Here is a 72089-nt window from a genome sequence, read left to right as displayed (position 1 = left end):
CTGTTCTGAAAGGCCCCAGATTCTGCAACATCACGAAGCAAGGGGAACCATCAAGCAAGTGGCGATATGAAGACCAAGGAGCTCTCCAAACAGGTCAAGGACAAAGTTGTGGAGAAGATCAGGGTTGGTTATAAAAAAATATCCAAAACTTTGAACATGCCACATAGCCTCATTAAATCCATTATTAAAAAATTGAAAGAATTTCAAGAACAACAAACATGCCAAGAGAGGGCAGCCCACCAAAACTCACAGACCAGGTAAGGAGGGCATTAATCAGAGAGGCAACCAACCCTGATCTTCCCGCTCAGCCCAGTCAAAACTGTTCGCTGCTCTGGCCCCCCAATGGTGGAACAAACTCCCTCACGACGCCAGGACAGCAGAGTCAATCACCACCTTCCGGAGACACCTGAAACCCCACCTCTTTAAGGAATACCTAGGATAGGATAAAGTAATCCTTCTCACCCCCCCCCTTAAATGATTTAGATGGCACTATTGTAAAGTGGCTGTTCCACTGGATGTCATAAGGTGAATTCACCAATTTGTAAGTCGCTCTGGATAAGAGCGTCTGCCAAATGACTTAAATGTAAATGTAAATGTAAAGAGACCAAAGATAACCCTGAAGGAGCTGCAAAGCTCCACAGCGGAGATTGGAGTATCTGTCCATAGGACCACTTAAAGCCATACACTCCACAGAGTTGGGCTTTACGGAAGAGTTGCCAGAAAAAAATAAGCAAACACGTTTGGTGTTCGCCAAAGGTACTCTGGTCAGATGAGACTAAAATTTAGCTTTTTGGTTATCAAGGAAAATGCTATGTCTGCTGCACACTGAACACCTCTCATCACCCGAGAACGCCATCCCCATAATGAAGCATGGTGGTGGCAGCATCATAATGTGGGGATGTTTTTCATTGGCAAGGACAGGGAAACTGGTCAGAATTGGAGGAAAGATGGATGGTGCTACATACATGGACATTTTTGAGGTAAACCTGTTTCAGTCTTCCAGAGATTTGAGACTAGGATGGAGGTTCACCTTCCAGCAGGACAATGACCCTAAGCATACTGCTAAAGCAACACTCGAGTGGTTTAAGGGGAAAAAATGTCAATGTCTTGGAATGGCCTAGTCAAAGCTCAGACCTCAATACAATTGAGAATCTGTGGTATGACTTAGAGATTGCTGGACACCAGCAGAACCCATCCAAGCTGGAGCAATTTTGCCTTGAAGAATGTGCAAAAAATCCCAGTGGCTAGATGTGCCAAGCTTATAGAGACATACCCCAAGGACTTGCAGCTGTAATTGCTGTAAAAGGTGGCTCTACGAAGTATTGACTTTGGTGGGGTAAATAGTTATGCTCGCTCAAGTTTTCTTTTTTTTGTCTTGTTTCTTGTTAATTTCACATTATAAAGTAGTACCTCAAAGTGGTAGGCATGTTGTGTAAATCAAAATATACAACCCCCCCCCCCCCCCGAAATCTATTTTAATTCCAGGTTGTAAGGCAACAAAATAGGAAAAATGCAGACGAGGATGAATACCTTCGCAAGCCTCTGTAGATGACTAAATAAACTTTGGTTAGTGCTAAATACGGATGCTATAATCTTGCCTAGAACCAGAAAAATGTATAATATTACTCCAGTGCTGGCCTCTACACTGGCGTCCTTTTAAGGCTAGGACGTATTTCAAGGTTTTACTGCTAACCTACATAACATTGCATGGACTTGCTCCTACCTATCCTGGTCCTGCCATACATACCTACATGTACGCTATGGTCACAAGACACAGGCCTCCTTATTTCCCCTAGAATTTCTAAGCAAACAGCTGGAGGCAGGGCTTTCTCCGATAAAGCTTCATTTTTATGGAATGGTCTTGATATCCATTAGAGAGACGCTGACTCAGTCTCACCCTTTAAGTCTTTGCTGAAGACTCGTAGCTATGATTGAGTGTAGTCTGGCCAAGGGGTGCGATGGAGAACAGCAAGGCACTGGAGTGACGAACCGCCCTGTTGTCTCTGCCTGGCTACCTCCCCTCTCTCCACTGGGACTCACTGGCTTACTAGTGCTTTTGCATGCTGTCCCTAGGAGGGTTGCATCATGTCGTGCAAGGATTTTTTGCTATACTCAACTTGAGAGGGTTGAGTCACTGACGTGATCTTCCTGTCTGGTTTTGCTCCCCCTCGGGCTCATGCAGTGGAGGAGATCTTCATGGGCTATATATACTCAGCCTTGTCTCAGGGTAGTACGTTGGTGGTCTGTTGATATCCCTCTAGTGGTGTGGGGGCTGTGCTTTGGCAAAGTGGGTGGGGTTATATCCTACCTGGTTGGCCCTGTCCAGCCTTCAGTATCTATGCTGCAGTAATCTATGTGTCAGGGGGCTAGGGTCAGTCTGTCCTATCTTGTGAAATTCTCCTGTCTTATCTGGTGACCTGTGTGAACTTAAGTATGCTCCCTCTAATTTTCTCATCTCCCTCTCTCTCTCTCTCTCTCTCTCTCTCTCTCTCTCTCTCCCCCCCGCGCCCCCAGGGGACCTGAGCCCTAAGGCCATGCCTCAGGCCTACCTGGCCTGTTGACACCTGACTGTCCACGTCCGCAGTCCACCTGGTCGTGCTGCTGATCCAGTTTCTGCTGTTCTGCCTGCGGCTATTGAACCCTGACCTGTTCACCCAACGTGCTACCTTGTCCCAACCTGCTGTTTTCGACCCTCTCTCCCTCTCTCTCTCTTTCTCTTTCCCTTCCTCTCTCTCTCCCTCTCTACCACACCTGCTGTCTTGACCTCTGAACGCTCAACTATTAAAATCCAACTGACGTTTTCTCCTGAGGTGCTGACCTGTTGCATCCTCTACAACCACTGTGATTATTATTTGACCCTGCTGGTCATCTATGAATGTTTGAACATCTTGAAGAACGATCTAGCCTTAATGGCCATGTACTCTTATAACCTCCACCCGGCACAGCCAGAAGAGGACTGGCCATCCCTCAGAGCCTGATTCCTCTCTAGGTCTCTTCCTAGGTTCCTGACATTCTATGGAGTTTTTCCTGGCCACCATGCTTCTACATCTGCATTTCTTGCTATTTTGGGGTTTTAAGCTGGTTTCTGTATAAGCACTTTGTGACATCTACTGATGTAAAAAGGGCTTTATAAATAAATGTGATTTGATTTGATTCAGCTCCTCCTGTTCTCTCTGAAACATCTCCTCCCTTTCCTTCCTCCTCCTCCTCCTCACACCTTCTCTGTTCCTCTCTTCCGTGGTGGAGCTCCACCCATGTCCAACAGTGTGCCTGGAACAGAATGCCGGGAGGCCTCTGAGGGCAGCCTGGATGGTGATGACCACCCTTCAGGGAGACTGGTGCGTCTTCCTCCTGGGCCTACTCAAAAACCCTCATCTCCTCTTCCATCTGTCTCAGGAGGCTGCTGATCAGCTCCTGGTTAGTGTGAAAGAATGGAGAGGAGTAGGTAAAGAACTGAAAAGAAAGATAAGCCCAATCTGAAAACACTTCCGCACTAGTCCCTTCCCATAGCCAATGTTTGTATTGATGGCATATAAAAAAGAAATGTGATTGAATCTGGCCCGCACGCTGTTTCAGCAACTTTTGTTGAAGCTTCTCTTCTGTCTCTCATCTCCTCCATGTGTGTAGGGTGATGCTACAGACAGACAATAATATAACATAAAAACGGAAAATGGGAGAAACGGATGATATGAACTATCTAACCACATTGCCTTATTCTATCCTCCTCAGCTCCTCCTCAAAGACTCTGCGTTTCCACCACTCCTCCTTTTCTCTCTGCTTCTTCTGCTCCTTCTCTCGCTCCACCTCGTATTCCACAATTCAACTCTTATCCCCCCTATTTCAACTTATGCTCCAAAGCTTTCAGTTCCTAACTGACTCTAGATATCATTCACATTCAATATAATCTGTCTTAAAGAGAAAGAAACAGGTAACAGCTCGTTTAGTTTGAAGAATATAATTATACACCTGGTTTCATTGAGACAAGAATGCACAGGAGGTATGTGGCACCTTAATTGGGGAGAACAAGCTTGTGTTAATGGCTGGAGCCAATTAGTGAAATGGTATCAACTACATCAAACACATAGTTTCCATGTATTTGATGCCATTCCATTGGTTCCGTTCCAGCCATTATTATGAGCAGTCCTCCACTGCATAACAGACAGTGTGCAGCACCCCAGTGCGGGTGTGTAAATACTTTTGTGTATGTGATACATATGCCCACTAGATGTCATTCTTGCAGTGGAGGCTTCTCAGAGGAGGAAGGAGAGGACCATCCTCCCCAGTGAAATCTCATAAAAATAAAAATTGTGAAACATTAAAAAAGTTATTATTTTTAGATAAAACTGTTATAAATATATTAATATTTCACCAGATAATTGTTTAAAATACACTGTTTTGTAATGAAGGTCTTCAGTAACTTCAACAATCACATGCAATGTGGTTCTTTGGAGTTGATACGTTATGGAGTTGATAAACTATTGTATGGGCCTCACGTGCTGTGTGAAGTTCTCTCTCTCTCTCTCACTCAATTCAATTCAGCTTAATTCAATGTGATTTATTGGCATGACGTAACAATGTACATATTGCTAAAGCTTACTTTGGAGATGTACAATATTAACATAATTAAAATAATAATCAATATTAATAATCAATATCGATAATCAATATTATTGATATTGATTCAATAATAATAGTAAATAATCAATATTGTCAATGGGACAACAGTAAGAACTATAGTCAAGGGGGTCACTGCCCCTCATCTTATAGCAGGCAGCAATGTAGTGCGCTGCCAACCCACAGCTCTCTGCATCCTCCCCAAACAGGATGGGTATAGTATTCTCATCAGAGAAACCTTGAATAAGTTTATCAGATTTGGGGAAACTATGCTCTCTAATTGTTTAATATATTTTACATTTTGTCAGGAAATGCAGCTCTGTCTCCGGTTCTGCTGTGGTGCAGTGGTTGCACAGCCTTTCCTCTACAGGGAGCCAGGTTTCCCTGTGTCTATCCTTCTCAATGGCAAGGCTGTGCTCACTGAGCCTGTACTTTGTCAAGGTTTTTGTAAGGTTTTGATCAGTAACCATGGTTAAATAGTTTGCCATGGTGTACTGTTGATTTAGGGCCAGATAGCACTGCATTTTGTGTTTGTGTTTCCCAATAAGTAATGTAGTTATGTTTTGACTGTGTTGTATTTTGGTTTATTCTGATTGATTGGATGTTCTGAGGCCTCAGTGTGTTAGTAGAACAGGTTTGTGAACAGATTTGTGAGCCCCAGGACCAGCTGGATGAGGGGACTCTTTTCTTTGCTCTGCTCTTGGCATTGCAGGGCTTGGTAATGATATGAGAAAGGGTTCACCGTATTTTAGATGTTTCTGAAACTGAATTGTTCTTTTTTTTAGTGTTTATTATTAGTTGACCTAATTCTGCCCTGCATTCATTGTTTGTAGTTTTCCTCTGGATATGTAGGAGAATATCACAGAACTCTGGATGTAGGGTTTCAATTGGGTGCAAGTGGACCCCACACCTCCTTTCCATAAAGTGCAATTAGTTCAATAACACATTCAATTAGTTTTAGCCAAATTTTTATAGATATTTCAATTTGTATTAGCTTTTTAATGGTGTAGAATGCCCAGCATGCTCTCAGTTAATTCACTGCCTCATTAAGGTGTCCAGTTGAGCTTATTTTTGAACCTAAGTAATTGTAGTGTGTGCAGTACTCTATATATTTTGTATCAATTGAGAACTTTGGTCTAATTCCCTGAGATCTGGATCTTCTCTGGAAAATAATTATTTTTGTATTTTGGGGGTTTACTTCCAGGGCTCAGGTCTGGCAGTACTGCTCTAGCAGATCCAGGCTCTGCTGTAGGCCATATTCTGTAACAGCAGGCACAGCTCATCTGTGAAGAACAGGCATTTAACCTCTGAATTGTGGAGACGAACACCAGGGCTGAGAATTTTTCTAGAACAGTGGCCAATTCGTTGATGTAAATATGGAAGAGAGCAGGGCTCAGATTGCAACCCTGGCGAAGGCCTTGCCCCTGGTTAAAGAATTTTGTTACAATATACATGGATTTAGTTATGCCATGTTTTACCCCCTACACCACGTGCAATAACTTTGTAGAACAGTCTTGTATGCCAAATGAAATCAAATGCTTTTTGGAAGTCGATAAAGCAAGCATACACTTTGGTATTATTTTGATGGATATATTTATCTATCAGGGTGTGTAGGGTGTAAATATGATCAGTCATGCGATGTTTGGTATACATCCAATTTGTCTTATACTCAAGACATTGTGCTTATTAAAGAAGGTTAGAACTCTTAATTTAAAAAACTACAGATTACCTTCCCCAGGTTACCGTTCACACAAATGCCTCTGTAATTGTTTGGGTCAAATGTGTCTCCGTTCTTTAAAGATTTGGGTTATGAGTCCTTGATTCCAGATGTCAAGGAAATAACCTACACTCAGGATCAAATTAAACCGTTTTAATATAGACAATTCAAATGTTGCACTAGTGAATTTGATCATCTCATTTAGGATGCCATCAGGTGTGCATGCATTTTTAAATTTGAAGGCCTGAAGTTTCTTATAGAGCTCCTGGTGAGTAATTGGGGAGTCAAATGGATTTTGATTGTCCTTTTTTAGCTTTTCCTAATCCATTCAACTTGTCATGAATTTGGCATTGTTCTGTGTTTGCATCAATTTGAACGGTGTTGTAGAGTGTTTTAAAATTGGTTGTCCATATTTCACCATTTGTTTTGCTAATTCCTTTCATTTCGATTTTTGCCAAAAGTTGTTTGTGTTTATGGTCTCCTCAATTAGTGTCAGCTGCTTCCTGTTGTACTGTTCATTTGGGGTTCTGAGTGTACGCTTATAGAGTTTTAAAGTCTCACAGTAATTAAGGCGTAATTCACCGTTATTTGGGTCTCTGTGCTTTTGGTTTGATAGTGTTCTACGTTTTTTCCTTATAATTTTACAATCGGCATCAAACCAATCTTTTTTGGTTTGTTTTTTATCAATTTCAGTTGTGCTTCATTTGCCTGAATGTATTGCTGATGTTTAGATGTTGGATTGATGCCTTCTTTATCCAGAAAGTTATCTAAAGTGTGTTTGGATTTTTGGGGTACTGGTTTATTTCTGGTATTCTTCTGTGCTGTTTTTGGCCCATCTGTATGAATTTCTGATGTTGTACAGCTTACTGGTCTGTGAATGTCTGGTTGTTTCCATGCCTTTTCTTTTGAAGAACAATGTAATTTGTCTGTGATCAGACAGATGTGTTAGTGGCTTGACAGTGAATGAGCTGAGAGAGAAAGGGTCAATGTCTGCAATCATACAGTCTACTGTACTGTGGCCAAGAGGTGGGCCATAGGTGAATCTCCCAAATGAGCCCCCAGTTAACCTACCATTGACAAAGTACAGACCCAGGCTTCTACAGAGCTGCAACAGATCCCTTCCGTTGTTGTTGATGGTGCTGTCACTGTTGTTTTTATGGGGGAGATTAAGACAGTTAGAAACAGTATGGCCTGTAATAAAGCTATGAATACTCCAAAGTCTCTACCTCTATGGACAGAGCTGTGTTTCTGGGAAGGCACAATTACTTCTTTGTAGCCCGTGGGACAGTGAGTGACAGTATCTGCCTTACACCATGTCTCCTGCAGAATGATGACAACATCTTTGAGATTTTTTTTTACTCCAGTGCTAAAGTCTTCAGTTCAAAGGTTGATGAGTTTAGGTCCTGAATGTTCCAAATGCTAACTGATAGCGATTTCATGTTGCAAAAACAAAGACAGTCCAAAAAACAGTAACTACTAACTACTAAGTTGTTCTGAGCGAGATAAACAGGAGAACAGTAAACATCTGTTCTCTTTTTCTTTTTACTTCTTCCTATTCATTGAACAAGTCCACTTTTAGTACAATAGCTATGTGTGTGTGTGTGTGTGTGTGTGTGTGTGTGCGTTTAGTGCGTTTAGAGTTTTCCTGTCCTCTGAGGGCCTCCGCATAGCTGCGCTGGTCCTGCTGTTGGGACCTGTGGAGTGGAGGGGGGCCAGATCTGGCCCGGGAGGCTGTCTCTCTGGTCTGGTAGAGGTGGTGGTCTGGTGTGGGGTAGTTGGATGGGCCCGGTCCCGTCTGGCTGCGCCGATGGAGGTGGTGATGCTCTGGTGGTGGGTGGGGCCTGTGGGGTGGACTGGGTCTGGTGGGGCATTGAGGGGGCCTGGGGCTCCTTGGTGGAGGAGTGGTCTGGTAGGGGTCTCTGGGTGGTCCTCTGTCCAGTGTGGCGTGGGCTGTTTGTCTACCAAGTGCCACGTCCTTTAGAGACTTGGCAAACATCCCTACTGTCTGCTTCCTCAGGTGGGAGTGGTCGTGCAGGTGCTCTGGGGTGATTGTTGGGCGGTGAGCAACGTGCACATTTGTGAGTAGGCCACACCCTCTGGTGATGTCAGCGTTGACTTTCTAAATGGTACGGGGGTGAAAGTCTTTGCTGGACAGCAGAGTGGAGATGGTGATGTGGGAGTTGGGGAACCACTCAGAGGCCCTCTCTGCTACTCTGTTGACCAGGCTGCCTACTCTCTTCTGCTCCTCTGGCAGGTTGTTGGTGCCGGTGTGAATAATAATGTGGCTTGGTGTGCCAAAGTCAGGCTGGAACAGGATGTGGACTGCATCCTGCGTTTTTGGGCACCATCTGTTGGACACCTTGTGGTGGGGGAAGAGTTTATCCTCTTGGATTAACTTCCTATTTGAGTCGATGAGGATGGCCACCTCAGTGAGTTTTACCAGAGGGACTGGGGTACACAGGGTGGGGCGTGTGGGGGTATGTCGGGGAGGTTAGACAGCTTCTCTCTGTAGTAGGTGTCCCAATGTGAGCCTCCTTGTTGACTGGGGGTGTGGATAAAGGGTGGTCGGTATGGGGGGGTAGTGGGTGAGGGTGGGTCAGTGGGGGTCGTGGTGAGGGGCTGCAGCTTCTCTCTAGGAGTCTCTACAGTCGGTTCTCTATACTGCAGCACCCTCTTGATGACAGACAACTCCTTTGCCATCTCCTCCTTTACCTGCACTAGCTCTCTCCTCATGGTGGCCTTTACCTCCTCAAGTGCTGTGGCAAGGCTGGGTCCTGCACTGGTTGATCTGGTCCTGTTGAAGCTCTGTGTCTGGGCTGGTGGTGGTGTAGCTGGGGGGCTGCTCATTCAGCTCAATAACCCATACCTCTAACAGAGCCAGCCTGTCTCTCAGCAGGCTGATGGTGGTGTGGTCATGGCTCTGGAGGTCGTAGGCAGGCAGAGGGGAGGATAAACCTGTTGCGTGCCTGGGCTCCTGTTATTGGAGTGCCTGAGGTGAGGGGAGAGGTCGGGGTGTTGTCCTTGCCCTTTTTGGTTTCCGCTATCTTCCCTAGGGTGGGGAAGTCCTGCACGAAAGAGCGAAAATGGATTCTTTCCTTCTCTGATTTGATTTCTGCTGGGGGCAGTCTCTGTTGCTGCTGGCGCTGCCTCAGTGGCCATGTTGCTATGGTTACCACCAGTAAATAGTTGGAGCTAATACATTTGAATTTAGCTTGCTAACACAAGTCAGGAGCTGTTCGTCTGCGTGACTCTCTCTCTCGCTCTCTCGCTCTCTCGCTCTCTCTCTCTCTCTCTCTCTCACTCTCTCGCTCTCTCTCTCTCTCTCTCTCTCACTCTCTCACTCTCTCTGGCTCTCTCTCTGCAGTTGATGGTACAGTAGGGGGCCAACAGCACAGACAGCAACCTACTGTACCACTCCAACAATATACACTTTCTTCATGACATTTCTGATGACAAAGGAAAGGAACCATTCCCACATGGTGAAAGTGCAGTGCTTGTAGTCCTTCTCTCTGAGAAGATTCCAGAGCGGCCCACACAGTTTTCCCACACCCATTCCCTGGGGCTCTCAGAACTTAAGAACATTAGAACTTTTGCCACCTTGTTCAGTGATTTAATGGATAACATTGTGTCCTCACATTTTTGTGTTCGGACTCAGAGGTAATTGAGTCCTACTCTCATGATTTGCCAGAATTCAAGAACAGCACCAATGGCTAAATGGCGACAGATGAGACATATTCATATTCCCTCAAAAGATCAACACCAAATTCTGTAGACCCAGCCCCCACAAAAATATGACAACACCGTCTATATGTATACTGTATGCACTCTGAAAGGTGAACAAACAGTGACACTGCCAAAAGTATCTGTTTGTATACGTGCTTTGCAAAGGTCACTACAGGTCACGGCACCACTTCACAGTCCCAGCCTTTGACAGGGAGGGTTTTCAGCAGGTCCTGTTGTTGAAGTCAAACTGCCTGTCCCTCTTTTCCATCAGGTCCCCCTAAGAAGCATTGATCAATATTAATTGCTCAAAAAGACCCCATCAGCAAGCCTTGTCCACTCTGATTAGGCACCGGCAACGTGCACCCCTTTGTCAGTGGCGCAAGGTGTCCAGCGCTTTTGTCTGGGAGCACAGAACCCAGACAGAAACCAGACAAGCCCAAGCTGCAGATTTACACAGCAGATTACGCCTGTCAATGGCGGCTCCGACCCAAATGGAGCGCCGGTTTAGATAGTTTGGATAGTCACTGTGTGTTTACTCTGTCCAGGGTTTTCTGTTACTCGTCTGTAGCCATTATCTGAGCCTCTGGGTCCCAGCCGGGCACTTTAAGCCTATCATTTCCATGTGGGGTTGTGGGGAGAGGGGACTGCTGGGAGAAATGAAAAACGTGACAACAAAGTTCTCACGTACTGTATCTCTGGTGCTTCTCATACTGTTAATTCGATTAGACAAAGTGTGTGAGATGCAACCAATAAAAAATGTTGTCTCACAATACCTAGACTAGGGATATACTGTATTCATTGTAGAATAGGTACAGTGCCTTGCGAAAGTATTCGGCCCCCTTGAACTTTGCGACCTTTTGCCACATTTCAGGCTTCAAACATAAAGATATAAAACTGTATTTTTTTGTGAAGAATCAACAACAAGTGGGACACAATCATGAAGTGGAACGACATTTATTGGATATTTCAAACTTTTTTAACAAATCAAAAACTGAAAAATTGGGCGTGTAAAATTATTCAGCCCCTTTACTTTCAGTGCAGCAAACTCTCTCCAGAAGTTCAGTGAGGATCTCTGAATGATCCAATGTTGACCCAAATGACTAATGATGATAAATACAATCCACCTGTGTGTAATCAAGTCTCCGTATAAATGCACCTGCACTGTGATAGTCTCAGAGGTCCGTTAAAAGCGCAGAAAGCATCATGAAGAACAAGGAACACACCAGGCAGGATGATAAGAGGTTACTTCTGGCTAGTGGTCATTTAAAGATATTCGACTCACGTGAGAGGCAAATATTTGACAGAGATAATCCCTGTTGGAAGGCACTGGACGTACATTTGAAGCATAATCACTCTTAAATTTAATTCCTGTGCTTCACGGTCTTCACATTTGATTCACCCACAACACATTCCACTTCTGGGTCACTCCCTGTTGAGCCTCAAAAATGAGCCCTCCCAAATCTCCACGAGTCACCTACTGTAAGTCTTTAAGGGTGAAGTTCAGATATGAGATTATTATTATTATCCATTCCTAATGTAATACTAACAACAGTGGGTTGTAAGAGATGAGACATTCCCGAAGGTGAGATTTGGGTTGGCTTTCAAAGTTATGATTATGACCTTACCATTTCAAGGGTTTGTTCATTATGGGGTTATCTTCTAAAAGTCTAAACCGTGGAGGGGTGGTACTAAGATAACTTAAGGAATTGTTTCAAAGTGGTTTGAAAAAAAGATTGAATTTGGCATTTACTACTATAGAAACGTATTGAAAAACACATTCATAAATGGCAAAAAGACAGTTACAAAATAAATCATAAGGAATAACGTTTGGAAGTGTCTGTTCTATATCTAGGATAAATATTTAATTGAGAAATATTATTAGGAAATATTTTTGGGACACATATTTAATCCCTTGTTTTTGTTGGAACAAATCTACCTCCCTACTTCCGTTTGTTTGTATGGGTTACCTTCAGACGATGGTGGTAGAGCAAAACATAATAGTTTGTACACTACAGACATTTTCGTGAGAAGACCAATTTTCAGGAAGTCTCATGGTCTGACAAACACAGCTGCAGCTCTGCCACCTTCCACCGCAGATGCGGAAGGCCACTGTCGGCAGATGTGCTGGATTGAGACTCAGCCCATGCAACAACAAAACAATGATATCTCTAGTTTCAACTGAGCGTGAGGTTAGAATGGGCCTCCAGGATGCTGATGTCATTGAGGAAATATAATGTGGTGGTGATCAGAACAATGTGCCGAACAAGGTACGGTAAGGATAACAATGTTTCTGTATGACAATATTATGACACTGTTATGATGTAAGGCCTATCTTACAGTTCAAATAATGTGCTACCCAATGTTCTTATGGCAATGCATTGGTGCCATACAGTCGATTTCATCCCTTTAAATACAGTCGATTTCAGCCCTACAAAGTTGAAGAAGAAAATAAAGACAAAGACGGATGGATGATAGATGGATGGATGGTCTTTGTCTGAATATTCATCAAATTCCACTGGTGCAGTGTATTGTAACTACTATGATATTTCCATTACAAATAGGTCAGCTACAGCTGAAGGGAACTATCTGGCTCTCTGCTTCCAGGAGCTGTCCGAATCCCTCAAAAAATCCCAGCTCTGAGTCTGTACACCCTGGATCCCATGACTTGGATGAGCCCTGTGACACAGGACAGTTCCCAGTGAAAGGAGGCTTTAATAAGTCCTACACTGTAATTAATCCTCTCTTTGTCAAAGAAACATTAATTTAAAATAACTTGTCGGCAATTCACTAGTCCATCCCCCACATTAGTCCCATTATCTATTTCTAAATCAACTGTGTAGGAGGAGGGTGGAATGGGGTGGGGGTTGGGGAGAATGGGTTTAAAGAAAATTGTGTGTGTGTGTGTGCATGCGTGTGTGCGTGTGTGTGCAGGGATATCATGCACCTGGAAAATCTGAGGCACAAAGTACATGAGAATGGCTGGGAGTGGTCCAGAGGCCTTGTCCCTAAATTGGAGAATTGTGCATTTTTTTCAAACACCCCGAAACACCTTTTTTTCCTGCAATCTAGAGCCATAATAATTATGCTTAATTCTATGTACAAAATATATGTTTATTTTCTACATATCTAAGCATACCTCTTGAGCTGTCTGTATCATCCTGACTGGGGGTTAGGGGGACTGTAGGCAGCAGTCACATGTTTTTAAACTGTGATGAACATCGGAACATTAGACATACTGCGGTGAGGGGATTTAAAAGGCACGAGACTCCAATGATATCATGTGGGTATCAGAATTAGGACCAGAGAGGAAGTCAATCTGTAATCTTAACCTTAACTCTAACCCCTAATTCAGTGTTTTGCATTGATTCATCAAAAATGTTATTTCTTTAATGGGCGAACTATGATTTATTCATTCAGTTTGGCACTATAGTTCACACATTGTCCACTCTATGGGTTCAATCCAACCAATCACTTGGCTCAATAGAACAGAATGTAAAGCGAGGACACATGATCAGAAGGGCAAGCAACAGATGGGTTGTGTCCCAATTATCTCTCCTTCCTCCCAAGGTTTGCCCTCGTTCACTTCACTTCCCTTCACTGATTTGAAAGGAAATGACTGGTATAAGAAATATGGTGGAAACTCCCACTAGGCGATATTATTGGCCAGCAAAGAACTCTATTAACGTCATCTGAGGTTAGAAGGGCCAGATTCCTGGATGTACATTATCTCCAGTAATGAACACTGTGACGTAAGGTGCGAGACACAACATGATTTGCAGACACGCATAATGCACCCTCGCGAATCAACATGTCTTCTCAAGTCCCAAATATTAGAATTGTTTCTGTTCAAAAAAAACTTTGGTGTCAAGGCTGAGCAGGCGAACGTCATCATTCTAACAGTTGAGTGTGTTCTTTTACTGTTTTATCTCAACACGTTTGAACTGCATGTGGCCTAGGGAGGCTTGCGACCTGACTGGGCGTACAAAGGGTTAGTGTTCGTTAAAGTACAGTGGGTACCAACTGTTTTGCTCCAGGAAAGAGTCGGAAGAATGGCTTCTGTATAGGCTTTTTTTCAATTCAGTTTATGACCTATATTGGAAGTAAAATGTAAAAGATTACGAATGTGGTGGGGAAAACTGACTGTCTAAGAGTAACCTATTCACATTATTACTTTATCGTTGTTGCTTTTTTTCAATGAGAATGCTACTGAGGTAAACAAAAGAGCATGTGGGTTATGAAAATTACATTGTGAAAGCCAATGCCTTGACTTTCCAATGGCTGTCGGGCATTCACACTCGTGACGGCCTCATGGAATCGGGTTCTTTTGTTAGGTTAATTAGTTATCCCATGAAGAATTCAACAGGTAAGGTTCACGGCAAACCACCAACTGTGACCGGCCCTGTGTTTACCATCCCAAGATCACAATAGATCAGTTTAGAGAAAGGTGTATAGGTGATGTTATAAAGTCATCAGATAAATGGGTAATATTTCACTTAAAGACAACAGGTATGATCCATTCTGATCTGGTTATGATGCATTGTAAGAAATGCGATAATAATAAAGCCTATGAACCCTTTTTAATTTATTATCTCCAGTGTAGACCTGTCATGCAGGGCAAGTGGGGCAAAAAAACGTTTTTGCAAAATGTAGAGCCCCACATTTTTTGGGGGGGTGGGGGGCTTGCCTGTTTTGCATGTTATTTTGACATTAATATTTGTAACATATCAGTTTGCAAACAATGTAAAAAAAATAAAATGTAAAAAAGATATATCATTGAGTTAATAAAGCCGCATGCAAACATGGTCTCTAAAACAGCAGCTCCCAAACGCAGGTGTTTCAGCCTAGCTCAGTGCTTTCTGTCGTGGTGGGGCAAGCCAGCAGAAAATACTGAGCTTTGCGTCGTGATTGGCTCAGTGTTCTGACACTACGTCACCTCCAAGTCTAAGGGTAGACTTTGAAAATTTGAGCCCTTTGGGTGCTGCCATAGAGTTACATTAGAAGAGCCCATCCAAGAAGGCTCAAGGTCATTAGCCAGAGATAAAATGATGTCAAATCACGTTATATCTACAGATGCTTTGATTGGACTGATAATGTCGACATCATACTTTCAAAATCGTAGCTAGCAGTCGTCATCGTGAATAAACTCGACAATCTACTGGCATATCCTTTTTAGTCCTTGTCATATGAAGAGAAATAATTGTAACGGCGTTCTTCGTTTGTCGAAAGAGACTCGGACCGAAATGCAGCGTGTTGGTTACTCATGTCTTTAATGAATGAAACGCGGTACATGAAATAACTGAATACAAATACAAAACAACAAAACGGAACGTGAAACCTAATTACAGCCTATCTGGTGAAACTACACAGAGACAGAAACAATCACCTACGAAATACACAGTGAAACCCAGGCTACCTAAATACGGTTCCCTATCAGAGACAACAAGAATCACCTGACTCTGATTGAGAACCGCCTCAGGCAGCCAAACCTAAACTAAACACACCCCTAATCAACCACAATCCCAATGCCTACGAAAACCCCAAATACGACAACACAATAACATAAACCCATGTCACACCCTGGCCTGACCAACTAGTTAACTAAAACACAAAATACTATGACCAAGGCATGACAATAATGAAGAAAATTATAGATAAAATGTATCGGTGCTCATGAGTTCAACAATGAGTGGTTTGGAAGAAATCAGTGACAGTGGCTGTGTGGTCCCAAATCTGGGATTAAAGGACTCTTTTCCAAGTTTAAAATGATAAACATTCAAAATTGGCCACGCTGTCAATGAAGCATGATTTGTGCCGCGCTCAAAACAACTGTTAACTCGGAACTGCGAAAACTTGACTTCAGTGAGTTCAAGACAACTGGGAAGTCTGAAATAAATTGGCTCCGACTGGGAAAATACGTTTTCAATGGTCATCCAACACGCAATTGTAAATCCGGCCTTTTTCTAGAGCTACGACCTGAAGATCAATGTTTTTGTTGTTTTGAAAGCACCATAAATCCAGAGAATGCCAGACTTTGACAAAATTTGCCCACGAAGGACCGCCACGTCACCTTCCTGTTCAAATGAGCACAGCACAACAAGGTGAGTCCGAAAATGTATTTTATGCTGCTGCATAAATGATCTAATATGCCAGGGAGATATATATACTGTAGCTAAGAAAGTAATACTAAGTGTATGTTGTGTAGTAAGATGTTAGTAGCCCATGTGCCTCACCCTTATAATTTGGCCTATTTACTCTTTACTTGGACTACTTAATTTCGCCTACTGTTCTGACTTGGTGGTGCACATGTAGCCTATAACCTGTAATCATCAAATATTGTAAGAGCTTTCATTGTCTGCTTATATGCCCCCTTTATTTATCCTACAGTTCTGACTTGGTGTACAGGGAGAACACTGTAAGAACGGTCCATATTCTGAATTCTGTCGTTGTACATTTCAAAAGTGCTAAACAAACAGTTATATTGACTACGTCCATCCGACCTCGCTCATTAATGTCTTAATCAAAATTATGGACTGCCTCTCATCTGCCTGTTGTCCCCTTATGCCATAGTTTGTACATCTCAATTGTAATTATAAACCACATTTGTTTAAGCAAGTCAGCCATATGAGGTATGTTTTTTTTAAAGGCAGTGAATGAGGCTGATAATATCAGTTAAATTGGTACAGCACTCTCACCACACACAGGTGTAACAAATATGGTAGTATTGCCCCAATTATTAAATGTGCATAGGGGACAGACAGGAGTGGCAGAAAGCTGCAAACCTTTAATGGCTGAGAATTTGCCAGTGATGGGGAAAGGAAGCTTGTGACTACTTTATTTATGAGAATCTTCAGGGGTGTCAATAATTTTGACCTCTACCTTTTTAAGAAAAAAAAAGTATTACTTGTTAAACAAAATCACTTTCATACAATATAGGTCAGTATTTTTGTTTTTTATTTTATACAGTATAGAAGGTTGCCAGGTGACTTATGACCCCTCCTGGCAGCCATGTTGGAAAACCACTGCATCAATTCTTAAGACAATAACAGTGGCTACTCCAAGCTGCATGATATAACAGTGCCAAAAAATTGTTGGTCAATTTCTGTGCTGTATTTGGCTGCTCTAACAAGGCAGGAAAGACAACAGAAATGTTTTTATTCAAGTTTTGGGGGAGCTATTTTTCCCCCATAAAAATGCACCTTATAATAAAGCATTGCATTCATCTATCATCACATGTTCAGACTAATGTAAGACTACTATTCCTAATGTGATGACTAGATTGGATAGTCATAATTTATTAGGCTAATAATATAACTCAATCTAATCACTGTGTATTTCTGAGCGCGTAGTGGTATAGGCCTATAGGCTACAGTATATTAGAGACATTTCTTTTCTTTCCTTTGCACTGACAAAATGTGGCCTTCGATAAACACATTTAATGCAATTCTACTACACTTTATATGACAGGAGACATTGGCAGAATATTTTTTTATATGACAAATCACAGGGTTGCCTAGGCCTACTCTGCTGACACTGACAAACAGATCAATAAAAAATGATGTTGTCTTGAACGCAACCATCTAATAATATAGGCCTATGAAAAGGGGAGACACACATTTTACAATATGACATCCATCTATCCCGGAGAAGGACATTATTGTCCCAAAAAAACTCCAGTGGCACTGAACCGATGATAGATTGCTGAGAACATTATCCATAAGAGAAGGGAAAATGTATGGACATTATAGCGTAGGACAAAGGCCTCAATGGGATAAGACAACCTGGGATAAGACTACCTGGGATAAGACAACCTGGGGTAAGACAACCTGGGGTAAGACAACCTGACTATTGGTTGTTCCAGCCCAACAATAGATTTCACCTTTATATGACACTAAAACACCTGAGTGAATTAAACACAACCAAACAATCAAGAGCCCTGGTGGTATAGGTGACCGGAAGAAGTGAAAATTCCCAATGCTGACAATAGCAAACCGCTTGCCCACATGACGCATGGCCTGTGGTTGAGGCCGGTTGGACGTGCAGCCACATTCTCTAAAATTATGTTGGGGGGCGGCTTATGGTAGAGAAATGAACATTTTATTCTCTGGCAACAGCTCGGGTGGACATTGCTGCAGTCAGCATTGCTTTTGCACGCTCCCTCAAAACTTTGAGACATTAGTGGCATTCTGTTGTGTGACAGAACTGCACATTTTAGAGTGGCCTTTTATTGTCCCCAGCACAAGTTGCACCTGTCTAATGATCATGCTTTTTAATCAGCTTCTTGATATGCCACACCCATCAGGTGGATGGATTATCTTGGAAAACGAGAAATGCTCTCTAACAGGGTTGTAAACAAATGTGTGCACAACATTTGAGAGAAATAAGCTTTTTGTGCATATGGAACATTTCTGGGATCTTTTATTTTAGCTCGTAAAACATGGGACCAAGACTTTGTTGCGTTTATGTTTACAACTCTGCTGCCAGTATAATGGTGTAAATGTACAGGGGAACGTTTCACAGTGTGTATACTGTCACCCCCTCACCCCCTACCCTCAGATGACTTTATGTGACCATTTACGATGTCATCGTTACCTTGTTCTCAAAGATCCCTTGGGGCATTACCACTGTTTTCAGTTGACTACTAGCTGACATCATAATGGTTCTGGGGTTGTCTCATGAGTGAAGTCCCCATCCTATTCCAAGAACAAAAGGTTATTTTTTTTCAGTCAGTACCACAACAATCTGCCTGAAACACACACACACACGTACACACACACACATACACACTCACACACACACAAAACCACTCACACACACACAAACACAAACAATTCCAACTTCCAAGAATGGTGCGCCTTTGACATATCTGACATAGCCGGTGTCTGTTTGTGTCGATGTGTTGTTATCGAAAGCTCACTGTTATGGAAAATATGACCCTCAGAACGACATGTAGGGTTCCTCTCAAACAGACGGACAGACAGCTGAAGCTACCCTGACTCTCTTGCCTAAAGATTCGCTCCTCTTATGAGCTTGAACACCGACACGGAGTCGAGCAGTTCCAGAGCTTCGGTTTAGTGGTCAATTGAGGCAAAGAATTCAAACATGATTTATACATGTTTCAAATCGCTTTTTTGAATTGAGAAAGTTCTCATTTGATTGACCTTAACCAGGACAATAACTAAAGTGAATGGAGTCAAATATATTCAGGGGGGTTGGTCTCTTGTAGAGATAAACGAACGTGGATACTGTGTTCTATCAAACAGCTTGTGAGCCTGCAGGACCTTCACTTGCTAAAGCTCGTGGATGCTGTGAACAGAAGGCTGCCCGACATATCACACAAACTCTACTAGGAACAATCAATAAGACTGTCTGCTTAGGCTGCAGTCGCTGGGCTCTAGCAGAGGGGCGAGAGAGAGTGTGTGAGTGTGCATGTGTGTGTGTGTGTGTGTGTGTGTGTATGGGGGGATGGGGGGGGGGATGGGGGGGGGGGGGGGGGTGCTTGTGCTTACACTGCTTTGTCATTTATTCAGACGGGCAAGTCCAACTGTGTCAGAAGGGGATAGGGGCACAATGCACTGTGAGCATGAGTTAAACCTTGTACCACAAACTGAGACATGAAGGAAGGAGTATAACAATAGAGAATGTTAAAATGAAAAAGATGTTTGAGAAATAAACACACACAAGCACAATCTAACTCATTATAGTTCACTATAATCCAGTTAAGCATACAGTACACTGCCCCGATCTTGATCCCTCTCTCTCTCTCTCTCTCTCTCTCTCTCTCTCGATCTCTCTTTTTCTCTCCCACAGACACACAGACAGACACACACGCACACGCACACACACACAGCACCCTGCCTGTCTCACAGCGCACATGACACCTACTGTGAGAAAGAGCTATTGTGTGTCCTTGAGGCACCTGACAGTGCATGGTCATCAGAGCAGGTGCTAAGGTCACATGGGAACAGGGAGGATGGGAAGGGGGCTTGGAGGGAGGCAGTGTAGGACAGCCTTGGGGCATGCTACCAGGCTCAACACACTGATGTGTGGGATAGCTCTAGGTCTCTTTCAATGGTCGGGAGAGAACACTGAGCCTCAGCTTTGTTTAGGTTACCTAATTGTACTGTGCCCTTAATTGCCCATATGCCAAATAGATCAAAGGCTGAGAGTGGTACATAAACAGAGGCTTCTCCATTTAAGACTATCAAAGGGAAAAGGGAAAGGAGATGCCCAGTCAGTTGCACAACTGATTACATTCATGTGTCTTCCGCATTTAATGTGGAAATGTGTCTTCCGCATTTAACCCAACCCCTCTATAGGCTTATATTTAATGTGAATAGGGATTTCCACTTCTTTATTTCTTTTAGGGGGGGGGGGGTTAAGCACAATCAGTCACTAATTATTGATTAATAAGTTAGAGTAGCTGTAATGTCCATGAGGGTTTGTATTTGTATTTTAGGGATCGCCTTTAGCTGATACTCTTCATGGGGAACAAACACATTAAGCTACAAAAAGTGACAAAACAAAACAGTACATCATATAACATCACTACATCACGACATATCTGCAACACAAAATGTATGAAACCACCATACAAAAATATTACAATGTATGTTTGTGTAGAGTGCATGTGCTATCATGTGCCTGTGCGTGCTTGTGCATGTGTCTCTTCATATCCGCGTTGTTCCATAAGGTGTGGTTTTATCTGTTTTTCAAATCTGATTTTACTGCTTGCATGAGTTACTTGATGTGGAATAGAGTTTCATGTCGCCATGGCTCTTAGGTCTGTTCATTTCCCAAGTGAGCCCCTGGTGGCATGTCTTGTGGGGTATGTATGAATGTCTGAAGAGACCCCTGGTGGCATGTCTTGTGGGGTGTGTATGAATGTCTGAAGAGACCCCTGGTGGCATGTCTTGTGGGGTATGCATTGGTGTCTGAGCTGTGAGCTAGTCATTTGAACAGTAGCGATGCAGTCAATCTCTCCTCTACTTTGAGCCAGGAGAGATTGACATGCATGTCATCGATGTGAACTCTCTGTGTACATTTAAAGACCAGGCATGCTGCTCTGTTCTGGACCCACTGTCATTTCCCTATGTCTCTCTGTGGATTCAGAACATAAAGTGAAATGGAACAAAAAGTACAACCTTTAATTCAGTGAAAATATACATTTAGTGTCAGGCGATGATGCTACCGTAGGATATATCTCTACGACAAACATACATATATTTTTTGGACATATGCCTAGGCCTACACGCAATATGCATCATTGAAACAGCTTGCCCAAGTCAAATAGCCTTCCAAAATAATAAAATGTTTGTAGCTGGTCATATAGACCTGCTGTAGGCTATAAACTAATACTATGTTAAAGTGCACTCGGAAAGTATTCAGACACCTTGACTTTTTCCACATTTTGTTACATTCCAGCTTTATTCTAAAAAGTATTAAATTGTTTCTTTCCCGCATCAATCTACACACAATGCCCCATGACAAATTATGTCCAATCAATTGAATGAATCACAGGTGGACTCAAATGAAGTTGGAGAAACATCTCAAGGATGATCAATGGAAATACCGCATGCACCTGAGCTGAAAGTCTTTTATTTTCATACATTTGCTAAAATATCTAAAAACCTTTTTTTTCGTTGTCATAATGGGGTATTGTTTGTCGATTGATGAGGGAATTTATTTTTTTTAGAATAAGGCTGTAACATAACAAAATGTGGAAAAAGTGAAGGGGTCTGAATACTTTCCGAATGCACTCTATATACCCCTTCAAATTAGTGGATTCGGCTATTTCAGTCACACCCGTTGCTGACAGGTGTATAAAATCGGGCACACAGCTATGCAATCTCCATAGACAAACATTAACAGTAGAATGGTCTTACTGAAGAGCTCAGTGACTTTCAACATGTTACCCTCATAGGATGCCAATTTTACAACAAGTCAGCTTGTCAAATTTCTGCCCTTCTAGAGCTGCCCCGTTCAACTGTATATGCTGTTATTGTGATGTGGAAACATCTAGGAGCAACACTGGCTCAGCTACGAATTGGTAGGCCACAAAAGCTCACAGAACGGGACTACCGAGTGCCGAAGCGTGTAAGCTCGTAACAATCGTTTGTCCTCGGTACCAAGTTCCAAACTGCCTCTGGAAGCAATGACAGCACAAGAACTGTTTGTCTGGAACTTCATGAAATGGGTTTCTATGGCCAAGCAGCTGCACACAAGCCTGAGATCACCATGCGCAATGCCAAGCGTCAGCTGTAGTGGTATAACGCTTGCGCCATTGGACTCAAGAGAAGTGGAAACGTGTTCTCTGGAGTGATGAATCACCCTTCACTAACTGGTAGTCTGACGTACAGATCTGGGTTTGGCTGATGCAAGGAAAACGCTACCTGCCCCAATGCATAGTGCATGTAAAGTTTGAGACATCTGTGGCATTGCGTTGTGTGACAAAGCTACACATTTTAGAGTGGACTTTTATTGTCCCCAGCACAAGGTGTACCTGTGTAATGATAATGAGTTTAATCAACTTCTTGATATGCCACAACTGTCAGTTGGATGGATTATCTTGGCAAATGAGAAATGTCCACTAACAGGGATGTAAACTAATTCTGCACAAAATTTGAGTGAAATAAGCTTTTTATACATATTTTATTTCAGCTCATGAAACATGCGATCAACACTTCATGTTGTGTTTTTTTTGTTCAGTGTATTGTAAGGGGTTAGTAGTGGATCATACCAAGTGCAAATAGGGGAGAATAGACATGTTAAAAACGAGTATTTAGCTTATCGTGCGCATTCACGAGGGGTTTGAATATAAGTATACCATGTTAAATCGACCTAAATATATAGGGATAAATTGAGCAAAAAATAATGGGCTTTTGGATCAAATATTGACAAAGAGAGAAGCCGAGCACTCCTATCACCGCTCTGCCTGTAGCCGATTACTAAAACGCAGACTAGTCGAAGATCTTGAGTTTGTTTCGCACAACACTACACCGGCAGTATAGGACCAGAGACGCAACACGAGTGATGATGTCTGCCCCGTGCATGTGCTTCTGTCACAATTTCATTCCTTGAGACGCTTCTTTCCGAAAAAGACCAACATCTGAATTTTACAGAAGACGAATCTATACTAAAGGTAAACATCATTTAGAAGAAATATATGTTTTGAGCTGAATAGAATGTTGTTGCATTGCGCAGGATGTGGGCAGTGAGCGTATGATGAAATACCGCACATGGATGGCACTACAGAGGAGATGCGGCTGGGCGGGGAGGGAGGAATTAATTTATGTTCATTCCTTCAACAAATTGTCTCTTGAATAAACAACATGGCGCCAGGTATTCCTCTCATCCATTACCTTTTCGACAAGTAGGCTATGTATTTAATCATGCATTTTTTGTATCCACATACACATGCATGTCTTGCCTTTTTAATGGCTTTATGTAGCCCTTTATAGTGGAATATGCCATACGGCGACGTATTCATTAGGAACATGGAACGATTTCTTATTTCATCATAGATAGAAATGCACATGTACATTTAATACAGTAGTCAAATGTTATTAACAAGACAATAGGAATAGGTTTCAATCTTTCTGTATATAAGGCTACAGCCTAGTTTACTACTCCACCTCCACCCTAAAATGTACGTTTATTACAATGTACGTTTATTTGCTGATGAAATGAAGCCCATACTTAGTGAATGAACAAGGCTAATCTGGAAGTGGTCAAAGGAAATCATTTAACCACTTAAACCACGGGTCGGTCAAAAGGGATAGAGAAGACTGCTATATTTCTGCACCATTGCAACATTGTATAATTTCGTGCTTTTGGGGGTTTCATTTATGCACAATGGGGATTTTAAGAACTATCGGCCGAAGCATGATCACATCACAACTATTATACTAATACCTTAATAAGGGCTATATTCGGGGTCATTTTTTGTTACATTTTACGTCTGTTGGTCTTCTCTGTGCTCATGTTGAGTTGCGAGGACAATGTGTGTTTGGGTTGGTATGCAAATTGCCTCGTGCTTGGCGTTGGGGATGAATTATTTAGAGGCGTGGATACCTGATCGTCTCGATATCAGACCTGTCATAGCAAAAGTCCATTCCATGTTTCAATAAATGTAAACAATAAATAGACAATGGCACATTCGTCGATTTTGGTCACATTTGTCATATGATATCCTTGTGCGGAATTGATTATTCTAAGATATTCAGTAAATTAAAAACAGGAACACAAATAATTTATGTTATAATTATTTGTCCTCAACAATTGCCCAAGGCAAGTTTTCTAACATGTGCACACACCAGGTTGGACACCATCCAGACTACCATGTCTGGCTGATGAAGTATGAGGGGTGATTCTATTCAAAATCAAGTGTGGTCACAGACTGTGGATAGGAAGGTAATTACATTAATATAACTCGTTTTGGTTTAATTGATAAGAAGAATGGAAACTTTTTTTTCTTTGAGTAAATACAGTAAATATTTCTATGTGCATTGTTGTGATGTCATACACAGACTGTATCTGATTTCTTTAAAACATGAGTTCTTTGTCACCATCAGAGAGTGGTGATATCACCAATACACACTCTCATTCTGCCTTTACTGGAGTTATGGATGTTGTACCCTAGTATTTTGTTTGATTTCCTTTTGCCATATGCTGATGATGAAAAGTTCAATATTGTAGTCTGATTTTCATAAAACATGGGTCCTGTGTTAACATCTAACAGTTATTTCATCGCCATGAATCATACACCCTCATGCTGTTTTCCCTGAAGTAATGCATATTGCATTTTTTATATTTACACTGTACCCTTAAGTAATTTTGTTTTGGATTTCTTTTCCCTCAGGCATTTTGTGACAATGAAGAAATAAACAACTCCTTCTCAACCCTCCATCACAAACCTCCAAGACAGATACATTATCCAACCCCTGACAGACCATCTCTAAGCCCTTGCCTTGTACAGACACTTCCCGGATCTCAGAATAACTACCAGAACTGCACTGCTCCCACACCCTTCCCGCAACTAGCCCAAAGACATTCCACCCCTCGCCCTGGTCTGCTTTATCAAATGCCCAAAAACAGCAAGGCCGTCAAGAGAGAGCTTGACGATGATGTCAGGGAGTCCGTCAAAGACCTGCTATCCAACGAGGACACTTGTGATGATTCCTTTAAGAAGAGCTCGCTGATCGTGAGAGGCGGCAGAGGTGATGGGGAAGGGAAGGAGCTTAGCCTCAACGGAGACATGGACGTGGAGGACGAAGGCTCGGATGCAGAAGATGATGCAGCGAGGCCAGCCTGGAACAGCAAGCTGCAGTACATCCTGGCCCAGGTGGGCTACTCTGTAGGCCTGGGCAATGTCTGGAGGTTCCCCTACCTGTGTCAGAAGAACGGAGGGGGTGAGTGGCTGTTGTTCTTATTGGTTAGAGTATAGAAGTCGCCTGCCCATGGCGTTAGGATTTGGAGAGGTTAGCCTGCCACATTTTGTGTTTGTGTATGTTGCTCTTAAGGGTAAACCTCCTGCTGATCAACATCACTATGGTCACATGGCTGTCTGAGTGTCTCTGTCTCTCCTCTTTTAATAGCTAACAGCTTACCTAGTAACAATCACCAAATGGCACAATGAACCACACCGCAATAGGCAACAATAACAGTAAAGCCCCAAATAAGAGATATTTTAAAAGCTCTCTGGGATATTTGGGGAGCTAGCGTCCCACCTGGCCAAAAGCCAGTGAAAATGCAGAGCGCCAAATTCAAATAAATTACTATAAAAATCAAACTTTCATGAAATCACACATGCAAGATAGCAAATTAAAGCTACACGTGTTGTGAATCCAGCCAACATGTCAGATTTCAAAAAATGCTTTTTGGCGAAAGCAAACGATGCTATTATCTGAGCATAGCAACTCCATAAACAAAGAGAGAAACCATATTTCAACACTGCAGGCGCGACACAAAACGTAAAAATAGAAATATAATTCATGCCTTACCTTTGACGAGCTTCTTTTGTTGCCACTCCAATATGTCCCATAAACATCACAAATTGTCCTTTTGATTAATTAGCAGCCAGTTGAATTTGGGCATGCATTTCATCCAGACATGAAAATACTGCCCCCTGTCACCAAGAAGTTAATGACTCCATCCTAAGTGTATGTAAACTTCCGACTGTATTTATATATATATATATATATATATATATATATACATGTGGATGTATTTCAAGGCCTACTTGCAAACTCAGTGCCTATTTGCTTGTCATCACGGGAAAATCAAAGGAAATCAGAATAAATGTAGACCTCCTGTAACGCGGTTCTTCTATCTCCTCCTCTGACGATGAGGTGGAATAAGGATTGGACCAAAATGCAGCGTGGTTTGTTAGATACATCTTTAATAAAGATGAAAATACGTACAATACAAAAACAACAAACGTGGAAAACCGAAACAGCCCTGACTGGTGCAACAAACACAGAGACAGGAACAATCACCCACAAACACACAGTGAAACCCAGGCTACCTAAATATGGTTCCCAATCAGAGACAATGACTAACACCTGCCTCTGATTGAGAACCATATCAGGCCAGACATAGAAATAGACAAACAAGACATCCAACATAGAATGCCCACTCAGATCACACCCTGACCAACCAAAACATAGAAACATACAAATAAACTATGGTCAGGGTGTGACACCTCCACAAGTCTGGTTCATCCTTGGGGGCAATTTCCAAACACCTGAAGGTACCACGTTCATCTGTACAAACAATAGTACGCAAGTATAAACACTATGGGACCACGCAGCCATCATACCGCTCAGAAAGGAGACTCATTCTGACTCCTAGAGATGAACATACTTTGGTGCGAAAAGTCCAAATCAATCCCAGAACAACAGCAAAGGACCTTGTGAAAATGCTGGAGGAAACAGGTACAAAAGTATCTATATCCACATTAAAATGAGTCCTATATCGACATAACCTAAAAGGCCGCTCAGCAAAGAAGAAGCCACTGCTCCAAAACCGCCATAAAAAAAACAGACTATGGTTTGCAACTGCACATGGGGACAAAGATCATACTTTTTGGAGAAATGTCCTCTGGTCTGATGAAGCAAATATAGAACTGTTTGGCCATAATGGCCATCTTTATGTTTGGAGGAAAAAGAGGGAGGCTTGCAAGCCGACGAACACCATCCCAACCGTGAGGCATGGGGGTGGAAGCTTCATGTTGTGGGGTGCTTTGCTGCAGGAGGGACTGGTGCACTTCACAAAATAGATGGCGTCATGAGGCAGGAAAATTATGTGGATATATTGAAGCAATATCTCAAGACATCAGTCAGGAAGTTAAAGCTTGGTCGCAAATAAGTCTTCCAAGTGGACAATGACCTCAAGCATACTTCCAAAGTCGTGGCAAAATGGCTTAAGGACAACAATGTCAAGGTATTGGAGTGGCCATCACAAAGCTCTGACCTCAAACCTATAGAAAATTTGTCATCAGAACTGAAAAAGCATGTGCGAGCAAGGAGGCCTACAAACCTGACTTAGTTACACCAGCTTTGTCAGGAAGAATGGGCCAAAATTCACCCAACATATTGTGGGAAGCTTGTGGAAGGCTACCCAAAACGTTTGACCCAAGTTAAACAATTTATAGGCAATGCTACCAAATACTAATTGAGTGTATGTAAACTTCTGAACCACTGGGAATGTGATGAAAGAAATAAAAGCTGAAATAAATCATTCTCTACTATTATTCTGACATTCTTAAAATTAAGTGGTGTTCCTAACTGACCTAAGACAGGACATTTTTACCAGGATTTAATGTCAGGAATTATGAAAAACTGAGTTTAAATGTATTTGGCTAAGGTGTATGTAAACTTCCGACTTCAACTGTATATACATATTTTATTTTGATTGAATATTTAAACGTACAATCTACCTCCAGTGAAACTGCTCAACATTTACATTGCATTCAGTCATCTAGCAGACACTCCCATCCAGAGCGAGTCACAGGAGCAACTAGGGTCAAGGGCACGTCAACAGATTTCCCACCAAGTCATTTCGGGACCCGAACCCTCCTTGATTCTTGCGTTGTTTTATATATCAGCTCATACACCCTATTCCATGGAATCGGTACATCAAAAATCTCTTCCCAGCTATTTTGTAATCTGTATGGCACAGTTGTCAACATCCCGGTCCTCAAATTAAACTTTTATCCTTTATATTGGACAGACATACCAGTTCTCTACCACTGCCACCTGCCTCCTCCAGTTTTGCTGTAATGCTGTGATCAATTGGTTGTAATCTTGGATTGAGCAGACCATTCCATACAATTCCGATAGCTCCATGAAAGACATAAATCTACAATTCCAATTTACAATATCATTTAAAAATCAAAGGCCCTTTTCAAACATAAATACAGGTATTTTATCAACCTGCACATTTGAGTTTAACCATAATATTTGTTGTAATATTTGTTCTATCTTTTCTGTGGGATAAAATTGAAATTGTAACCAGCTCTGCAATGCTTGTTTTAAAAAGATAGATACTTTAAACAAGGTTTAATTTTCAGTTAATCAAAAATGAGACATGGCAATCTGCACAAAGGCACTACAGCCATTTTTAAACAAGGGATAAGCTTTTCTTCATAATCTACTTGAGAACCATTTTGGGTTCAAGTAAAACGTTTGTATAAGTGAAGCTTTTAGAGAAAGGTTTAGTGTTTTTATATTTAATAGTCTCAGCCCAACCAGTTCATATTCATTATATAGATAGGCACACCTTATCCCAGATAAAGCAAAATATTTTTTGCTCATATTTTTTTTTAAATTAACGAATCATCAGGAGTAGGCAGCGCCATAAGTGAGTTAACTGAGATATGACTAAGGAGTTAATCAGTGTCTTTTTTTCCCATAAATAGACAGGTATTTACCTCTCCATGGTTGCAGGATCTTGCAGGTCTATTATTACTAGTTTTCTCATGAAATTCATTGTGGGGAGCTCTTTTATATATTTTGTGATATGAATACTGAGTAGGTCTACTTCATCGTCAGCCCATTTTAAAGGTAAACTGCAGGGTAATGTCAAAGTTGTGTTTTTTAAAGATCCAGTACGTAATATGTTACACTTGTCATAATTAGGTTTTAGTCCAGAGAGGCCAGAAAAGTTATCTAGATCTTCAATGAGACATTGCAGGGATCTAGCTTGCAGACTTAAAGCTTGAGTCATCGACATACATGGACATCTTTGTATTTAAGCCTTGCATTTGTAATCCTCTAATGTTGTTATTTGACAGCAGACCCCCCTTTTTTAATGCCTCTTTACAGTTCAAATTTCTCTAAGAAGTAGCCGCTATTTACTATTTTACACCTGGGGTTGCTATACATTACTTTTACCCATTGAATAAGAGACTCGACAATATTTAAAAACAAATTGAGGCATTTATACTGTATATAAAATCCAGTCTTACTTCATCAAAGGCCTTTTCAAAATATATTTCTAGTAGTTGTCGTATATTATCTCCAATGTATTGTCCATGTAAAAAACCTGTCTGATCAGGATAAACAGTACCTGGAAAACCTTTTTAATTCTGAATGCTATGCATTTCGCTAGTATTGTTTTGTGTAAGAGGCCTCCAGTTTTCTAGCTGGACTGGATCTTTATATTTGCCATCATGGTCTTGTTTTATCAGACCTTCCTGCTGAGTACCTGAAAGACCTCAAAAAGTTTTTCCTGGCCTTCGCACTGATATTTTGTTCATTCAATTTTTTATTTTTTATTATTTGGAAATAATTCCTTACTGATTCAGAGGGTGCGGAGAAAACAAAAAAGAAAACATGTTTCTAAAATATTTAGCTTCCTCCTTTAAAATGTCATTCGGAGACTCATGGATGACTCCGTCTTTAGTAACGAGTTTCTACAAGTAATTTTTGAAAGCGTTCCTGTGTTGAAGATTCAGGAATAATTTGGTCAATTTTTCTCCATATTCCATCCAGTTTGATTTATTTTTGTTATAGATTACATTAGCTCATTCTTGAAGAAGATCCTCCACTTCTTTTTGTTTTTCCTCTAACTTGTTTTATATCTCTGTAGTACCATATTTATTGATATCTACCTGCACTATTAGTTCCTGTATTTCCCTTGTTAGTCTTGTCTCTTTAGACAAACTGAATTAAATAACATCTGAAGGTACATTTTAAACGTATCCCAATCAATAAAGGGATTTGTTGAACTTATGTTGCACGTGGACATTCTGTTATGTTATGTGAAGGCCAATTCGATGATGGCCGATCGCATTCTGTCTCCTATCAATACTTAACATTTGATGCAAGTGAGAAAAAGACAAGAAAGTAATCAAGATGACTAGCTTGATTAAGTCTGCATGCATATCTCACAATGTCAGGGTTGTAGGGATTTCCTTTACGGACCATTGATGTACTTAGCACTGTGTTATAGTCTCCCACCATAATGATTGGATCGTTTGTTACCTGTAAGTTCAATAGATTGGTATAAATATTTTTGAAAAAGTATGGATCATCCTGATTTGGACTATATAGACAAGTTTGACATTGGCAAACTGCTCGCCCACACGATGCCATAAATGCTGACTGCCATCTGCCCGATACAATTGAAACCGTGATTCATCTGTGAGCACGCAGAGACCGTTTATGAAAGTTTTTGCCGATATTCTTTGGTTATGCAAACCCACAGTTTCAAATGTTCGGTGGCTGGTCTTAGATGATCCCGCGGGTGAAGAAACCAGATGTGGAGGTCCTGGGCTGACGTGGTTACACCTGGTCTGCGGTTGTGAGGTCGGTTGGACGTACTGCCAAATTCTCTAAAATGGCATTATGTTAGAGAAATGAACATTCAATTATCTGGTAACAGCTCTGGTGAACTTTCCTGCAGTCAACATGCCAATTGCACAATCTCTCAAAACTTGAGACATTTGTGGCATTGTGTTGTGTAACAAAACTGCACATTTTAGAGTGGCCTTCTACTGTCACCAGCACAAGGTGCACCTGTATAATGATTATGCTGTTCAATCAGCTTCCTGATATGCCACACCTGTCAGGTGGATTATCTTGACAAAGGAGAATTGCTTTCTAACAAGGATGTAAACTAATTCGTAACCAACCGTCTCGATTCGGTCCAATGTAGCAACATTTTAAATTGTGTTTTTTTTTACATTGAATTAGCTCAAGCTCATCCTCCCCAATTAAGGTACCACCAATCTCCTGTGGTCTACAACCATTCAGCATCTTAAACCTTCACCCAAATCATCTCTAAGAATTCACGTGAGGCCATGTGCTAAACAGAGTAAGTAAGGTAGTATAATAAGCATCCAAAGATTTCAAGGCTAAAAGTTGTGAAAGTAGTAGCAAAAATACACTTTATCTAGTCCTTGGCCTGTATCCTAATCTAACTTTGGAACCGGTCATGTTGTTCTTCACATTACCGTCTCTGGTAAATACACACTATATCAATTAAAATGTAGTGTGTTTATCAATGTTTATCACATGCACAGGATACAGAAAGTGCATATTTGCATAGTAGCAATATAACAATTTGAAAGTGTCCAGATAAATATTGTGTTCATATTTTACCATTATTAGATGATTCTTACCCAGACAAATGTTGCACAATCCAGGTGTGAAAGACTCACAGCTATAAATTCTGCCAAAGGTGATTCTAACATGTATTGACTCAGGGGGTTGAATATTTATCTAATCAAGATACAATGCCTTCAGAAAGTATTCATACCCATTGAATTATTCCACATTTTGTGTTACAGCCTGAATTTAAAAAATTCAGGCTGGATTGTAGAATATTTGCATTATTCTTCTACAAAATCTTCAAGCTCTGTCAAATTTGTTGTTGATCATTGCTAAACAACCATTCAAGTCTTGCTTAAGTATATTTAAGTCAAAACTCGACCGTTCACAAACTCCAGTGTAGATTTGTCCTTGTGTTTTAGGTTATTTTCCTGCTGAAAGGTTAGTTAATCTTCACGTGTCAGGTGGAAAGCCACTCAGCCGACCAACAGTGTGCAGGACCCATTGATTCATACAATTTGTATCTCTCCTGTCCCATCCGAATGCTTGAAAATAATGTCATGATGTCATGTAAAAGTGAATTACTTAGGCTTTAGGAAATGCAACCAACTACAGAGATTGATTAACATTTGTACATTTTATTCATTTAGCAGACGTTCTTATCCAGAGGGACTTACAATTAGTCCATTTATCTTTAGATAGCTAGGTGGGACAAACATATCACAGTCATATTAAGTAAAACATTCTCTTGGGGGGGGGTGCAGGTTGGTGCTGTGGGATTATTTAAGATACTCTTTTGAAGAGGTAGGGTTTCAGACTTTTCAGAAGATGGGCAGGGACTCTGCTGTCCTAGATTCAGAGGAAAGGGGAGAGGGTTTTCTGGTATTTTTGAATAACCATTTGAATTATGAAATATTTGGTTTGGCACTTTTTGGTGAAGCTTTTCAGTGTTTGTATTTGGAGTGTGTGCCAGAAATTCTCAATTGATTTAAAACGAATAACTATGACTTACAGCATGTTGGGTCTGTCTTCAAATCAAATGTATTTATATAACCCTTCTTACATCAGCTGATATATCAAAAGTGCTGTACAGAAACTCAGCCTAAAACTCCAAACTGCAAGCAATGCAGGTGTAGAAGAACGGTGGCTTGGAAAAACTCACTAGAAAGGACAAAACCTAGAGAGGAACCAGGCTATGATGGGTGGCTAGTCCTCTTCTACCGCTCCTGTCTCTAGAGAGTTGAAAACTGCAGGTCTAGGACAGGTAGCACATCCGGTGAACAGGTCAGGGTTCCATAGCCGCAGGCAGAACAGTTGAAACTGGAGTAGCAGCACGGCCAGGTGGACAGCAATGAGTCATCATGCCAGGTAGTCCTGAAGCATGGTCCTAGGGCTCAGGTCCTCCTCCTAGAGAGAGAGAGAGAGAGAGAGAAAGAGAGAGATCTCTGCCACGGCACAACCCAAGGAAGACCACGTCAGCGACTCAACCCACTCAAGTGACGCACCCCTCCTAGGGACGGCATGGAAGAGCACCAGTAATCCAGTGACTCAGTCTTCACAGTGTATCCTCCCTTCTTTGCCTTGGGAAAGCTATATCACAGCATTCATGCAGCTGTGGTTGCCTGGGAAGCTGTGCAGACAGAGTAGATGTTGAATTTCTTAAAATGTCCATCATTACAGATTGATGATAGTGGAAAGACAAAAAGAGATGGAAAGTGAAATAATAACCCACCTCCCCCACCCTCTAATAATCATGATTAGCCCCAATGACACAAGATACATCAACTAAGACAACCCACACAATGGAATGGCAAAATTTGATTTTCAAGGAATTGTGGCAACATTCCTTAATGTCAGCTGTGTGCTGGCAGTTCTCAGACTCAATGCTTTGGGATGGAATAACAAAAACCATAGTGACAATCGGGTGTGCTACAGAAAATATATTATTCAGAAGTTAAACCAGCCACCGTGTCAGACTCATCAAACTCTAATACCTACATTATGTGGAGTAACTGCAATATTGATCAATCCACAGCTTTTTTCCTATGACAGCCATTAACCCATAAGATAAGCCCTGTCTTAGCCGGGGGAGGGTGGGAGGCGAGGGCGGGAGGGATCTCCACAAATCTGGTTCATCCTTGGGAGCAATTTCCAAATGCCTGAAGGTACCACGTCCATGTGTACAAACAATAGTATGTAAGTATAAACACCATGGGTCCGCGTAGCTGTCATACCGCTCAGGAATTGCACATGGGGACAAAGATCATAATTTTTGGTGAAATGTCCTCTGGTCTGATGAAACAAAAATAGAACTGTTTGTTAGGAGGAAAAAGGGGGAGGCTTACAAGCAGAAGAACACCATCCCAACCATGAAGCACGGGGTGGCAGCATCATGTTGTGGGGGTGCTTTGCTGCAGGAGGGACTGGTGCACGTCACAAAATAGATGGCATCATGAGGAAGGGAAATTAGGTGGATATATTGAAGCAACATCTCAAGACCTCAGTCAGGAAGTTAATGCTTAGTTGCAAATGGGTCTTCCAAATGGACAATGACCCCAAGCATACTTCCAAAGTTGTGGCAAAATAGCTTACCCCAGCATATTAACTCAGTACCGGTACCCCTGTATTTAGCCTCATTATTGTTATGTAATCTTTTCTTTTACTTATTATGCAAATATTTTATTAACTATTGAACTGCATTGTTGGTTAAGGTCCACACCTGTTGTATTCGGCGCATGTGACAAATACAATTTGATCTGAAATAATTAGGTACAATTTTTGAAAAGCATTTGTTCACTTTGACATTATGGACTATTGTTTGTAGGCCAGTGAGCAAAAAAATCTCAATTTAATCCATTTTAAGTTCAGGCTGTAACACAACAAAATGTGGAAAAAGTCTAGGGCTGTAAATACTTTCTGAAGTCACTGTATATGAATGGAAAAGGTGTGTACAGCAGTAGTTACGTATATAGGATGAGCCATTAGTAGAATACAGTATATACATATAAAGTCGGTAAAACAGTATGTAAACATTATTAAAGTGACCAGTGTTCAATGACTCCATATACATAGGGCAAAGCGGTCTCTAAGGTACAAGGTATAGTACCGGGTGGTAGTCGACTAGTAACAGTGGCTAAGGTTCAAGGAAGAGCACTGTGCGGAGGCCGGTTAGTGGTGAGTATTTAACTCTGATGGCCTGGAGATAAAAATCTGTTTATCAGTCTCTCGTCCCAACTTTGATGCACCCGTACTGTCTCCTAAGATGGTAGCAGAGTGAACAGGCTGTGGCTCCAGTGGCAGAGGTCTTTGATGATCTTCTTGGCCTTCCTGTGACACCGGGTACTGTAGATGTCCTGGAAGGCAAGCAGTGTGCCACTGATGTGTTGGGCTGACTGCACAAACCCGGTTGCAGACGCTGCAGTTGCCGTAACAGGCGGTGATACAGCCCGACAGGGTGCTCTCAATGATGCAATTTTGTGAGGGTCTTAGGGGCCCAAGACAAAATTCTTCAGCCTCCTGAGATTGAAGAGGTGCTGTGGACCCTTCTTCACCATACCGTCTGTGTGAAGGGACCATTTCAGGTCATCAGTAATGTACTTGAAGGTTTTGACTCTCCACTGCGGCCAAGGTTGATGTGGATAGGGGCATGCTCTTTCTGCTGTCTCCTGTAGTCCACGATCAGCTCCTTTGTTTTGTTTGAGGGAGAGGTTATTTTCCTGGCACCACTCTGCCAGGGCCCTCTCCTCCTCCCTATAGGCTGTCTCGTCATTGTTGGTAATTAGGCCTACCACTGTTGTGTTGTCAACAAACTGGATGATTGAGTTGGAGACGTGTGTGGCCACAAAAGGTTAAAAAACAGGTGAAAATGATCAGTGGGGTTGGAAACATGTTGAGCCCGTATGAGAGCAGATACAGTAGGTTTTGTGTAATAGATACATTTCCAACGTGCTTTGGTTCCTGGTTGACGAGTAGGCTTATCTGCCATTCCGGGCCAGCTAATCTTGTTTTCGGGAGGCTGAAACCAGTGACCAAATTTTCCTCAACCAGTGACTTTTCTGTTTTCCAGACAACAAAAAAAAACAACAACTTTGTTTTGAAACTATGGCTTATTGTCAGATGTGATATCCTTATTTCTGATTCACAATGAGTGACTTTGCAGTTAAGTTAGTTAGAAGCAAAACAGTTAAAGGCGTGGAGGTTTGTTTTTATTCAAGTGATCTACATTGTATTCATCTCTTCCAGTTACTTGTGGCAATATGGCTCCTGCTGTAAAAACATTGAAAGATTATAGGACATGCTTAATGCCAACCACCATTTCCTTTGAACAAAGTTTTTTATGTGATCTCTATCTCCCATGTGTTTTCCAGTTGCAGTCTCATGTCTTCTGAGTATGTTCTGATGCCCTGAGAGTATCTTCCTGAGAGACAGACAGACCCTGTGTTTTACAGAGCTGTGCTATTATGGGCTGTGTCTTCCCTATTAAGGAAATAAGGAATGTTGTCTCTCTGATGTGGACTCAAGTAACCACAGCTCAATTCGGGTAAATTTGAGACCTGAGTAAATTCCAGCTTGATATACTATTTGGTGGCACCACACACCATGATGAGGGAAAATTACTTGAGTCGTGCGAGGACACAACGAGAGAGAAACTAGGACACAACGAGGCAGAAACTCACTACATGGTGTGTGTGTGTGTGTGTGTGCGCGCGAGAGATACGGTTTCTGACCCTGGTGTGTTCCTTCTTCTCCACAGGGGCCTACCTAGTGCCCTACCTGATCCTTCTGATTGTGATTGGCATCCCCCTGTTCTTCCTGGAGCTGTCAGTGGGGCAGCGGATCCGCAGGGGCAGCATCGGGGTGTGGAACTACATCAGCCCTCGTCTGGGGGGCATCGGGTTTGCAAGCTGTGTGGTGAGTCAGCGGCACTGCCACTACGGGCACCACACCTTAGAAAAAGGGGAAGCACACACACACACACACGAGAAGGATTTTTTGCATGCACACACACACACACAGAGAGACAGACAAAGGACAATAATTGAGAAAGGACAAGAGAAGTGCTTTAAAGAGTAACAGGTTTAAGAGGAGAGGAAATTTTGGGTATTGAATAGGGCACAACACCTTTCTGCGAACTAACTGTCAGTGCGTGTCCACCATGACAACACATGTTGGTTGAGCATGGTTTAATGTAGATCAGCATTCTGTATTCAGGATCCGTGTTGTTTAACTAGTGTGTTGCCTTGGCCTTGCTCCTCTGGGGTTTAGGTTTGGGTTGCTGTCACAATGTTTTTTTATTTATAAAAGCATTATAACGATAACTTTAGATGGATTGATTGTGTTCAGGTAGTAATGATTTGGATTGTGCACAGCAAATGTGTGGTTAAAATCTCTGTGTTCAGAATTCCCTGATCGGTGATGTGGAGGTGGGGAGAGGGCATTCGTGGCAGGTGTGCCCCCTACCCAACTCTATGGTCACGTGAGGATGGAGGGCACTCGTTGAAGGTGTACCCGCTATATAACGCTATGGCCAGGTATTTAAACGGGCAGGTTTGAGGGCGCCTCTTTTCAATCCGGGGTGCTTCACCCAGACAATGTTGAGCAATTGGGCACGTCATACAACTCTCACACCAAGAAACAGTATGCGTCATTGAAATAGAAGCCATACAAACATACTCTACGGACCACAGGAGGTTGGTGGCACCCTAATTGGGGAGGACGGGCTCGTGGTAATTGCTGGAGCGGAATAGGTGGAATGGTATCAAATACATTGCACATGGTTTCCTTGTGTTTGATGCCATTCCATTGGCTCCCTTCCAACCATTATTATGAGCTGTCCTCCCCTCAGCAGCCTTCACTGCTACAGACCCACCGACGAGTCCATCCAATTCAAGACAAAGTCCCATGTCAGCAACTGTCAATCATTCCATGCCATGTACCATCACCTGAATATATAAAGACTCTTAAACCAAATTGCATCTCTGCCTTTGCCTGCTCTCTAACCATAGTCCGACAGGAGATGGGTATCACCATTACCTAGTTGTAAACCTCAATCAGTTACACTCGGTGTGGAGGTAAAAGTGTTGTGAGCATTATATCTGAGTGATGATTCGAGTGGGGTTAACACCATTTGGATTGAAATTGACGCCACCTGCAGTGAATAAATGAAGTGTTGATTGAATCACAGATGAAGCAACAGTTTGTGGTGTGGTTGTTACTCAACTATGTTGAGTTTATTTCCGTTAACTCTCTCAGAGTGAAAAAATACTTGGGAGGGGTCTCAGGGTAGCCTAGTGGTTAGAGTGTTGGACTAGTAACCGGAAGGTTGCAAGTTCAAATCCCGAGCTGACAAGGTACAAATGTGTCATTCTACCCCTGAACAGGCAGTTAACCCAGTGTTCATCTGCTGTCATTGAAAATAAGAATTTGTTCTTAACTGACTTGCCTAGTAAAATAAATATCCTATTTCCCAGCATGCTTTGTTGCAGGTATATTTTATAATAGTTTTTTGTATTTTTTAAATGTCTTTCTGCATGCACATTGATTGATTATTTCATCTAAGATAAATAACTGACATTTTTTCTAATCCAATCTGTAAGTGGTTGGGCCTATTGCCCCCATTACTGAAACTGTTCATCCAATTTAGATGATTTAGGTAATCTTGTTCGACAAATTTCTCACCATAGCACTCATTCTGAATGCAGATTATGGGTGATGAGAAGTTTCAATATCCTCCCTATGTCTGGATTTCAATAGGAATTACAACATCCATGTCTCTGTCACAAGGCATTTGCCACACCCACAGTGTTAGGGATCCAACCCTCTGGGGGTGTTAGTTTAACACTGTTTTGGTGGGTCAAATATCATTCCTAAGAAAGTGTTCAATTTAACATTGTGGGTGTTAAAATTCTGATCTCAAATGTGATATGTGTGTATTCAACACTAACTTGTTGTTCGGCAGGTGTGCTTCTTTGTGGCCCTCTACTACAATGTGATCATTGGGTGGAGTCTCTTCTACTTCTCCCAGTCCTTCCAGCAGCCTCTGCCATGGCACGAGTGTCCCCTGGTCAAGAACAAATCCACAATGTGTAAGACACACACTCACCTTCATCCAGCACACACTCACATCTTCATTACACAAGAACTATACAGGTGGCTCTTCATAACTAGCATACAAGTTCATAAAAACAGGTAATAAAGTCATAGTGCTTAGATACTTCCCAGTGAAAGCGATACAGTAAGCCATTAGCCATACTGTAGACACACAATCCATTATAAAGCGTGCTCTAGTCTAATCCGTAACAACCACACTTTTGTCTGTCCCTCCTCCCTCCAGTTGTGGTGCCTGAGTGTGAGAAGAGTTCGGCCACCACCTACTACTGGTACCGTGAGGCTTTGAACATCTCTGACTCCATCTCTGAGAGCGGAGGCCTCAACTGGAGGATGACCATCTGTCTGCTGGCCGCCTGGTCCATGGTCTGCCTCGCCATGATCAAGGGCATCCAGTCCTCCGGGAAGGTGAGAGAGAGAGTAAATTTGGGTGGGGAGCTTGGTGAGAAAGAGAGCTTGGTGTAAGGGAGCAAGTTTGAGAGAGAGAGAGAGAGAGAGAGCTAGATAGTTACGGTATTCCTGGTTTAGTCAGTTAGCCATTCAAATGTGAGTCGTGAGGGAAAGCTTGTTAGTTACTGTATACCTGATAGACCTTGACAGGTCTTCCTAATGGTAACTGACTGGAAATGATCTGGAGCTCATGTGATCCGGGTTTGGATGTTACTGTAGCCAAGTTGAGAGTAGCGTGACGAGCATCCGGATGGATTATCCAAACTGGCTAACAGTCGACATTGCTCTGCATCCGTTGCCATCTCCTTTAGCAGGTCATCTTGATCCTTTGTCCATGTTCTCTCTTGTCACATGACTGCTATTAGCTGGCCAGTTACAAGGTCAGAGTCAAGGTCATTGGTTAAATAGCTAACACTTTTTTTTTCTCTCTAAGGCTTTAATCCCTATCGGAAAATTCTATGATGAAAACGTCACTGTTGTTTTTAGCGTTAAGCCTTCATTCCGTGTCAGGCTGGAGCCAAGGCAGGAGAAACTGTGTCAGGTCTTTCTTAATCTACCCAAGGTGTGAAACATGTAAAGTTACTTGCATAACCATGGTTCTCTGATAATATGAGTGAGATGTATCACATGTAGGGGTTCGCTGGGACTGCCTACTCTCTCAGAAGTACCGGTCAAAAGCATCTGTTGGAGACCGACAGGTAAAGTGGCGAAGGAGGGGAGACCCTCACTTCCATAAAGGAGCCAGTCTCCTACCCTCTGGATATTTTCAAGTATGCTTCTCTTCCTGACGCTCTGAATGCGGCGCTACATCTCACTCATGTTACCAGATAACCCGGGGTTACGCAAGTGTATCACGTGGGGATATGGCCAACTCCCGTTTTGCAAAATTAGGCTCTCCGAAGCCAGGGAAGTCCCAACATCAGCCAGAGAGAACCCATTGGGAGAAACCTCATAACAAAGCGAGGGGAAGCACAAAATCTCATCTCGTCCCAAAAACAGTGTCCAAAAGGTAAACCCCCCTGTAGGAGAGGGCCCTTCATGGCCCCACCGAAGGCTATCACCCTTGCACTAATTATAAATAAATATTATGGTCCCATGATCCGGCAGGATATTGTCAAAAAGAGACAGGCCAACCCTCTAAGGGTGGTTGCCCAATGAGCGAAGAGCATGACACCCTTGCCCGACCTCACTTACAATCCAAGTAAATGTGAACCGTACAAACTGGACAACAGGGACGCCTTTCACAGTAAAGCAACAGGCGAAAAGGCATAGGCTCCAAGGTGGGACAATGGTGAAAAAGTTGACCGGCTCAAAGATTGGTTAAGTACATTAACCTGAAAAATCCACCCATACACTTAGGGACGCCAAGGGCAGTAGTAAAGCAAAATGAGCAATATGTAGTCTTCACGCTTTTCAGTGGCTAATAGCCGCTGTGAAAGGATTTAAGCACACGTCCCACAAGCTAAAAGCTTAAGCGATGTGCCCCCCTTAAACTACACTACAGTTTTGGATAAACTATCACTGTCGGGGACTTGGCAGGCCGAGAAAGCGGCAAAATGAACTTAAGATGAACCTTGTCTCAGTCCAAAAGATCCTGCAAGGAGCATAGGACCATGGAAAACAGAGTGTAGGATAGAACAATCTGTATAGTCACAGCTTTTCCACGAGAAAAACACACCAACTGAGAGTGTATTAGGGGCCGGCAGTCTTTAAGACTTACAGGCCTGTCTTTCCATTAAAAAAATGTTTTATACTGGCTATGTCCGAATGCTAAATCATCTGTGTGAGGATGGAGAATTGTTTCATCGCTAGGGCATGTTCTCAATATTTTTGGGGCTGGGAAGCCATTTTGTGGTAGCAACATTCATCAGGGACCCCCTCATAACTCGAGGGAGACAGAAATAGCATACAAGGAGTTTTACTATGACTTCAGCAGTGCAAGGCCAGACAAACCAAGGCCCCGGGAAGGAACATTTTAAAAGTTCTCTTAATGTTCTGAGATAATGACTTTAAATAGAACCACGAGGAAACCTGTAGAAAACGTTATGCTGAAGTACTGAAACTCCCACAGAAAAACGTTTTTTTTTTGTTAACATTCTCAGAACAATTCGAGAACATTACTTTAAATAGAACCTTGAGGAAACCTGTAGGTAAGTACTGAAATTCCCACCTAAGAAACATGTTTCTCAGAACGTTATGTGCTAGCTGGGTATCCTGCACCGTTCCCAGAATGTTGTGGGAAGGTTATATGCAAAATAACCATTGGACAACCACGCTTTCACCAAGCAATATATGGTTCTCAGAATGTAATGTGCTAGCTGGGTATCAAGAGAAAATATTCCAGTTGAAGCTAATTTTCTGCAATTCTACACAGGGATGGGCCTGGAGAAATGTAACCACTCTCAAATTCATAGACGGAGCTATGGATGCAATCACTGACCATCCATGGTATCAAAATGATAAAAATATATAGTGTTTGTACATAAAACAAGCTTATATTTTGAGTTCTGATGCGGTATTACAGTTGAACTAAGCTCATGAGGCATTTGCAAGTTATATTCCTCAAGAATCAATAGGTATATCATGGTATTCCATACTAAAAATGGATGTAGCAACTGGATGTAGCAACTACTTATAGCTTTAAATGACAGTGCATTTATGTACATTTTGTTTTACATAATATTAAGTTGAATAAATGGTGGAGCACTGGATACCAATATCCCTCTGAGCCTCCCAGGTCCATGTTTTCCAGGGTTAAGAACATCAATTGTAGATGAATAATATGACATTGTTGTATTTTGTAACACCCTTGGCCAAAATGTGTTTAATCTGCTGTTGCTATAAATATTCATAAAAATAATATAATGGTTTGTTTTTACAAAATATATTTTTATATTTTGAGATCTGCCTGTAGACCCCCTGCTGTACATCCGCGGACCCCACTTTGAGAACCTCTAGCGCTAGAGTGTAAACCTTAGCTGCCAGGACTGGTCGTAAGCGGGGTTGTAAACTGCCAACCGGAAAATCACTGGTCAACAAGGGTCTCAAAGATTAGGAGGGAAAGCATACGGCATCATCCACCTCTTGGTTGTATCAGCTCTTCTGCCCCAAACCGCATGGTCACCATGTTATGGGATGGGGACTCCCCTGGATTGTTGCTTCTACAGGCTGGATTGATACAGAAAGCAAGCTCTTAGGACAGAGTATCCAGCGTCTTGACATAAGACCTCAGGGAAAAGGATGAAGGAAACACCTGCAGCGCACTATTCCTAATCCTGGGCAGTAGGATAGCTACATAACTGTTGTCTTGACCCTGCTCCATGGAGAAGGGTTGTCAAGAGCAAAGAGTTCCTTGGCCTCTCGCTCCCATCAGATCGGTAGGCATAGCAGGCAGCGGCCGATTGTTAAAACGTGACGAGGAAAAGCGTGACGAGGAAAAGCCAAAGCTTTGTTGACTCAGGAGTACCAGATAAACCCCCCCCTCCCTTTTCCCTGAGCTCCAGAAAGTAAAGTAAGGAACAACTATACAGACTGATCTCTAGTTCAATGGGGAGTGTTTTCCATAACAGAGCCAAGTTGTCTTTGCCAGGTAGAGGAACAAAACGCCCCTCAGAATAGTAAAACGGGCTGAGAGGGTTTGCCAATGAACCCTGGAAACCTGTTCTCCCGTAGAATGGGGAGCAGAATGGTTAGGGTTTCCCTGACTTGTACAGAGTAGTACAGCCCTGTAGTGGGATAACCAGAGTGGCGCATACCCCGAATAGCTTGACTGGGATTGCTCGCGCCATAGCAGTTAGAGGCAAAAGGCCATAGGCATGGGGTTAACAGGGCCACAGTTCGCCATCCTGCGCCGCGTGTCAGTGAGACCGGAGGAAAGGCTGACATGCTGACTGCTGCCCTTGGCTGAAAACCTGAGAAGGCTCCTGGGGGGTGGATATGCTCAGCCAAAGTGCCCTTTCTCCCTCCACCTCTAGGTTCATGGTATGACCACAGCCTTGGATGGCGCTATGGGGGGCAAGGAGGCTCATGTCTGTAATCAAACAGATCTCCTCCCAAACATCTGGGTCTAGGGTTTGAGTCCAGTTGCTTCCCCACCTCCTCCAAGTAGCCTGATATGCCAACAATAAAGAGGTCACATTGAGAGCTCTAATTGCTTGGGCTGATGCCTTGTACATTTTTCTGAGAAACAGAGGCAGTTAAGCACTCTACCTTCCCAGGGAGTGAGTCATTAATAACAACACAGCGTGAGGGGCTGAGGTGGTGAGTCAGTGATGGCTACACCATGGGAGGGTTGCCAAACCCAGATTCCTCCATGATGTGGATGTGCAGAATCAGGGTACCTTTAGCAAGAATCCTGCTAGTGAGGTTTTTTTCCCCCCACACGCTCTTAGTTTCCCTGAGGCAAGCTGGTACTGCAGGGTGTAGTTCCTTTATCGGGGCTGTATGGGGACTGGAGTCTCTTCCCATCGTATATGTTCCTTGCCAGCCCTGAGCCCCTACAGAAGACTTGATGTCGAGTCTGGCCGTGGCCCACTTGCAGACATGAAGGAGGCCAAACTCCACTGAAGGAGGGGCAGCTCCACTGCACTCAGGTCTGCATGAGTGATTGGGCGGGAGACGTCAGTCCCCAATTCCTCCTGAGTCAAGGCTATCAATGACTCACCCCAACAGGGCTCCGTTGCGGAGAGCTGAGCCTCAGCTGTTGGCTCTGAGGCAAGAAGGGCTAGCGAGATAGAAGCACGTTTCAGCCTCTTCTTCAGACCTGCTCTCGTAAGCTGTCTGCAGTGCTCACTGGTCCTCAAGCGTCTCCTGGACATGTTCCCTATGTATAGAGGGTGGGAATCTTTCCCCGCTATCATGGAGCCGCAAGCACAAGAACATGCTGCTGATTGTGCTGCTGATCCAGTTTCTGCTGTCCTGCCTGTGGCTATGGAATCCTAACCTGTTATCTGGTCGTGCTACCTTGTCCCACACCTGCTGTCTCAACCTCTGAATGCTCGGCTATGAAAAGCCAATTTACATTTACTACTGAGATGCTGACCTGTTGCACCCTCTATAATTACTGTGATTATTATTTGACCCTGCTGGTCATCTATGAACGTTTGAAAATCTTGGAGAACGATCTGGCCTTAATGGCCTTGTACTCTTATAATCTCCACCGGGCACAGCCAGAAGAGGACAGGCCACCCCTCAGAGCCTGGTTCCTCTCTTGGTTTCTTCCTAGGCTCCAGCCTTTCTAGGGAGTTGTTCCTAGCCACCATGCTTCTACATCTGCATTCTTGCTCTCTGCAGTTTTTGGCTCGGTTTCTGTATAAGCACTTTGTGACAACTGCCTATGTAAAAAGGGCTTTATAAAAGGGTGATTGGTTGATAGGGATCGTACTTGGATAGGATAACAATGGTCATTGTGAGGGACAAGGCTTGCTAGGGGGACCGAGCAACTCCTGTTGTAAGAACAGCATAGTTAGACGGCATAGTTATAATCACTGATGCTGGTGGCTAGCAAATAGTAGCTTGTGTAAACGGTGTACCAAGATATATACAGTATTTAGACCCCTTGACTTTTTCTATAATTTATTTCCCCCCTCAATCTATACACAATACCCCATAATGATGAAGCAAAAACCGTTTTTTAGAAATGTTTGCTAATTTATTAAGAACATATTTTTAAAATATCACATTTATGTAATTATTCAGAACCTTTACTCAGTACTTTGTTGAATCACCTTTGGCAGCAGTTACAGCCTCGATTCGCCTTGGGTATGACACTACAAGTTTGGCACACCAGTATTTGGGGAGTTTCTCCCATTCTTCTCTGCAGATCCTCTCAAGCTCTGTCAGGTTGGATGAGGAGCGTCGCTGCACAGCTATTTTCAGGTCTCTCCACAAATGTTCGATCGGGTTCAAGTTTGGGCTCTGGCTGGGCCACTCAAGGACTCTTGCGTTGTCTTGGCTGTTTGCTTAGGGTCATTGTCATGTTGGAAGATTAACTTTTGCCCCAGTCTGAGGTGCTGAGGTCACTGTACTTTGCTCCGTTCATCCTTTCCACGATCCTGACTAGTCTCAAAGTCCCTGCCGCTGAAAATCACACCCATAGCATGATGCTGCCATCACCATGCTTCACCGTAGGGATGGTTACAGATTTCCTCCATACGTGACGCTTGGCATTCAGGCCAATGAGTTCAATCTTGGTTTCATCAGACCAGAGGATCTTGTTTCTCATGATCTGAGAGTCCATTGGGTGCCTTTTGGCCTGATTGGTGAAGTGCTGCAGAGATAGTTGTCCTTCTGGAAGGTTCTCCCATCTCCACAGAGTAGCTCTGGAGCTTTGTCAGAGTGACCATCGGGTTCTTTGTCAGCTCCCTGACCAAGGCCATTCTTCTCCAATTGCTGAGTTTGTCCAGGCAGCCAGCATTAGGACGTGTCTTGGTGGTTCCAAACCTCTTCCATTTAAGAAGGATGGTGGCCACTGTGTTCTTGGGGACCTTCAATGCTGCATAAATGTCGTCTTACCCTTCCCCAGATCTGTGCCTCAACACAATCCTGTCTCAGAGCTCTACAGACAATTCCTTCGACCACATGGCTTGGTTTTTGCTCTGACATGCACTGTCAACTGTGGGACCTTATTATAGACAGATGTGTGCATTTCCAAATCATGTCCAATCAATTGAATTTACCACAGATGGACTCCTATCAAGTTGTAGAAACATTTCAAGGGTGAACAATGGAAACAGGGTGCACCTGAGCTCAATTTCGATTGTCATAGCAAAGGGTCTGAATAGTTATGTAAATGAATTAAAATACAAAATACATTTGCAAAATACATTTGCAAAAATGTCTAAAACCTGTTTTCACTTTGTCGTTATGGGGTATTGTGTTTAGATTGATAATGAAACATTTTTATTTAATCCATTTTAGAATAAGGCTGTAATGTAACAAAATGTGGAAAATGGGAAGGGGTATTGTAATTAGGAGCCTTGTGGCTAACTGCTAGCAATATTGATCACCGTATAACGCTATAGCCATGAGGCTAGTGGGGCGTTAGTTAGCTAGCAGCTACCTTGTGGTGAAGGTGTGCCGTGGCTAGCTCAGTGCTGGCTGAAGGAAACCGAATGACTGAGAAGTAGAAATGTAATTTCTACTCGTAAACATAAACCTTACGGTTACTACTCAACCTCTCGACAGGGTCTGAAGACCTACGCTCATCAGCAATATCCTTCACGGTTTGATGGTGAGCAGATTAAGCAGGCAAACAGCTATACAGTCTATATGAGGTGAGCTAGAGTAGTGACACTCTTCATGAGGAAGAGAAGCGAGAACAACCGGAGGCCTGGAGAGTGGCTTCTTTTATGGAAGTGAGGGTCTCACCTGTCTGTCTCTGTAACGTTCGTTGTTGGAAGGATTGTACCATGGTGCAGCATGGAAGGCGTTCATCATTTTTAATAATGTGAACCAGCAACAAAACAAATAACGAGTAACAAAACGAACGTGCAGCTTTGTAGTGCAAAAGGCTACAATACAAAAACAAGATCCCACAAACAACAGGTGGGAAAAGGCTGCCTAAATATGATCCCCAATCAGAGACAATGATAGACAGCTGCCTCTGATTGGGAACCATACCAAGCCAACATAGAAAATAAAAAAACTAGACTCCGCACCCTAGTCACACCCTGACCTAACCAAAATAGAGAAATAAAAGGTTCTCTAAGGTCAGGTGACAGTCTCCGACAGATTCTTTTGTTAGGTGTTTCCGAGAGAGTAGGTGGTCCTTGCAAACCCCCACATGTGATACATCGAAACAAGTATTTGAAAGAGAACACCATTGAGAACACCATTTGGTCCTTATCATCGCTTGTGCGTCTTAGCAAAGAAAGTTTCTACTCCTTTTAGAGTATTGTTCCTTGAGCATTTTAGCAAAGACCATTTTCCCTCGCTTTAGAGTATTTCTGGTCTTATAGGACCATGGCCCTATCCTGTGCTATCTTAATGCAGCACTTGATCCAGCCTTTGTCCCTCTCCCTGGTCTTATCCCAACAGCTGTCTGGTGTTTGCTTGGTTCTATTCAAGCCCCTGTCTCCACAACAAACACAGACAAAAACAGTCTCCACAACACACATAGACAAAACAAGATGGATGTCCTGGCCTCTCAGACAGAAGTGCTTTAATCTTGGTCCTCTGCCATGGTGATGCCATGACAACAGGGAAACCGTCTGTAGTGTCCCGATCTTCCACGTCCTGCTCGTCTGTCGCCGAGCGTGAGGTCATGAAAATGACCATGCACTTTCCATTCCCCTCCTGGTGAAGGGGCCAGAGTGGGAGACCCTTTGAAGCTTAATCAGGGCTTTACCACACAAAAGAATATTAATGTCGCTTTCGCCCCTTGTTCACAAAAGCCTATTCCTAGGCTGTGATCTACAGTTTCTTTTTCATTTCTGTGTGTGGGTGTGAGGGTGCAAGAGAGGCCGAGGGGGAGCGTGGTTGCCATGGTTATACGCGCTCTTTTACTTTGTGTGATTGTTAGGGGTGTACTCACAAAAAAAGGAAAGAAAAAAAACTTCAATCATGTGTATTAAATGGCTTATTAATTTTCCACTCAATCTAATTTGGGCTTGCATTCTTGACAGACAACAGTTCTGTGCAGCTACAAAAGAACACCTCAAAGTTAAAGCACAATTAAGATTATGTTTTTATCATGACCTGACAAGGTATAATTTGAGTTTTGAGTTGCATAGCAACAACTTGATGATACATAGCCATAATGATAGATGGCGCTTACGGTCTGTGACTGACATCACCTCTCCTTACATAAATGACATACTATCTAATGGGATAAAGATACAAACTTTGATTGGTGAGGCAGATATACAATATTTAGATATGGGTGGCAGGTACAGTAGTCACGGCACCTATCCGGTGAATGTGATAAATCGTTTTTGTATTTTTATTTTATTTTTTTAGACTCTCTGAGCAGAAAGGAGCTTCTTTATATACATGGTGACCACGGTTGTTATTTTCATATTTTATGAATGGTTGATACAATGTGAATAAGATGTTCAAGAGCAGCTCAGCTGCATAGTGACATGGTTAAGCAAATGGAGCTTCAACCCATCCATACAGCAGCGGTAGGCAACTAGATTCAGCCCCGGGCATATTTTTGTCGGAGTGAATGGTCGGGAGGCCGGAAAATAATTCTAATCATTTGTAGACCACAACTAAGCCCAAAAAGAGATTGCAGTGAAAAATAACAATCATTTCATACCTTGATTACATTGAGGCACGATCACATAAACGTCCTCTCAATGTCAACTGCATTTATTTTCAGCAAACTTAACATGCATAAACTGAACAAGTTCCACAGACATGTGACTAACAGAAATGCAATATAGTGTTCCTGAAAAAGGGGAGTCAAAATCAAAAGTAACAGTCAGTGACTGGTGTGGCCATCAGCTGCATTAAGTACTGCTGTGCATCTCCTCCTCATCGACTGCACCAGATTTGCCAGTTCTTGCTGTGAGATGTTACCCCACTCTTCCACCAAGGCACCTGCAAGTTCCCCAACATTTCTGGGGGGAATGGCCCTAGCCCTCACCCTCCGATCCAACAGGTCCGAGACGTGCTCAATGGGATTGAGATCCGTGCTCTTCGCTGGCCATGGAAGAACACTGACATTCCTGTCTTGCAGGAAATCATGCACAAAACAAGCAGTATGGCTGATGGCATTGTCATGCTGGAGGGTCATGTCAGGATGAGCCTGCAGGAAGGGTACCAAATGAGGGAGGAGGATGTCTTCCCTGTAACGCACAGCGTTGAGATTGCCTGCAATGACAACAAGCTCAGTTCCGATGAAGCTGTTACACACTGCCCAAAAACATGACGGACCATCCACCTCCAAATTGATCCCGCTCCATAGTACAGACCTCAGTGTAACGCTCATTCGTTCGACAATACACTTGAATCCAACCATCATCTCTGGTGAGAAAACCGCGACCCTTCAGTGAAGAGCACTTTTTGCCAGCCCTTTCTGGTCCAGCGACGGTGGGTTTGTGCCCATAGTCGACGTTGTTGCCGGTGATGTCTGGTGAGTACCTGCCTTACAACATGCTTACAAGCCCTCAGTCCAGCCTCTCTCAACCTATTGAGGTCAGTCTGAGCACTGATGGTGAGATTGTGCATTCCTGGTGTAACTCGGGAAGTTGTTGCCATCCTTTATCTGTCCCATGGGTGTGACGTTCGGATGTACCAATCCTGTGCAAGTGTTTTTACACGTGGTCTGCCCCTGCGAGGACGATCAGCTGTCCGTCCTGTCTCCCTGTAGCACTGTCTTAGGCAACTCACATTACAGACATTGCAATTTATTACCCTGGCCACATCTGCAGTCCTCATGCGTCATTGTAGCATGCCTAAGGCACGTTCACGCAGATGAGCAGGGACCCTATGCATCTTTCTTTTAGTGTTTTTCAGAGTCAGTAGAAATGCCACTTGTCCTAGGTTTTCAGAACTGTGACCTTAATTGTGATCTTAATTGCCTACCGTCTGTAAGCTGTGTCTTAAAACTTCTCTGGGATATGTGGGACCGTAGCGTCCCACCTCGCCAACAGCCAGTGAAAGTGCAGGGCGCCAAATTCAAAACAAAATTCCTCAAGCATACAATTATTTTACACCATTTCAAAGATACAATTCTCATTAATCCACGATTGTTAGGTCACCACCAACTCACAGAAAAACACAGCCATTTTTTTCCAGCCAAAGAGAGGAGTCACAAAAAGCACAAATAGAGGTAAAATTATTCACTAACCTTTGATGATCTTCATCAGATGACACACATAGGACTTCATGTTATACAATACATGTATGTTTTGTTCACTAAAGTGCATATTCACAATGGGGAGAACAAGTATTTGATACACTGCCGATTTTGCAGGTTTTCCTACTTACAAAGCATGTAGAGGTCTGTAGTTTTTATCATAGGTACACTTCAACTGTGAGAGACGGAATCTAAAGCAAAAATGTAGAAAATCCCATTGTATTATTTTTAAGTAATTAATTAGCATTTTTTTGCATGACGTAAGTATTTGATACATCAGAAAAGCAGAACTTAATATTTGGTACAGAAACCTTTGTGTTCGCGCCCAGGCTCTGTCGCAGCTGGCCGCGACCGGGAGGTCCGTGGGGTAACGCACAATTGGCCTAGCGTCAACCGGGTTAGGGAGGGTTTGGCCGGTAGGGATATCCTTGTCTCATCGCGCACCAGCGACTCCTGTGGCGGGCCGGGCACAGTGCGCACTAACCAAGGTTGCTAGGTGCACATTCTTTCCTCCGACACATTGGTGCGGCTTGCTTCTAGGTTGGATGCGCGCTGTGTTAAGAAGCAGTGTGGCTTGGTTGGGTTGTGTATCGGAGGACGCATGACTTTCAACCTTCGTCTCTCCCGAGCCCGTACGGGAGTTGTAGCGATGAGACAAGATAGTTGCTACTAAACCATTGGATACCACGAAAAAGGGGTAAAATTAAAAAATGTAAAAAAGTGAGAGAGTTGAGGCAGCAGGTCCGAGACAAGATAGCACAACCGGTGAACAGATCAAGGTTCGATAGCACAGGCAAAACAGCTGAAACTGCATCAGCAGCACGACAAGGAATCACGTCCGATGAACAGGTCAGGGTTCCATAGCCACAGGCTTAACAGTAGAAACTGAATCAGCAGTACGACCAGGTGGACTGGGGACGTGGACAGCTAGTAGTCGTCAAGCCAGGTAGTCCTGAGGCATGGCCATAGGGCTCAGGTAATCTGGGAGAGGAGGGAGAGATGGGAGCATAAGATGGGAGCATGCCTAAGATCACACAGGACAGACTGACCCTAGACCCTTGGCACGTAAACTATTGCAGCATAGTTACTGGACACTGAGACGGGAGGAGGTCGGGGGATACTGGGCCCATCCAAAGTTACACCCGGACAGTGCCAACCAGGCAGTATATAACCCCACCCACTTTGCCAATTACAACCCCCACACCACTAATGGGATATCAACAGGCCACTAACTTACTACCCTGAGACAAGGCCGAGTATAGTCCAGGAAGATCTCCCCAACCACACAAGCCCAAGGACAGGAAGGATGGCTGAGCTCGAGCAAGCCATTGACTCAGCCCCCCGTAATAGGGTCAGAAGCAAAGAATCCCAGTGGAGAGAGGGGAGCTGACCAAGCAGAGACAGCAAGGGTGGTTTGTCACTCCAGTGCCTTGCAGTTCACCTTTGCACCCCTGGGCCAGACAGACTACACTCAAGAGATGAAGAAGTAATGAGTCTTCAGTAAAGACAGAGTTGAGGCAGAGTATGTGTCTCTCACATGGATCAGCAGACCATTCCATAAAAATGGAGCTCTGTAGGAGAAAGCCCGGCCTCCAGCTGCTTGCTTAGAAATTCTAGGAACAATAAGAAGGCATGCATCTGCACGGCAGGACCAAATCGACTAGATAGGTAGGCGCAAATCCATGTAATGCTTTGTAGGTTAGCAGTAAAACCTTGAAATCATCCCAAGCCTTAACAGGAAGCCAGTGTAATGAGGCTTGCACTGGAGTAATATGATCACGTTTTTGTGTTCTAGTCAACAATCTTGCAGTCGTGTTAAGCTCTAGCTGAAATGTGTTTTGTGCCTTATCTGGGTAGCCGGAGAGTAGAGCATTGCAGTAGGTTCCATGTGGCTCAGTTGGTAGAGCATGGCACTTGCAATGTCAGAGTTGTGGGTCGATTCCCACGGGGGACAAGTACATGTGGGAAAAGTATGAAAATGTATGTACTCTACTGTCAATTGCTCTGGATAATACAGTCTAATAAAATGTAAATCTAGTCTAATCTTGAAGTGACAAAAGCGTGGATTAGCATTTTTGCATTTTTCTTTTGACAAAATGTTTCAGATTTTTGAAATGTTACGAAGATGCAAAAAGGCTGCTCTTTAAATATTTCTTTATATGTTAGTCTATAATCTTGAACAATAAGACAATATTCTTCCACTTACTGTGGTCCTCACTCCGCAAGGTTGTGTATTTCTCTGTGTCCACAGGTCAGGAGTAGACAACAAGAGGCAGCCTCAGCGATCCGTTTAGATAAAGCACAAAAGTCATCAGTGCACAGGATCTATCTTGGTATTAATCCCAAACTTTGGGTCTAAGCCGGACTTGTCAATAAATAACTTTAGGCAAGTCAAGTCTTTGAGCATAAGTCAGAGTCCAAGAGTATTTTCTTTTAACACGAGTCAGGGTCAAGTCTCAAGTCTGCCTCTCACTTTGTAATGTATGAGTTATAATAAGGTTGTTCTTATGTTGTTGTTTTACAGGTGATGTACTTCAGCTCGTTGTTCCCCTACGTAGTGCTGATCTGTTTCCTGGTCAGGGCTCTGCTCCTCAAGGGATCCGTGGATGGGATCCGACACATGTTCACACCCAAGGTACAGTATCCTAACCCTAATGCTTACCCAAGGTACAGTGCAGGGGTTGGAACCGGTTCAGGGAACAGAACAGAAAACTGGAAAATAATTTTCAGAGGGACAGAATCAGAACCGGGGACGAAAGTGATCTATACTGTTCCGGAACAAAACCGTTATTTTAAAAGCATGGGAACTGGTTAATAACATTATTTTACATTCCAGCATTTTTTTTCCAGTCTCACAAAGCTCTGTCACTCAGAAACTTAAGCCCGTTTCCATTGGCAATTTGAAGTCAAGCAAGGTTGGGCTGGCCTTGGTGGGCTAGCTCAAATTGTGTTTCTACTGCCCCCAGAAATTAGACATGTTGCTAGGTTGCCAATATGTGACTGCAGCTGGCTTCGCTAATGTTGCTAGCTAAATTGGAAGATGTTGAATAATTTAATTCATCCTCATGTTGATGATTAACTACCGGAGAGAGAGACCAAATCAAGACGCTGGACAGAGTGGAATCAAGTATAGCAAAAAGGCAGTTTATTAAGTCAAAGATATTTTGTCCCGCAGTTTAACATGCACGGATCTAGTTCATATAACTCGGTAAGGAGTCAGGTGAAAAAGAGACCTATACAAAGGTTTACATTCATTTTTATACATAGAATAAAGTGGGTAGAGTCTTGTCGTGTCGGTCTTCTGACTGGTCCCGAAGGGTTGTAGGTGGATCTGCTCTGGTAATAGCAGGAGTCCCATTGGTGCAGAGCAGAGTCCTCTGCTCTGAGCACTCGACCAGTGGAGGGGGATGTGTGTGTTTTATCCAACAAGATATTTGTGTGTCAGGGGACAGTGAGACAGGAGAGCAGAGGGGGTCGTGAAACAACAGAGCTGATGGGGGTAGTTTTATTGCAGGAAGAGTGACCTGGTTCCTGTTTTAGCAGGGGTACGTGAAATGACTTGAGTCAGGCAGATTAGCTTAGCGCTGTATAATATATGAGCTATGTGTATGAATATTTATATAACACTCACCATGCTGTAACTAACATTCCCCTATAGTACCAACCAGACTCAGAGCAATGTATTTCGCTTGCTAACGTTAGCTAGCTAGCTAAACGGTTAGCGTTGTTGCTAGAATAACAGGCTAGCTAACTAAATTCCTACCTTGCTTGCCATGGCATTGGTTATTAGCTAGCGAACTAAGCAAACGAGACAACAGGGTTGATATGATGTAGCTAGCTAGCTTTCGATATGACTTGGCCAGCTAATATTCCTGCTAGCTAACCTTAGCTAGCTAGCTGGCTTGTTTCAACTCTGATTTGCTGGCTAACAATAGGTAGCTAGCATTCAAGAGCTAAATGTTCTCATAAATGTTTGTGTAGTGCAAAAATGTATGAAGGATCCAGCTATGGTGGTTAGTATAATGGCGCCAGAGGGGATGGCTGCCGTTTTACAGGCTCCTAAACAACTGTGCTATTTTGTTTTTTTGCATTGTTTGTAACTCATTTTGTACATAATGTTGCTCCTACCATCTCTTATGACCAAAAAGAAAGTCTGGACAGCAGAACAGCGATTACTCACCTCGAACATTACAAATCTTTTTTGTTTAACCTTTCTAGCGCAGGTGTGCCGCTAGCAACCCACCTCGACAAAATCTGGTGTAATTGCAGGGCGCGAAATTCAAATGACAGAAATATAAATATTTAACATTCATGAAAATACAAGTGTTATACATCAAAATAAAGCTAAACTTCTTGTTAATCCAGCCGCTGTGTCAGATTTCAAACATGCTTTACGGCGAAAGCACACCATGCGATTATCTGAGGACAGCGCCCTGCATACAAAAGCATGGAGACATATTTCAACCAGGCAGGTGCACCACAAAAGTCAGAAATAGCGATATAATAAATGCCTTACCTTTGAAGATGTTCTTCTGTTAGCACTCCAAAAGGTCCCAGCTACATTACAAATGGTCCTTTTGTTCGATAATGTCCTTCTTTATATCCCCAAAAACTCAGTTTAGCTGGCGCACTTCATTCAATAATCCACCGGTTTCCCTCCTTCAAAATGCGTTACCAATAAACTTACCAATAAACTTATCCAAACAAGTCAAACAATGTTTAAAATCTAACCTAAGGTACCCTAATACGTAAATACATTTATGTTTGAGACAGAGAATCGTTATTGTCTTTACCGAATATAAACAACAAAGAACGCACTCTCATCCACGCGCATGAAAACACTACAGCCAAAACGGGAGCCACTTAGGAAAACTACAAATTCTAGCAAATATTTCCAAAAACAAGCCTGAAACTCTTTCTAAAGACTGTTGACATCTAGTGGAAGCCCTATGAACTGCAATCTGGGAGGTTTTGGCCTCATAATAAACATGAAAGCCATTGGAAACAGTGGTAGGCTGAATTTTAATTTGCGAGGGATGGTTAGTCCTCTGTGTTTCGCCTGCCATATCAGTTCTGTTATACTCACAGACATTATTCTAACAGTTTTAGAAACGTTAGAGTGTTTTCTATCCAAATCTACCAATTATATGCATACCCTAGCTTCTGTGCCTGAGTAACAGTCAGTTTACTTTGGGGACGCTCTTCATCCGGACGTCAAAATACTGCCCCCTAGCCCAAAGAGGTTTTAATGAGCAAAGGATATAGTGCTTTGTCAAGACAAGGCCCAAATCCATGTCAACAACATGAAGAAAAGACAGTGGAAAAGGGGGAGGAGGGTGGAGTGCCTTGTAAGAATTTGCAGACAAGTAGGTAAACCACCACTTCCGAAACATGCAATCATGGGAAAACAAACTGGCCGATCTACGATTAAGACTATCTGACCAATGGGACATTAAAAACTGTAGTATCTTGTGTTTCACCTAGACGTGACTGAACGACAACACATAATATAGAGCTGGCTGGCATCTCCGTGCATCGGCAGGACAGAGCAGCTACGTCAGACTCCAAATGTCAGACTCCAGTCACCCAAATTATAGACTGTTCTCTCTGCTACCTCACGGTAAGCGGTACCAGAGTGCCAAGTCTAGGACCAAAAGGTTCCTTAACAGATTCTACCCCCAATTAATCAAATGGTCATCCGGACTATTTACATTGACTCCCCCTCCCCCCTTTGTTTTTACACTGCTGCTAATCGATGTTTATCATCTATGCATAGTCACTTTACAAATTACCTCGACTAACCTGTACCCCCGCACATTGACTCGGTACCGGTACCCCCTATATATAGCCCCGCCTTATCTCAGCTCACTGGTCACCATAGCAGCACCCACTCTTAGCACGCAGGTATATCCAGCAGGTATATCTCACTGGTCACCCCCAAAGCCAATTCTTCCATTGGCCGCCTTTCCTTCTAGTTTTCTGCTGCCAATGACTGGAACAAACTGCAAAAATCACTGAAGCTGGAGACTCTTATATCCCTCACTAGCTTTAAGCACCAGCTGTCAGAGCAGCTCACAGATCACTGCACCTGTAAATAGCCCATCCAACTACCTCATCCCCATACTGTATTTATTTATCTTGCTCCTTTGCACCCCAGTATCTCTACTTACACAATCATCTTCTGCACATCTACCATTCCAGTGTTTAATTGCTATATTGTAATTACTTCGCCACCATGGCCAATTTATTGCCTTACCTCCCTTCGCCTGCCTCATTTGCACATGCTGTATATAGACTTTTTGTACTGTATTATTGATTGTATGTTTGTTTATTCCATGTGTAACTCTGTGTTGTTGTATGTGTCGAACTGCTATGCTTTATCTTGGCCAGGTCGCAGTTGCAAATGAGAACTTGTTCTCAACTGGCCTACCTGGTTAAATAAAGGTGAAATAAAAAAATTATATGTAATTTTATTGTGTTACTTTTGGATTTTATTTCATTTAGTAAATATTTTCTTAACTCTATTTCTTGATTTATTTGTGCCTTGTCTAACAACTGCAGTACTGCTTTTCCATGTGCAAGCTGCCAGCAACAAGCCCGGACGAGCTAGCTAAACGTTGTGTCAGCATCCAGCAGTGATCAACTTGGCGGTTGCATGGCAATGGCATCACCAGCCCAAATTCTAATTGAGCTGGCACCAGTTGTGAAACTGGGCTGTGCTGGCCCGGGTTTCCCTCGATCCAGCTCGAATGTGAGATTTCCATTCGAACCACCTTGAATTTGGCCCTAATTTTAAGTGCCTGTGGAAATGGGGCTTTATTCCAGTGTCTGCCTGCCAGCTGGAAATCTTTGCCAGTGTGTGTGCATGTGTAGGCTACCTGCCCATCCCCCTCTGAAGCATAGGCTACTGTACCCTGCTGACATTACAAGCGTGATTCAGAAATTGGGGAGAGAGCTTTTTTATGAGAGAAGAATAGATTCACTTTTTCAATTCTAGTTTAGGATACTATAGTTATCACATTTCACATTGGATTTATTAACTACAAAAAGTTCATTTTGATGCTGCTCTGCACACACAAGCTTGTTAGCTGACTAGCTAGCTCCGGTTCAACGTTAAGCCAACTCTCGGAAGTTCAAAGATATTCAAAGTTCCTCCATAGGAGCCGCTCATTCATATTTGCATAATTATGTGCGACTAATTCAGATAATGCATGTCATAACAAGATGCCCAGTGCTTCAGGCCAAGCCCCTCCACCCTATCTCGCTCTCTCCCCACCTGCAAAATGTAATTTGCATCTATGGTGCTTGTCCGCACCATAGCACGCTGCTCTATCTCAAAAATATTTTTTCTGTTCAGAACTAAACAATTGAAAATTATTTTGGTTCTAACCCCTGGTAGTCACCATAATGCTGCTCCTTGGTTATACCCAAGGTACAGTACCATACAGTCAACACAATTCTGCTTCACACAGCCAACATACTATACTAGACCCAGTCAAGGACTCAGACTTGTTTGATCCAATGCACTAGTTTTATCCAATGCATTTGTTTGATCCAGTTATGGATCAATGTTGCGTTGTTCACTTTACTGAAACCGGAAGGAAACCAAATTGACTGAAAATGTGCCAGAAATATATTTTTTAAATACTTTGGTCTTTGGCTACTCAGTTGCCGTGGACCAATAGCAATTGGAATCATTTCATTTGGTTGCTGGGCGCTCCCTGCTTTATGTAACATCCACGAAGGCGTGTTCCATTCATTTCACAACAATGTGTGATTCTCACACGAAGGCGTGTTCCATTCATTTCACAACAATGTGTGATTCTCACACAGCTGACATCTTTCTACTTCAAATGCCTTTGCTGTGTCTCCTGTATGCAGGGAGAAAGACATCAAAAGCAGGGCTCATTGTGTGTTGTGTAGTGTGTGCCTTGTAACTGTGTTAAGCCTTCCACCACACACATATACTGTTGGCTATTTGAGAGCAGTAGCATGCTGGATATGTTCTCCTTGTTGGGTCCTTGTTTGATCTTCTCCTGTTTTGACAAATGGAGGTAACTCTCAATCATGATTCACATGTCGACTGATCTGCTCCACTGGTCCAAAAAATCGCTTGTCCATTTCTAGAAGTTTAACAAAGACTATTGTACAATAAATGACGTAGTGTTGTCCTAAAGAGCCAAACATTGGTCAAATTAGTCCACATCGAGGAGAGATGTGTCTGGAACTATAGTTTATCTTCCTTTAGCACCTCACCTAAATGCACTGGTGTAAAGTACTTCAGTAAAAAATATATGTACATTACTTTGCTATTTATATTTTTGACAACTTTTACTTTTACTTCACGACATTCCTAAATTTACATTTTTCCGCACACCCAATAGTACTCGTTACATTTGAGTGCTCGCAGGACAGAAAAAGGGTCCAATTCACACGCTTATCAAGACAACATCCCTGGTCATCCCTACTGAATCTGATCTGGCGGACTCACTAAACACACATGATTTGTTTGTAAATTATGTCTGAGTGTTGGAGTGTGCTCCTGGCTTTCCATAAAAAAACAACAACAATAATATGGCTCCAACTGGTTTGCTTATTATAAGGATTTTGAAATTATTTGTACTTTTACTTTTGATACTTAAGTATATTTTAGAACCAAACACTTTTAGACTTTTACTCGGGTAGTATTTTACTGGGTGACTCACTTTTACTTGAGTCCTATTAAGTTTCTATTAAGGTATCTTTACTTTTACCCAAGTATGACAATTTGGGTACTTTTTCCACCACTGTCTAAATGTGCATTCTTAATTTATTTCCTTTCCAGTTGGAGATCATGCTGGAGGCCAAAGTGTGGCGCGAAGCGGCCACACAGGTCTTCTTTGCCCTGGGCCTGGGCTTCGGAGGGGTCATAGCCTTCTCCAGCTACAACAAACGGGATAACAACTGTCACTTCGACGCAGTGCTGGTCTCCTTCATCAACTTCTTCACCTCTGTGTTGGCCACCCTGGTGGTATTCGCCGTGCTTGGCTTCAAGGCCAACATCATGAACGCCAAGTGTGTCGCACTGTGAGTAGTATACTATAAGCCACTCACTTTTAGAACTGTAGCCTAATTCCCCAACTGTAGCCTAATCCCCCAAATCGTAACTTTTGGTGATTATACTGTAGGCCAATATGCCTGTGACTTGAAGTTAAGCAGATGCTTTTATTGATCGTACTTTTCATAGAGACACACAGTATATTCAATGCAATGTATGTGGCCAATACTTGAATCATGCTGTAACCACTGAGCCATGTGACAAGGCCGATATTAGCGTGGTCTTGTATGATAGAGTATCCATTTTCATCTGGTCTTATATTATTTTCAATCTCTCAGGAACACAAAGAAGATAGTTGCTTTGCTAGGGAATGAGGTCAGCCACGACCTGATCCCCCACCACATCAACTTCAGCGCTACTGTGAGTGCTGAGGACTACCAACAGATGACGGAGATCCTCAGAGGGGTGACGGAGAAGGATTACCCGCGCCTAGGCCTAGACTCCTGCAGCATCGAGGAAGAGCTCAACAAGGTGAGGGTCCATTGTCTTCCGACAGCTACATCAGTCTATTGCAATGAGTTGGTCGGTGCAGACGGCCGTCACAACATCTGACATAAGGCAATGGGTGAGGGGGCTTGTAGAATGTAGAATGGGAATATTGTGTCTTTTCGCATCTTTCATGATCATAACAGTCACTTTTAGGTCATTGAAGAAAACACATAAACAGTCATAAAAACTGGTGTCAGACATGGCATCATCACAACAACTGACTTTTGCACCAGGATTAGCTACGCCCAGAGCCATATATTTAGAGAGGTGGGCCAAAATGTTGAATGGACGCCATGTTTGCGCCTGTGAGCATTCCATTCATCCATACATGATGAGAATTTGGAATCTTGTCCATAGCATTGTTTAAAATTCAGAAAATTCTGTGAACTGCTATTATAGCCCATGGGTACCTAACATGGCTGGCCTGGAATGTAGTGTAATGTAAATGCATCACAAAAAAAACATAGTTACATTGTTGCCAGCAGCACAGTTACAGTCACTAACACTCTAGATAATATGAAAACAGCCTAACCAGCTCTGCTAGAGTGAGTAAAATGGTCAGAGTGAGGTGTTCTCTCATTTGTGTCTGGAAGTAGCTAGCAAACTAGTCAACTTTAGCCAGTTAGCTTGGGTGCTTGACTGCCGTTGTGAGGTCAGAATCCCTTCTACTCGGCCAGAGCATCCAGTGTGCACTCTAAGCTCTCCAAGTGCGAAACGCTCTGAATTTACAAAACGACCCAAAGCACACACACACTGGAGGCAATTTACGAACACACCCTAAATATATGGCCCTGGCTACGCCTATCCAATGAACATTCTTTGTATCATAACAGTGCAATGTAAACTGTTACTGAATACTATTTTCCACAGACTGCGGTAGACTTGCCTCTAGATGTTGTCTACACACGTCAAGATTTGTCATTCCAATCATGTGAAACCTTAGGGCAAATAGTCTTACTAGAACTGGATATTACTGACTAATTTACGTAAAACCTTCTTCTTCTTCCCTGTCATCCTTCTCCTCCCTGTCCTCCGCCTCCTCAGGCAGTGCAAGGTACAGGCCTGGCCTTCATCGCCTTCACAGAGGCCATGACCCACTTCCCTGCATCTCCCTTCTGGTCCGTCATGTTTTTCCTGATGCTGGTTAACCTGGGCATGGGCAGCATGTTTGGTACCATCGAGGGCATCATCACACCTTTGGTCGACACCTTCAAAGTCCGCAAGGAGTTCCTCACAGGTCAGTCCAAGACGGGGTGGAGGAATATATAGGTCATTATATCTCAATTCACCTTTCTGCGATTCCTCTTAGCTTATCTCCTTGTTTCATTCTCAATCGTATTGGAGAAGGTCCCTATCATACCTTCTTCCTCGATGCGTTGTGAAGGAGGACACAAGGAGAGAAGATACAAGGAATTGAGGAAAAATAAAAGAGAGAAAGCCTATGTGTCAGTGTGTGGTAGACCTTTTTCCACAATGTATCCTCAGCTGAACTATACTGATGTGTATTTGCTATAGTAACAGGTCAATTAAGTATTACCTATGTGTATGACGTATTATGGCTCTTTGCTTTAATGCCTTTGGCTCAATAATGATTGCATAATACTAATCCAATGCACAGTAGATGTGTGGCACCAAAGATAATTTCATAATTAGCGCAACCACATGTTGATCAATATTGTGCATGAATTCTGTTAAGGAGGATGGGTCATTCTTGAATTGCGGGGGTGAACACTTTAAAATGAAAAACAAATGGGGCAAAATACATGTTCCGTTTTTATTTAACTGTTATTTAAAAATTAAACAAACACTATGTGACGCCACCACCTGCACAATACTTGCAATGAAAATTACTTTCTGAGAAAATTTATTTCACCTTTATTTAACCAGGTAGGCAAGTTGAGAACAAGTTCTCATTTACAATTGCGACCTGGCCAAGATAAAGCAAAGCAGTTCGACACATACAACGACACAGAGTTACACATGGAGTAAAACAAACATACAGTCAATAATACAGTATAAACAAGTCTATATACGATGTGAGCAAATGAGGTGAGATAAGGGAGGTAAAGGCAAAAAAAAGGCCATGGTGGCAATGTAAATACAATGTAGCAAGTAAAACACTGGAATGGTAGATTTGCAGTGGAATAATGTGCAAAGTGGAAATAAAAATAATGGTGTGCAAAGGAGCAAAATAAATACAGTAGGGAAAGAGGTAGTTGTTTGGGCTAAATTAGAGGTGGGCTATGTACAGGTGCAGTAATCTGTGAGCTGCTCTAACAGTTGGTGCTTAAAGCTAGTGAGGGAGATAAGTGTTTCCAGTTTCAGAGATTTTTGTAGTTTGTTCCAGTCATTGGCAGCAGAGAACTGTAAGGAGAGGCGGCCAAAGAAAGAATTGGGGACTTTACCTAGCAGGGTCTTGTAGATGACATGGAGCCAGTGGGTTTGGCGACAAGTATGAAGCGAGGGCCAGCCAACGAGAGAGTACAGGTCGCAATGTAGCTAGACTCTTACCCGTATAAATGGATGAACACTTCAACCTCTCTGTCATGGATGCCATGGTTGCCTTTAGTTTGAAGATGTAATCTGGAGACAGGTGTTTTATTCAACATCCTTCTGTGTTCTCTTTTTGACTCCCTGTGCATTTTCAATCATACTCTGCATCCACCGGCATTCCACTGATTTCAAAACTCGGTCAACTTCTTCCATGACAACAACATTGTTGATCGCCATTTCTTCCCCATCACTGTCATCAAAAGACTATACAATGTCTGGTTCAAGGAAAAATGTTGACCTAAATCAGGGATTTCCTCATTTTCTGACACATTTTCAGAGTCAGAGAGAGTCAGCATGGCATGATCGTCCTCCAGAAAGTAGTCCATCACAACGTTTTCCCACTGATCTTTGTCGATGGCGCCTGATAAATTCAAGGCAGCCATGTTGAGAGCAATAGCAACACTTTTGCAGTTCTTCACGTCTTTCCAAAAAGCTGCGGAAGAAAGGATTATTTACACACACTGAGCAGCTCATGTTATAGACACAAGCATTCCACATAGCAGACCAATCCGAATTAATCTCTCGTCCAGCCCACCCATTATCTCAGCCAATTATGGCTTGCGGGAAGGTTCCTGTATTTTTCCATGGCCAAACCAACTAGGCTCGTAATTTAACAATTGCATTTGCATTTACAGATGGCATACAAGTTTTTGTTATTAAGGAACTTGAAAGTTCATGTTCCAGAAGGCTTTTCTGACAACCAAAAAAACGCATTTTAATAAACAAAACAAAAGTTTACGAATAAGTGCCTCTCCTGTGAAGTAGTGACTTGCAACATACGCCTAGCTTCCTGAAACAGGTCACATATGTAAGTCCTTAATATTGCAAAACATCTAGTTGCATGCATTGTAGGAACTACTTGAGGATAGAAAATTGTCCCGCTGGTAATGTGTAGAGGTGTAGTGACATGTTTTGGGTGTTTCGAGATATCTTTCTATTATTTGGAATGCTAGAAAACAAAGGCTTCTTCTTCTAGTATAATGTGTCCCTCGGTTTTATGTCATTTGGTGTTACCACCTTGAAAATCACTGATTACGAAGGTATACAAGGATCCAGTGGCAAGAACATGTGTTAGAACATTTTAATGAAGGGAAATAACATTGTGAGTAAAAAAAGTGCGATTAACTTAGATTTTAGCATTTGTGGCCTCCATTTCAGAAAATCCACATTTACCTCAAATGTATCATCGGTGGTGTTAGTACTCCTTGTGGTGGCATATTGTTATTATCATGGTACACATTTCATAAAGCTGCCATATTAGTTGATTTAGAAAGGGAAGATCAAATCAAATCTTTTTTTTCCAAAATGCCATGCCCAAATGCAACCATAATTCAAGCACCACCCGGATGGCATTTATCCCCCTTGTATTGTAAAGTGGCTGTTCCACTGGATGTCAGAAGGTGAATTCACCAATTTGTAAGTCGCTCTGGATAAGAGCGTCTGCTAAATGACTTAAATGTAATGTAAATGTCCCTTTTGACTAATGTCTGTGTATTCTCCCTCTTGTAACAGTGGGTGTCTGTCTGCTAGCCTTCTTCATCGGCCTGCTGTTCGTCCAACGATCTGGGAACTACTGGGTGGCCATGTTTGATGACTACTCCGCCACACTGCCCCTGCTCATAGTGGTCATCCTGGAGAACGTGGCTGTTGCTTGGGTCTACGGGACTGACAAGTATGTATATGTCAAAAGATATACAGAATGTCGTTAATCTGTGGTTTTCTTGACTATAATTCCAAATTCGAAGCTGTCCATCCAAATGCAATGACAAATTTTCTTTAAATTCAGTATTCAGAATGAGTTAAGCATGAATAGTGAATGAACAACACTTGACTTAAATATTACCTGTTATCACCTCTGGTATCCTGTACAGGTACTGTATGTTAAACATAATTGCCAAACTCAACACAGTGTAAAGTGTGTACCATTATGTATCCTCACCTTCTGTGGGATCCTTTCCCTGCTTCTCCTCTGTTCCTCCACCCAGGTTCTTTGAGGACCTGAAGGACATGCTGGGCTTCACTCCGTTTCGGTTCTACTACTACATGTGGAAGTACGTGACCCCCCTGCTGCTCATCCTTCTGCTGGGCTCCAGTGTGATTCAGCTGGGAATGACCCCACCCAGCTACAGTGCCTGGCTAGAGGACATGGTGAGGTGTTTGTGGTCTCTGGTGCAGCTGTCAAATACAGTATTTTAGTTCAGTGGACCTTCGGTTCAATTAATGGGATACACACGCTTTTGTTATACTCCAGCACCAAAACAACAATTCAACTACACATCAAGTTCTCTTTTCTCTTTTTCTATAGTCCTATATTGCCTCCTGTACTTGCCTTCTTTCCTTTATCCACACTCGTTTTAAAATACCTAGATACCTGGATGGTTACGTGATAGCCCTCTGCCATATTAGCTTCACCAATCCTCTTGGATTATGAGATCAGCACAGATTTGAGGAGTGGACGTTACACTTAAAACTGATTTAAGATGCAACCTATTGTCACATGGGCCCAACATGGTTTTAGTGTCAGTATCCGTTTCTGGCCAGTGAGAAGTAATATATAGTAGTAACTTCTTGCTCTCCTTCCACCATGTGAATGAGGCCAGTGAGGAGTCTCTGAGCTATAATGATACACACTAGTAGTATCATTAGTGACACTATACAGTTCTAACCTCTCAATCCTTCCCTGTCTCTCCTAGGCCAGTGAGAAGTCCCTTAAATATCCCCCTTGGGGCCTGGCGGTCTGCATCTCCCTGGTGGTGTTGGCCATCATGCCTGTGCCCGTGGTCTTCTTCCTCCGCTACTTCAACATCATCGACGAGAACGCTGGCGTGGTGTCCACCATCTCCTACAAAAAGGGCTGCATCATCAAGGAGAGCGTCAGGCCCGAGGAGGACGATGATGCCAGCCTCATCCACGCCAAGTCGCCCGGCAGCGAAGCGCCCTCTCCCATGCCTGGCAACAGCATCTACCGTAAGCAGAGTGGAGGGGTCCCCGATGCCGCACCCAACGGCCGCTACGGCATCGGCTACCTGATGGCTGACATGCCAGACATGCCCGAGTCAGACTTATAGAGCGACTTGTAGGGCGATGTCTATGGTCCTCCACCCTACTGGCTGGCCAACCAATCCCTCTTCGTTGCATTTAGTCATGGGAATCATCATCTGCATATTTTTATTTGTAGTGTTTCCGTATATTCTTTGTAGTTATCGTAGCTGCTCCCCTTCATGTTTTCCACGTCCCCTTTTGCCATGAAAACGATTAAAAAGGTGTGTCCACTGTACATATTATCTCCTTTTGTCTTCCCCACCCAGTTGCTCCTTGGCTCAGTCCCAAATATATCCTCTCTCGCTCCCAGTCCTGGAGACCTTGTTGACTCCCCCTAGTGGACAGAACAGGATAGTATTGCTGTAAGCAATAAGGTGGAATCAAACTCCACCAAGGCTACTAATAGTGCTAGGCAGGATAGGTGTGAATTCAATTCTGTAAATTCAGTAAGTAAACTCAAATTAAAATGGTCTTTATTGCTTCTCTATGAAAACAACAACAATGACTTTGAATTTCTGTCTACTGTCTGAATTGATTGAATTGAGATGGACTTACCCCAAACCTGATTCTAGGCTCTGCCAGGGAAAGTCAACAAGGGTCATAGGCTATGTATGGACCAGTGAGGGTTCCATTTGGGACTGGAGCTTCTGTCCACAGTATGTCCCCCCCCCCCCCCCCCACTGGCTGTGTACATTATGACTTCACCACTGCCCCCCCCCCAATGATTGATCTAAAAGAAAATGTGTGCCTAAACATGACTGGGGCGGCAGGTAGTCTAGTGGTTAGAGTGTTGGACTAGTAACTGAAAAGTTGCAAGATCAAATCCACGAGCTGACAAGAATCTGTCATTCTGCCGCTGAACAAGGCAGTTAACCCTCTGTTCCTAGGCAGTCATTGAAAATAAGAATTTGTTCTTAACTGACTTGCCTAGTAAAATAAATATGTTTATAGAATACATGGTGAACATTGTATATTTAAGGTATTCTGTAAATATAATATAGAAATATTATAAATATATTTATCTGAATAGTTTGGATATCAGAACACCTTGTTTTTTGGTAAGAATTGCTACAAATCCTTAACTCTGGTCTCTTTTTTTGTTTACTGATGTGCTGTCGGTCTATGTAAAGAGTTTGACTCCTCTTGATAACTTGTAAATACTTTTTTCCATGAAATGGCTTCAAAACACAATGTATTTTTTCCCTTTCGAGATTAAAGATCAAACTTGGTCCATGCTTGGCACTGATGTCTATGTAGTTCAGTGTTGTCCTCATCTCACCGTTTGTCTGTCGGGGAAATGTCAACCATGAGTCAGATCAAACAACAGATGCAGACACACTCATATTATATTGAGTTAAGGCTACATCAATAGGCAGCCTATTTAACGGTGTTACACTGCTCTCTAGTGTGCATAAGGTAAACGTCTTTAGATCTTTTTAAGGCCTTTTTGGAGTCATGGGGTAACTGCATACATGGAATGTCTCTGGAAGTGGGTGTATCAACAGAAGGAAGGATTAACCAAATTGGGTGTTTGGAAAGTGAATCAGCCAATGGGCAGATTTATTTGCCACTCAAGACCGTTTTGCGTGGCTGCTGTGTTTTCTAACTTGCCGAGTGTGTTCTTGGTCGGACTCGGCAGAGGTGACAGTAAAGAATTTCAGTTAGGTTACGGTTTTTGCCATTCACTTTGAGCTGTGTCATTGGTGTAGCTACCTAAATTATTTGTTTTTTTGTATTGTCATCTAAGATTAATGTGGCTATAATCTGCCAAACTAACATTAGCTAACCTTTTAAAATTAGCTATCATCACTGAGAGCGACTGTTAACTAACGTTATCAACTCATCTAGCTAACTTAGTAAACAATTTTTCATTTATGTTTGTTTGACAGCATGTCACAGTTTTGAAAGCTGCTGATGGCCGCATGGTTTTATCCCAGTAATTGTATCATCGCCCCTTCTGCCAGCCCTCTATTATCAAGCCACAAGACTATGGCAGTTTGTGGGCACACATTTAGTGGTGGGAAGTTGACTCCAAAATAATCGATTCCTCGACCCCTTGCCCGTCGACTCCCATTTCTGGGTGTCAAGATCCGATTCTGCTTGGAATCGACTCTAAAGATTCCAGTATTTTATTTTTTGCATGGGAGGAAACTATTTTCTATAGTATACTTCAAGAACACAAACTCTCGCATCTTTTTATGTAGCCAGAAAGCTGCCAAAAGTTTGGACATATGTATTGTTAGGATCGTAAGAAAAGCCATGCTTGAAACATGAAACGTAACCGTTAAATGACCGTTAATTCTGTAAACGTACAAACCCAATGTTACAACTATGAATGAACATTACAACGTTAACCTTTCTAGAGCAGGTATTCCGCTAGCGGAACACCTAGACAAATATTTTGGGGGAATATGTAACTTTAACACATTAACAAGTCCAATACAGCAAATGAAAGAATCTTCTTGTTAATCTACCCAGCGTGTCCGATTTCAAAAATACTTTACAGCGAAAGCACAACATATGATTATGTTAGACCACTGCCAAGTCAAAAAAAAAACAGCCATTTTTCCAGCCAAAGATAGGAGTCACAAAAAGCAGAAATATAGATACAATTAATCACTAACCTTTGATGATCTTCATCAGATGACACTCATAGGACATCATGTTACACAATACATGTATGTTTTGTTCAACAATGTGCATATTTATATCCAAAAATCTCAGTTTACATTGACGCGTTACGTGCAGTAATGTTTTGATTCCAAAACATCCAGTGATTTTGCAGAAATACACATAAACATTGATAAAAGATACAAGTGTTATTCTCCTTAATGCAACCGCTGTGTCAGATTTCCCAAAAACTTTACGGAAAAAGCATCGTCTGAGAACGGCGCTCAGAGCCCATTCCAGCCAGAGAAATATCCGCCATTTTGGGAGTCATAACACTGTTAGAAATAACACTATAAATATTCACTTACCTTTGATGATCTTCATTAGAAGGCACTCCCAGGAATCACAGTTCGACAATAAATTACTGATTTGTTCCATAAAGTCCATCATTTATGTCCAAATAGCCGTTACAGTTCGTAGAAGTCAAATGATGTATGGAATCAATCTTTAGTGATGTTTTTAACATAAAACGTCAATAATGTTCCAACCGGAGAATTCCTATGTCTGTAGAAAAGCACTGGAATGAGAGCTAACTCTATCGGGAGCGCGCGTCACGAGCATGAGACACTCTGCCAGACCACTGACTCCAACAGGTCTCATGAGCCCCTCCTTTACAGTAGAATCTTCATTCAAGTTTCTAAAGACGGTTGACATCTAGTGGAACCCGTAGGAAGTGCAACTTGACTCCATAGACGCTGTGTATTTGGTAGGCCAAGCTTTGAAAAACTACAAACCTCAGATTTCCCACTTCCTGGTTGGATTTTTCTCAGGTTTTTGCCTGCCATATAAGTTATGTTATATTCACAGACATCATTCAAACAGTTTTAGAAACTTCAGAGTGTTTTCTATCCAATACTAATAATACTATGCATATATTAGCATATGGAACAGAGTAGGAGGTAGTTCACTCGGGGCACCTTATTCATCCAAAAGTGAAAATGCTGCCCCCTATCCCAAAAAGTTTAAATTCTTACTTTATGTCCCCTTTACTCAGTTACTGATATTTTTTATACATGTAAACATTTGTCAGGAATGTGGTATCTGCAAAGGATATGAACCGAACATAGCTAGTCGAAGTTAGCTGGTCAGTCAAGCAACTCTTCTTCTTCTATGGTATATTGGCGATCACACAATATAATTCCCCCCAAAAACGGAACTACGAAAAAATAATTTTAAAAATAATAAATAAAATAAAACAGATCTGATCCCTACACAGGCTCAAGGGGAATGTGAGAGGAAGGGTGGGTCTTCTGGCACCAGTCCCCCTTGCAAATCTTCAGATGTAAAATCCCCAAAACATTTCTGCCGCAGCCACAATAATGTCCAGTTTCTTTGACTTCTTTGAGACTTGTGCTGTACAGTTTAACTGTAGCAATGAATGCAACAAAATCCACCTTTTTAACACACAAGGTATATTTTGTCTGGCAGCAAACATTTGCTACAGGCTGTGGTGTATCCACTACCATACATTCACTAGCATCACTTGTTTTCTCAATTATTTGAAATTGCCTTCGAATAGGCGATTCAATGGGCCTCACTAAACTTTGCCACCTCAATTTCCTTCACCCTTACAGAGCACTCCAGGAACCCGGGATAATGATCCACACCACAATTGCAACACCGTTGTCCTTCTACACACCGTTCTTCAGTATACTCTGTTCGCCTCCACACACTTGAAACATGGCCAAATCCTTTGAAATTCTTACACTGCAGTGGTTTGGGGATGAACGCTCTTACAGCGTATCTTACAAATCCGAGCTTCACATGCGTAGGTATTTGCTCTTTATCAAAAAACAACAGAACTGAAAGACTTTCTTCTTTTTCTCCATTCACCCAGCGGTTCAGACGCGAGCACCAACCACACCAGTAATTCTCTTCAGGTATTCAACCTGCTCTACTCCAAAGTTCAAACATAACTTCTGTTGTCTGGATTCTTTTGAGGCCTTCTGCAATCTTCCTATGAGAAATACAATTAACCAGAATAAGACCACTCTTGATCACTCTGACAGACTCCACTTTTCCAAGCGCATACTTGACCATTTTCGACACCTTAAATGGGTTTCCCCACATATACAACCTTTCTCAACAAACGCATCCCAACAAGAAGCGATTCATTATCATTTACACATGTATCCTCCACTCCAATTTTAGACAATTTCCTATTTCTTCCAAAAAAAATAGGAAATTTCCTCTTATGATACTATTGTCCATTCAGAACATTCGTCTTGACCAAATTTACCCGAAGCACTGCTTAATTCGAACTCGGCATCCACTTCCTCCATCTTACTCCTTCCAAACGCACTCCCCCTTCAACAAAGCAACTCTAGCCGAGTGTCACGCCCTGGCCTTAATTATCTTTGTTTTCTTTATTATTTTGGTTAGGTCAGGGTGTGACATGGGGGTTTTATGTGTTTTTTACTTGTCTAGGGGTTTGTATGTTTATGGGGCTGTTCTCTGTCTAGGTAAATTGTATGTCTATGATTGCCTCACGGGACTGTTTTTGGTTAGTTCACGGTTATTGTTTTTTGTATTTGTGTTCATGTTTAGTTTTTCTCATTAAAAACCATGGACACCTACCACGCTGCGTATTGGTCCGATCCTTGTTTCACCTCTTCAGAGGAAGAGGAGGAATTCTGCTGTGACACCGAGAAGTTAGTTGCTTTGCAGCTTCCGGTTTCATTTCCAAAATAAAAGTCCAAGCTTGTTTTTGAATGGCATTTGATAACTACGTTATACAAGTCATTAGATGGCGTAGTATAGGCTTGGGCCTTCAGCAAATGACTTGTGTGAGAATTATACTATAAAGACACAAAAGAGCCTTGTCTAGAATAACTGCCTGAGCTGTAAAATAGAAAGTAAATATGATTTAGGCCTATTCCACTATCTAAATATGCCATGCTGGCCTCCCGAGTGGGGCAGTGGTCTAAGGCACTGCATCGCAGTGCTTGAGGTGTCACTACAGACCCGTGTTGTGTCACAACTGCCATGACCGGGAGTCTCATAGGGCGGTGCACAATTGGCCCAGCGTTGTCTGAGTTAGGTGAGGGTCTGGCCAGGGGGTCTTTACTTGGCTCATCGCACTCTAGCGACTCCTTGTGGCGGGCCTGGTGCCGGCAGGCTGACTGCGGTCATCAGTTGAACGTGGTTTCTCCGACACATTGGTGCAGCCTGCTTCCGGGTTAAGCTGGCGGATGTTAAGAAGTGTGGTTCGGCGGGTCATGTTTCGGAGGCTGCATGACTGGACCTTTGACTTTCCCGAGCCTGTTTGGGAGTTGCAGAGATGAGACAAGATCGAAATTGGGGAGAAAAAGGGGTTAAAATAATAATGAATAATAATATGCCATGCAGTTGTGTGTTATTTAATTACAATATAATTGCATAATTTATTTTTATAGCCGCATGGGGCTACTGTGGTGATCATGTAACCTAATGAATCATACTTTTTCAATATTTGGGAGCACGGACTATAGGCCTTATTAGGCATTTTGACTGTTGTAATTGCAAATTCCACTCTATGTTGGCTTGTTATAGGCATTTGCACAACACCATCTATACTATAAACTTCTCAATAAGTGAGACAAAACAAAATATTGATTAAGGCGATAACCTATCCTGAGCGCAATAGCCAAGGGGTCCCAAATGGACGACTATCTATATTTTCCCTATTAGCCACTGCAAACTAGTTTGTTTAAAATGTATTTAGAGGCTACAAAATGGCTTCCAACACTCTACTCAGCAAACTGGATGCAGTTTATCACAGTGCCATCCGTTTTGTCACTAAAGCAACTTATACCACCCACCACTGCGACCTGTATGCTCTAGTCGGCTGGCCCTCGCTACATATTCGTCGCCAGACCCACTGGTTCCAGGTCATCTACAAGTCCATGCTAGGTAAAGCTCCGCCTTATCTCAGTTCACTGGTCACGATGGCAACACCCACCCGTAGCACGCGCTCCAGCAGGTGTATCTCACTGATCATCCCTAAAGCCAACACCTCATTTGGCCGCCTTTTGTTCTGTTCTCTGCTGCCTGTGACTGGAACGAATTGCAAAAATCGCGGAAGTTGGAGACTTTTATCTCCCTCACCAACTTCAAACATCTGCTATCTGAGCAGCTAACCGATCGCTGCAGCTGTACATAGTCTATCGGTAAATAGCCCACCCAATTTTACCTACCTCATCCCCATACTGTTTTTATTTATTTACTTTTCTGCTCTTTTGCACACCAATATCTCTACCTGTACATGACCATCTGATCATTTACCAATGTTAA

At 42.6% G+C, this 72089-nt stretch overlaps 1 protein-coding gene across 2 annotated transcripts; it reads left to right on the top strand.

Annotated features, from left to right (window-relative positions):
- Positions 1 to 23025: 23025 nt before the first annotated feature.
- On the top strand, positions 23026 to 66389 carry LOC135524110 (sodium-dependent neutral amino acid transporter B(0)AT2-like). Of its 2 annotated transcripts, XM_064951315.1 has the most exons (13): positions 23026 to 23192; positions 24370 to 24463; positions 24912 to 25461; positions 36359 to 36516; positions 38564 to 38690; positions 38939 to 39120; positions 52491 to 52601; positions 58791 to 59032; positions 59342 to 59534; positions 60597 to 60789; positions 63618 to 63777; positions 64091 to 64253; positions 64799 to 66389. In XM_064951315.1, the coding sequence occupies exons 2-13, from the start codon at positions 24410 to 24412 to the stop codon at positions 65171 to 65173; spliced, it is 2508 nt and encodes an 835-aa protein (XP_064807387.1). In that variant the 5' UTR covers positions 23026 to 23192; positions 24370 to 24409; the 3' UTR covers positions 65174 to 66389. The 2 variants fall into 2 exon arrangements, with proteins under 2 accessions (XP_064807387.1, XP_064807388.1); XM_064951316.1 differs by lacking the exon at positions 24370 to 24463 and having other exon boundaries at positions 23089 to 23192.
- The last annotated feature ends 5700 nt before the right edge of the window (positions 66390 to 72089 follow it).

The sequence above is a fragment of the Oncorhynchus masou genome, chromosome 31 (genome assembly GCF_036934945.1).
Source record: "Oncorhynchus masou masou isolate Uvic2021 chromosome 31, UVic_Omas_1.1, whole genome shotgun sequence".
Lineage (NCBI taxonomy): Eukaryota > Metazoa > Chordata > Actinopteri > Salmoniformes > Salmonidae > Oncorhynchus > Oncorhynchus masou.
This window is presented reverse-complemented; position numbering and strand designations above follow the sequence as displayed.

Excerpts from the sequence above, each read along its gene's own strand:
- LOC135524110 (XM_064951315.1), top strand. The coding sequence starts at position 24,410 with ATGAGGGGTGATTCTATTCAAAATCAAGTGTGGTCACAGACTGTGGAT. Across the intron at positions 52,602-58,790 it reads GACACATGTTCACACCCAAG|TTGGAGATCATGCTGGAGGC; the intron begins GTACAGTATCCT and ends TTTCCTTTCCAG. Across the intron at positions 63,778-64,090 it reads TGGGTCTACGGGACTGACAA|GTTCTTTGAGGACCTGAAGG; the intron begins GTATGTATATGT and ends TCCTCCACCCAG.